Genomic DNA, 72,089 nt, shown 5'->3' with positions numbered 1-72,089 from the left:
ACCAACTTATTGGAAATCATACATACTGATGTGTGCGGTCCAATGAGTGTTGAGGCTCGCGGTGGTTATCGTTATGTTCTCACCCTCACTGATGACTTAAGTAGATATTGGTATATCTACTTAATGAAACACAAGTCTGAGACCTTTGAAAAGTTCAAGGAATTTCAGAGTGAGGTTGATAATCAACGTGACAGGAAAATAAAGTTCTTACGATCAGATCGTGGAGGGGAATATTTGAGTCACGAATTTGGCACGCACTTAAGGAAATGTGGAATTGTTTCACAACTCACGCCGCCTGGAACACCTTAGCGTAATGGTGTGTCCGAACGTCATAATCGCACTCAATTGGATATGGTGCGATCTATGATGTCTCTTACCGATCTACCGCTATCATTTTGGGGTTATGCTATAGAGACTGCCGCATTCACTTTAAATAGGGCTCTGTCGAAATCCGTTGAGACGACACCGTATGAATTATGGTTTGGGAAGAAACCTAAGCTGTCGTTTCTGAAAGTTTGGGGATGCGATGCTTATGTCAAGAAACTTCAACCTAAAAAGCTCGGACCCAAATTGGAAAAATGTGTCTTCATAGGATACCCTAAGGAAACTATTGGGTATACCTTCTACCTCAGATCCGAAGGCAAGATCTTTGTTGCCAAGAATGGATCCTTTCTAGAGAAAGAGTTTCTCTCGAAAGAAGTAAGTGGGAGGAAAGTAGAACTTGATGAGGTATTGCCTCTTAAACCGGAGAGTAGCGCAGCTCAAGAAAATGTTTTTGTGGTGCCTGCACCGACTAGAGAGGAAGTTAATGATGATGATCATGAAACTTCAGATCAAGTTGCTACTGAACTTCGTAGGTCCACAAGGACACGTTCCACACCAGAGTGGTACGGCAACCCTGTCCTGGAAATCATGTTGTTAGACAATGGTGAACCTTCGAACTATGAAGAAGCGATGGCGGACCCGGATTCCGACAAATGGCTTGAAGCCATGAAATCCGAGATAGGATCCATGTATGAAAACGAAGTATGGACTTTGACTGACTTGCCCGATGATCGGCGAGCCATAGAAAATAAATGGATCTTTAAGAAGAAGACAGACGCGGATGGTAATGTAACCATCTATAAGGCTCGGCTTGTCGCTAAGGGTTATCGACGAGTTCAAGGGGTTGACTACAATGAGACCTTTTCACCTGTAGCGAAGCTGAAGTCCGTCCGAATCATGTTAGCAATTGACGCATTCTATGATTGTGAGATATGGCAAATGGACGTCAAAACGGCATTCCTTAATGGTTTCCTTAAGGAAGAATTGTATATGATGCAGCAGGAAGGTTTTGTCGATCCTAAGAATGCTAACAAGGTATGCAAGCTCCAGCGCTCAATCTATGGGCTGGTGCAAGCATCTCGGAGTTGGAACATTCGCTTTGATGAGATGATCAAAGCGTTTGGGTTTACACAGACTTATGGAGAAGCCTGTGTTTACAAGAAAGTGAGTGGGAGCTCTATAGCATTTCTCATATTATATGTGGATGCCATACTATTGATGGGAAATGATATAGAATTCTTGGAAAGCATAAAGGCCTACTTGAATAAGTGTTTTTCAATGAAGGACCTTGGAGAAGCTGCTTACATATTAGGCATCAAGATCTATAGAGATAGATCGAGACGCCTCATTGGTCTTTCACAAAGCACATACCTTGACAAGATATTGAAGAAGTTCAATATGGATCAGTCCAAGAAGGGGTTCTTGCCTGTATTGCAAGGTGTGAGATTGAGCACGGCTCAATGCCCGACCATGGCAGAAGATAGAGAAAAGATGAGTGTCATCCCCTATGCCTCGGCCATAGGGTCTATTATGTATGCCATGCTGTGTACCAGACCTGATGTGAACCTCGCCGTAAGTTTGGTAGGAAGGTACCAAAGTAATCCCGGCATGGATCACTGGACAGCGGTCAAGAACATCCTGAAGTACCTGAAAAGAACTAAGGATATGTTTCTCGTTTATGGAGGTGACGAAGAGCTCGTCGTAAAGGGTTACGTCGATGCTAGCTTCGACACAGATCTGGATGACTCCAAGTCACAAACCGGATATGTGTATATTTTGAATGGTGGGGCAGTCAGCTGGTGCAGTTGCAAGCAAAGCGTCATGGCGAGATCTACATGTGAAGCGGAGTACATGGAAGCCTCGGAGGCAGCACATGAAGCAATCTGGATGAAGGAGTTCATTACCGACCTAGGAGTTATTCCCAATGCGTCGGGCCTGATGACTCTCTTCTGTGACAACACTGGAGCTATTGCCCTAGCCAAGGAGCCCAGGTTTCACAAGAAGACAAGGCATATCAAGCGTCGCTTCAACTCCATTCGTGAAAATGTTCAAGATGGAGACACAGATATTTGTAAAGTGCATACGGACCTGAATGTCGCGGATCCGTTGACTAAACCTCTTCCACGAGTAAAACATGATCAACACCAGAACTCTATGGGTGTTCGATTCATCACAATGTAACTAGATTATTGGCTCTAGTGCAAGTGGGAGACTGTGGAAATATGCCCTAGAGGCAATAATAAAATGGTTATTATTATACTTCCTTGTTCATGATAATTGCCTATTGTTCATGCTATAATTGTGTTCTTCGGAAATCGTAATACATGTGTGAATACATAGACCACAACATGTCCCTAGTGAGCCTCTAGTTGACTAGATTGTTGATCAATAGATGGTTACGGTTTCCTGACCATTGACATTGGATGTCGTTGATAACGGGATCACATCATTAGGAGAATGATGTGATGGACAAGACCCAATCCTAAACATAGCACAAGATCATGTAGTTCGTCTGCTAAAGCTTTTCTAATGTCAAGTATCATTTCCTTAGACCATGAGATTGTGCAACTCCCGGATACCATAGGAATGCTTTGGGTGTGCCAAACGTCACAACGTAACTGGGTGGCTATAAAGGTGCACTACGGGTATCTCCGAAAGTGTCTGTTGGGTTGGCATGAATCGAGACTGGGATTTGTCGCTTCGTGTGACGGAGAGGTATCTCTGGGCCCACTCGGTAGGACATCATCATAATGAGCTCAATGTGACCAAGGAGTTGATCACCGGATGATGTGTTACGAACGAGTAAAGAGACTTGCCGTTAACTAGATTGAACAAGGTATAGGGATACCGACGATCGAATCTCGGGCAAGTATCATACCGGTAGACAAGGGGAATTGAGTATGGGATTGATTGAATCCCCGACATCGTGGTTCATCCGATGAGATCATCATGGAACATGTGGGAGCCAACATGGGTATCCAGATCCCGCTGTTGGTTATTGGCCGGAGAGATGTCTCGGTCATGTCTACATGCCTCCCGAACCGGTAGGGTCTACACAGTTAAGGTTCGATGACGCTAGGGTTATTGGGAAAGTTTGTTCGTGGTTACCGAATGTTGTTCGGAGTCCCGGATGAGATCTCGGACGTCACGAGGAGTTCCAGAATGGTCCGGAGGTAAAGATTTATATATGGGAAGTCCTTATTCAGTCGCCGGAAGTGTTCGGGGGTTTATCGGTATTGTACCGGGACCACCGAAAAGGTTCCGGGGGTCCACCGGGAGGGTCCACCTGCCCCGGAGGGCCCTATGGGCTGAATATGGAGGTGAACCAGCCCCTAGGTGGATATATTGGAAGGTTATATATGGACACCGGAATGGTTCCGAAGAAGTTCGAGGATTTTTTGGAGTACCGGGAGGTTACCAGAACCCCGAGGGAAAGTTAATGGGCCTCATGGTTGTAACAGCCCCAAAATTGGGTTATCAACTTTTGTGCTGCTATTCTCTCCTGGCACTCATTTTCAAAAATTTCTCCTGAGTTTGCTGGATGACTCTGAGAAATTTTGTCATTTCCAACCTTTCAAAACCTTGCTCATGTCTTTGTCAGTGGGCAAGACCTCCTTTGCATCATCTCAAACCCTCTCAAACCCTAATTCCAAATTTTTGGAATTTTAATATGCCCTATGTGAATACAAAGGAGTCATCACTTTCTTTGATCTGTTGTCCTCCCAATTGTTCCCAGAGATCCTCCTATCTTTCTGAACCTTGGATATGCAAAAATATTGCCAAGTCCCATGCAATATTTTTGAATTGTGATTTATTCCTTTTCTTGCCTTTCTGAGGAATAAAATCCAAAGGCATAGCTAACCATCTCCTAAATTCATGAGAATTGGTGGAGTTGATACTTATGCCTAATCCAAGCTCTGGCAAGTATATTGGCATGCTTACCCTGATCAGGTAGGCGGACATAACCTTGTGTGCCCGTTGTTAAAAATTTTGATACCGGTCCCCGTGAGGGACGTTTTGGCCACGACGGTGGTCGTTGTGTCTTTGGTGGACACGGGGCCACCCAGGACTAGCCCAGTTGGGAGTGGGTCGAAGTGGCCGGGAGAGTGTCATGGCAGTAGGTCGGTTTCGTCGGAATGCCGTTGGTCCACCCGAATGGGATGACGAGGCAATGGGTTCCGTGGTGTGGGTACAGTGTGCTACCTCTGCAGAGTGTGTTCAATCTATCGATAGCCGCGTCCTCGGTCATGGGCATAAGTTCGTAGTAGGTCCCACTATCAGGTCTTGGTCGAAATGGAGGATAAACCTGAAATAATTAAGTTGGTAAATAAATATGTGATAACAAGAATATGGTGATTTGGACTATGAGATAGTCGTGAGAAGTCATGACGATGTTTTGATATGATCACGAGACGAGGTCTCGGTGAGTGTTGGTCATGGTTGTGATCGCCGGAAACATCACCGTTCGGTTGCGAGGCAACCCGTTGGTAAGAGAGTCCGCGGGACTCGGTGCACAAGTTTGGTTGCATTGCATGAGTAATATGTTGCATTTAAAAATCAAGGCAGAACAGAAGATGATTGCATAAAGTTAACATGCTATGTCTGCATTGGATATAATCGGTAGTTTATTTCAGCATAGTTTCATGATGCCATGCCATGCTTTGATTTATATGTTAAATTATGCCATGATTGAGATGATATGCTATGTTTTGCTATTACCATGTTATAATCATGTTTTGATATGCCATGTCATTGCCATGTTAGTAGATGCTATGATATTGTTCATGCTCAGTTGACCTCTACCATGCCATGTTTAGTAATTGATATGAGATAGGCTGTTGCATGCGCTCGGTTCTCGCTTTGTCTTCTGCTTGTTGGGATGCTATGTATTTGGTTGTCTTGCAAGTACATTCAATGTACTGACCTGGCGTGTCATGACAGTTTTGTAGGTCATACCTGTATTGTTCGCTTGATCCGTCGTGCTAGTCCATAACCTTGCCAGTCCTGTGAGTTGTGGAGCCCGGCCAGAGTTGTTATGCTGCCGAACCAAGACTTCCGCCGCCATTTAAATAGACTTCCGCTGCCATTTAAATAGCCTTAGGGCTATGCCAGATAAATGTATTAATCAATGATGTAAGCTTATATACATGTATTTGATGAATATTCTTGTACCTGGAATGCTGTATTATGGACCTGTCGTGCGTCAGGTGTTATCCTGGGCTGACGTGCGAAGGCCCCCTGTTCCATGCGGATCGGGGTGCCACAGGACATGGTATCTGAGCAGCCAGGCTGGCATAGGTTATCCTAGTATTAGATCACCGCTACCATTAACCCGTAATGTCCCTAAGGGATTTGACCCATCCCTGGCATCTGGCATGGCCACTGTTAATCAATAGGTGGCGCAGTCGGGACCGACACGTCCTCACCCCGCTGTCCCCGCCTAGTTATGCATGGAACGAATAGCAACCATATCCTTTCTGGTCGGCCGCACCGCTCACCCTTCGCCATTAAGGGAAAGGGTCCACACCATGCGGGCATGTCCCGCATAGCTGCCTATAAAAGCCTCCTTTCCGCTCGCCATATCGCTCACCCCTCAGTCAGCCATGTCCCTGCAGAGAAGCCTAGCTAGTAGCACTCCAGCCATGACTAGCACCTTCAAAGCTCCCAAGTTTTACACCCGCACCTGTGCCGTCAACCACACCGGCTTTCCACCCCTTCTTACTGAGATGCTCACCAAAGCCTTTGGCTGTAAGGCTAGCCCTGATTACCTGGTGTTCCAATCGGCACCCGTCCCTCACCTTCATCGCTTCGATGCAAGAGTGCACATCAGCCTAGGTCCCGCAGCACATGGCCAGCCGTTGGTTTTTTAGGGGAGAGCTATGCCTACCTCTGATTTAGCCATTCAGGCCGCTGCTGTGGAGGCTATGCTTCACCTTCGAACCAGGTACCCGCATATGGCAACGAGGCGGGATTTCTGCTTTTACCCCATTGTGACAGAAGTAGGAATGCAGCCTTCTCCCGCTATCCAAGGAGATGACCCCGCAATCGCTCGCCTGGTGCAGTATATCACCACCCAGGGGATGATGATTTCCCAGATACTTGCCGAGTTTAGAACTCTGGACAACGATGCAGTGCGAGTCGTCAAGGAAGCTTACCGTGAGGCTCGTAAATTCGCATCTCAAGTCATTTGACCAACGCCATCTGAACCAGTGCTACCCTCTCAGCCTATGTTGTAGCCTAGACCCAACATCATCACCCTCGACAGGGCTCTTTTACGGATCCACCAGTAGCATTTGCTTGGATCAATTTCAGCCACACCCCCAGTAGCCGAACCCCAACCCATAGTGCTGTCGGACAATGAAGATGGAGATTGGCACAGTCTTCGTCCTCCCGGAGAGCCCCAGCAAGGCAAGTCCTCTGCATGACCTCAGTCAAGCAGTGAGATGATCAGTCTGTCGGTTCATCCCCGATATGGGGATAGAACTATGTATCCCAGAATGAGTTGTTTCGTTTAGCGCGTAGAGCGTTCGTGCTTTGTTGTATGCTGGTACTGTTGTAATCCGTATGCTGTGTTCTATGTATGTTTTCGTGCTTGTTTTTGTTTGTCTCTCGGTCAAACAGAAATGCTTGACAGGGTTGACCATGTGTGTGAAGGAAATATGCCCTCGAGGCAATAATAAAGTTATTATTTATTTCCTTATATCATGATAAATGTTTATTATTCATGCTAGAATTGAATTAACCGGAAACATAATACATGTGTGAATACATAGACAAACAGAGTGTCACTAGTATGCCTCTACTTGACTAGCTCATTGATCAAAGATGGTTATGTTTCCTAGCCATAGACATGAGTTGTCATTTGATTAACGGGATCACATCATTAGGAGAATGATGTGATTGACTTGACCCATTCCGTTAGCTTAGCACTCGATCGTTTAGTATGTTGCTATTGCTTTCTTCATGACTTATACATGTTCCTATGACTATGAGATTATGCAACTCCCGTTTACCGGAGGAACACTTTGTGTGCTACCAAACGTCACAACATAACTGGGTGATTATAAAGGTGCTCTACAGGTGTCTCCGAAGGTACTTGTTGGGTTGGCGTATTTGGAGATTGGGATTTGTCACTCCGATTGTCGGAGAGGTATCTCTGGGCCCTCTCGGTAATGCACATCACTATAAGCCTTGCAAGCATTGTAACTAATGAGTTAGTTGCGGGATGATGTATTACGGAACGAGTAAAGAGACTTGCCGGTAACGAGATTGAACTAGGTATTGAGATACCGACGATCAAATCTCGGGCAAGTAACATACCGATGACAAAGTAAACAACGTATGTTGTTATGCGGTTTAACCGATAAAGATCTTCGTAGAATATGTGGGAGCCAATATGGGCATCCAGGTCCCGCTATTGGTTATTGACCGGAGACGTGTCTCGGTCATGTCTACATAGTTCTCGAACCCGTAGGATCCGCACGCTTAACGTTACGATGACGGTTATATTATGAGTTTATGTGTTTTGATGTACCGAAGGAGTTCGGAGTCCCGTATGAGATCGGGGACATGACGAGGAGTCTCAAAATGGCCGAGACGTAAAGATCGATATATTGGACGACTATATTCGGACTTCGGAAAGGTTCCGAGTGATTCGGGTATTTTTCGGAGTACCGGAGAGTTACGGGAATTCGTATTGGGCCTTAATGGGCCATACGGGAAAGGAGAGAAAGGCCCCAAAGGGTGGCCGCACCCCTCCCCATGGACTAGTCCGAATTGGACTAGGGAGGGGGGGCGCCCCCTTCCTTCTTTCTCCTTCTCCCTTCCCTTCTCCTATTCCAACAAGGAAAGGAGGAGTCCTACTCCCGCGCTCTCCTCCTAGGCCGGCCGCCTCCCCCCTTGCTCCTTTATATACGGGGGCAGGGGGCACCCCACACACACACACAATTGATCAACGATCTTTTAGCCGTGTGCGGTGCCCCCCTCCACCATATTACACCTCGATAATATCGTAGCGGTGCTTAGGCGAAGCCCTGCGTCGGTAGAACATCATCATCGTCACCACGCCGTCGTGCTGAAAAAACTCTCCCTCAACACTCGGCTGGATCGGAGTTCGAGGGACGTCATCGAGCTGAATGTGTGCTGAACTCGGAGGTGCCGTGCGTTCGGTACTTGATCGGTCGGATCGTGAAGACGTACGACTACATCAACCGCGTTGTGTTAACGCTTCCGCTTTCGGTCTACGAGGGTACGTGGACAACACTCTCCCCTCTCGTTGCTATGCATCACCATGATCTTGCGTGTGCGTAGGAATTTTTTTGAAATTACTACGTTCCCCAACAGTGGCATCCGAGCCTGGTTTTATGCGTTGATGTTATGCACGAGTAGAACACAAGTGAGTTGTGGGCGATATAAGTCATACTGCTTACCAGCATGTCATACTTTGGTTCAGCGGTATTGTGAGATAAAGCGGCCCGGACCAACATTACGCGTACGCTTACGCGAGACCGATTTCACCGTTGCGAGCACTCGTTGCTTAAAGGTGACTGGCGGGTGTCTGTCTCTCTCACTTTAGTTGAATCGAGTGTGGCTACGCCCGGTCCTTGCGAAGGTTAAAATAGCACCAACTTGACAAACTATCATTGTGGTTTTGATGCGTAGGTAAGAACGGTTCTTGCTAAGCCCGTAGCAGCCACGTAAAACTTGCAACAACAAAGTAGAGGACGTCTAACTTGTTTTTGCAGGGCATGTTGTGATGTGATATGGTCAAGACATGATGCTATATTTTATTGTATGAGATGATCATGTTTTGTAACCGAGTTATCGGCAACTGGCTGGAGCCATATGGTTGTCGCTTTATTGTATGAAATGCAATCGCCATGTAATTGTTTTACTTTATCACTAAGCGGTAGCGATAGTCGTAAAAGCAATAGTTGGCGAGACGACAATGATACTACGATGGAGATCAAGGTGTCGCGCCGGTGACGATGGAGATCATGACGGTGCTTCGTGTTGGAAATATGCCCTAGAGGCAATAATAAATGGTTATTATTATATTTCTTTGTTCATGATAATTGTCTATTGTTCATGCTATAATTGTATTGTCCGGAAATCGTAATGCATGTGTGAATGCATAGACCACAACGTGTCCCTAGTAAGCCTCTAGTTGACTAGCTCGTTGATCAACAGATAGTCATGGTTTCCTGACTGTGGACATTGGATGTCATTGATAACGGGATCACATCATTGGGAGAATGATGTGATGGACAAGACCCAATCCTAAGCATAGCATAAAAGGTCGTGTAGTTTCGTTTGCTAGAGCTTTTCCAATGTCAAGTATCTTTTCCTTAGACCATGAGATCGTGCAACTCCCGGATACCGTAGGAGTGCTTTGGGTGTGCCAAACGTCACAACGTAACTGGGTGACTATAAAGGTGCACTACGGGTATCTCCGAAAGTGTCTGTTGGGTTGGCACGGATCGAGACTGGGATTTGTCACTCCGTGTGACGGAGAGGTATCTCTGGGCCCACTCGGTAATGCATCATCATAATGAGCTCAATGTGACTAAGGAGTTAGTCACGGGATCATGCATTGTGGTACGAGTAAAGAGACTTGCCGGTAACGAGATTGAACAAGGTATTGGGATACCGACGGTCGAATCTCGGGCAAGTAACATACCGATTGACAAAGGGAATTGCATACGGGATTGATTGAATCCTCGACACCGTGGTTCATCCGATGAGATCATCGTGGAACATGTGGGAGCCAACATGGGTATCCAGATCCCGCTGTTGGTTATTGACCGGAGAGGCGTCTCGGTCATGTCTGCATGTCTCCCGAACCCGTAGGGTCTACACACTTAAGGTTCGGTGACGCTAGGGTTATTAGAGATATATGTATGCGGAAACCCGAAAGTTGTTCGGAGTCCCGGATGAGATCCCGGATGTCACGAGAGGTTCCGTAATGGTCCGGAGGTGAAGAATTATATATAGGAAGTCCAGTTTCGGCCACCGGGAAAGTTTCGGGGGTTACCGGTATTGTACCGGGACCACCGGAAGGGTCCCGGGGGTCCATCGGGTGGGGCCACCTATCCCGGAGGGCCCCATGGGTTGAAAGTGGAAGGGAACCAGCCCCTAGTGGGCTGGGCGCCCCCCCATGGGCCTCCCCCCCATGCGCCTAGGGTTGGGAACCCTAGGGTGGGGGGGGTTCCCCCTTGCCTTGGGGGGCAAGGCAACCCCTTCCCCCTTTGGCCGCCCCCCCTTGAGATCCCATCTCTAGGGCCGGCGCCCCCCCAGGGGGCCTATATAAAGGGGGGAGGGAGGGCAGCAACCTACAGCCTTGGGCGCCTCCCTCCTCCCCTATTACACCTCTCCGTCTCGCAGAAGCTCGGCGAAGCCCTGCCGAGACCCGCTACATCCACCACCACGCCGTCGTGCTGCTGGATCTCCATCAACCTCTCCTTCCCCCTTGCTGGATCAAGAAGGAGGAGACGTCGCTGCACCGTACGTGTGTTGAACGCGGAGGTGCCGTCCGTTCGGCACTCGGTCATCGGTGATTTGAATCACGACGAGTACGACTCCGTCATCCACGTTCATTGGAACGCTTCCGCTCGCGATCTACAAGGGTATGTAGATGCACTCCTTTCCCCTCGTTGCTAGTACACTCCATAGATGCATCTTGGTGAGCGTAGGAAAATTTTAAAATTATGCTACGATTCCCAACAGTGGCATCATGAGCCAGGCCTATGCGTAGTTACTTTGCACGAGTAGAACACAAAGCAGTTGTGGGCGTTGAGTTTGCCAATTCTTCTTGCTACTACTAGTATTTTCTTGTTTCGGCGGCATTGTAGGATGAAGCGGCCCGGACCGACCTTACACGTACGCTTACGTGAGACAGGTTCCACCGACTGACATGCACTAGATGCATAAGCTGGCTAGCGGGTGTCTGTCTTTCCTACTTTAGTCGAAACGGATTCGATGAAAAGGGTCCTTATGAAGGGTAAATAGAAATTGGCAAATCGCGTTGTGGTCATACGTAGGTAAGAAAACGTTCTTGCTAGAAACCTACAAACCACGTAAAAAACTTGCAACAACAATTAGAGGACGTCTAACTTGTTTTTGCAGCAAGTGCTATGTGATGTGATATGGCCAGAAGATGTGATGAATGATATATGTGATGTATGAGATTGATCATATTCTTGTAATAGGAATCACGACTTGCATGTCGATGAGTATGACAACCGGCAGGAGCCATAGGAGTTGTCTTTATTATTTCGCATGACCTGCGTGTCATTGAATAACGCCATGTAAATTACTTTACTTTGTTGCTAAACTAGTTAGCCATAGAAGTAGAAGTAATCGTTGGCGTGACGACTTCATGAAGACACAATGATGGAGATCATGATGATGGAGATCATGGTGTCATGCCGGTGACGAAGATGATCATGGTGCCCCGAAGATGGAGATCAAAGGAGCATAATGATATTGGCCATATCATGTCACTATTTGATTGCATGTGATGTTTATCATGTTTATTGCATCTTATTTGCTTAGAACGACGGTAGTAAGTAAGATGATCCCTTATAATAATTTCAAGAAAGTGTTCACCCTAACTGTGCACCGTTGCGAAGGTTCGTTGTTTCGAAGCACCACGTGATGATCGGGTGTGATAGATTCTAACGTTCGAATACAACGGGTGTTGACGAGCCTAGCATGTACAGACATGGCCTCGGAACACACGCAATACACTTAGGTTGACTTGACGAGCCTAGCATGTACAGACATGGCCTCGGAACACGGAGGACCGAAAGGTCGAGCATGAGTCGTATAGAAGATACGATCAACATGGAGATGTTCACCGATCTTGACTAGTCCGTCTCACGTGATGGTCGGACACGGCCTAGTTAACTCGGATCATGTTTCACTTAGATGACTAGAGGGATGTCTATCTGAGTGGGAGTTCATTAAATAATTTGATTAGATGAACTCAATTATCATGAACTTAGTCTAAAATCTTTACACTATGTCTTGTAGATCAAATGGCCAACGTTGTCCTCAATTTCAATGCGTTCCTAGAGAAAACCAAGCTGAAAGATGATGGCAGCAACTATACGGACTGGGTCCGGAACCTGAGGTTCATCCTCATAGTAGCCAATAAAGATTATGTCTTAGAAGCACCGCTAGGTGATGCACCAATCCCACAGAACCAAGACGTTATGAACGCTTGGCAATCACGTGCTGATGATTACTCTCTCGTTCAGTGCGGCATGCTTTATAGCTTAGAACCGGGTCTCCAAAAGCATTTTGAGAAACATGGAGCATATGAGATGTTCGAGGAGCTGAAACTGGTTTTTCAAGCTCATGCCCGGGTCGAGAGATATGATGTCTCCGACAAGTTCTTCAGCTGTAAAATGGAGGAGAACAGTTCTGTTAGTGAGCACATACTCAGAATGTCTGGGTTGCATAACCGCTTGTCTCAGCTGGGAGTTAATCTTCCGGATGACGCGGTCATTGACAGAATCCTCCAGTCGCTTCCACCAAGCTACAAGAGCTTTGTGATGAACTACAATATGCAGGGGATGGAAAAGACCATTCCCGAGGTATATTCAATGCTGAAATCAGCGGAAGGGGAGATCAGAAAAGAACATCAAGTGTTGATGGTGAATAAAACCACTAAGTTCAAGAAGGGCAAGGGTAAGAAGAACTTCAAGAAGGACGGCAAGGGAGTTGCCGCGCCCGGTAAACCAGTTACTGGGAAGAAGTCAAAGTATGGACCCAAGCCCGAGACTGAGTGCTTTTATTGCAAGGGAAGTGGTCACTGGAAGCGGAACTGCCCCAAATACTTAGCGGACAAGAAGAAGGCCGGCAACACCAAAGGTATATGTGATATACATGTAGATGTGTACCTTACCAGTACTCGTAGTAGCTCCTGGGTATTTGATACCGGTGCGGTTGCTCATATTTGTAACTCAAAACAGGAACTACGAAATAAACGGAGACTGGCGAAGGACGAGGTGACGATGCGCGTCGGGAATGGTTCCAAGGTCGATGTGATCGCCGTCGGCACGCTACCTCTGCATCTCCCTACGGGATTAGTTTTAAACCTCAATAATTGTTATTTAGTGCCAGCTTTGAGCATGAACATTGTATCTGGATCTCGTTTAATTCGAGATGGCTACTCATTTAAATCCGAGAATAATGGTTGTTCTGTTTATTTGAGAAATATGTTTTATGGTCATGCCCCGCTGGTCAATGGTTTATTTTTGATGAATCTCGAACGTGATGTTACACATGTTCATAGTGTGAATACCAAAAGATGTAAAGTTGATAACGATAGTCCCACATACTTGTGGCACTGCCGCCTTGGTCACATTGGTGTCAAGCGCATGAAGACGCTCCATGCAGATGGACTTTTGGAGTCTCTTGATTACGAATCATTTGACACGTGCGAACCATGCCTCATGGGTAAGATGACCAAGACTCCGTTCTCCGGAACAATGGAGCGAGCAACCAACTTATTGGAAATCATACATACCGATGTGTGCGGTCCAATGAGTGTTGAGGCTCGCGGAGGATATCGTTATGTTCTCACTCTCACTGATGACTTAAGTAGATATGGGTATGTCTACCTAATGAAACACAAGTCTGAAACCTTTGAAAAGTTCAAGGAATTTCAGAGTGAGGTTGAGAATCAACGTGACAGAAAATTAAAATTCTTACGATCAGATCGTGGTGGAGAATATTTAAGTCACGAGTTTGGTGCACACTTAAGGAAATGTGGAATAGTTTCACAACTCACGCCGCCTGGAACACCTCAGAGAAATGGTGTGTCCGAACGTCGTAATCGCACTCTATTGGATATGGTGCGATCTATGATGTCTCTTACCGATTTACCGCTCTCATTTTGGGGTTATGCTTTAGAGACTGCCGCATTCACTTTAAATAGGGCTCCGTCGAAATCCGTTGAGACGACACCGTATGAATTATGGTTTGGGAAGAAACCTAAGCTCTCGTTTCTAAAAGTTTGGGGATGCGATGCTTATGTCAAGAAACTTCAACCTGAAAAGCTCGAACCCAAATCGAAAAAATGCGTCTTTATAGGATACCCTAAGGAAACCATTGGGTATACCTTCTACCTCAGATCCGAAGGCAAGATCTTCGTTGCCAAGAACGGGTCCTTTCTGGAGAAGGAGTTTCTCTCGAAAGAATTGAGTGGGAGGAAAGTGGAACTTGATGAGGTGATAGTCACCCCCTCCGAACCGGAAAGTAGCGCAGCGCGGGAAAATGTTCCTGTGGTGCCTACACCGACTGGGGAGGAAGTTGATGATGATGATCATGAAGCTTCAGATCAAGTTACTGAACTTCGTAGGTCCATAATAAAGTTATTATTTATTTCCTTATATCATGATAAATGTTTATTATTCATGCTAGAATTGTATTAACCGGAAACATAATACATGTGTGAATACATAGACAAACAGAGTGTCACTAGTATGCCTCTACTTGACTAGCTCGTTGATCAAAGATGGTTATGTTTCCTAGCCATAGACATGAGTTGTCATTTGATTAACGGGATCACATCATTAGGAGAATGATGTGATTGACTTGACCCATTCCGTTAGCTTAGCACTCGATCGTTTAGTATGTTGCTATTGCTTTCTTCATGACTTATACATGTTCCTATGACTATGAGATTATGCAACTCCCGTTTACCGGAGGAACACTTTGTGTGCTACCAAACGTCACAACGTAACTGGGTGATTATAAAGGTGCTCTACAGGTGTCTCCGAAGGTACTTGTTGGGTTGGCGTATTTCGAGATTGGGATTTTTCACTCCGATTGTCGGAGAGGTATCTCTGGGCCCTCTCGGTAATGCACATCACTATAAGCCTTGCAAGCATTGTAACTAATGAGTTAGTTGCGGGATGATGTATTACGGAACGAGTAAAGAGACTTGCCGGTAACGAGATTGAACTAGGTATTGAGATACCGACGATCGAATCTCGGGCAAGTAACATACCGATGACAAAGGAAACAACGTATGTTGTTATGCGGTTTGACCGATAAAGATCTTCGTAGAATATGTGGGAGCCAATATGGGCATCCAGGTCCCGCTATTGGTTATTGACCGGAGACGTGTCTCGGTCATGTCTACATAGTTCTCGAACCCGTAGGGTCCGCACGCTTAACGTTACGATGACGGTTATATTATGAGTTTATGTGTTTTGATGTACCGAAGGAGTTCGGAGTCCCGGATGAGATCGGGGACATGACGAGGAGTCTCGAAATGGCCGAGACGTAAAGATCGATATATTGGACGACTATATTCGGACTTCAGAAAGGTTCCGAGTGATTCGGGTATTTTTCGGAGTACCGGAGAGTTACGGGAATTCGTATTGGGCCTTAATGGGCCATACGGGAAAGGAGAGAAAGGCCCCAAAGGGTGGCCGCACCCCTCCCTATGGACTAGTCCGAATTGGACTAGGGAGGGGGGCGCCCCCTTCCTTCTTTCTCCTTCTCCCTTCCCTTCTCCTATTCCAACAAGGAAAGGAGGAGTCCTACTCCCGGTGGGAGTAGGACTCCCCCCTTGGCGCGCCCTCCTCCTAGGCCGGCCGCCTCCCCCCTTGCTCCTTTATATACGGGGGCAGGGGCACCCCACACACACACAATTGATCAACGATCTTTTAGCCGTGTGCGGTGCCCCCCTCCACCATATTACACCTCGATAATATCGTAGCGGTGCTTAGGCGAAGCCCTGCGTCGGTAGAACATCATCATCGTCACCACACCGTCGTGCTGACAAAACTCTCCCTCAACACTCGGCTGGATCGGAGTTCGAGGGACGTCATCGAGCTGAACGTGTGCTGAACTCGGAGGTGCCGTGTGTTCGGTACTTGATCAGTCGGATCGTGAAGACGTACGACTACATCAACCACGTTGTGTTAACGCTTCCGCTTTCGGTCTACGAGGGTACGTGGACAACACTCTCCCCTCTAGTTGCTATGCATCACCATGATCTTGCGTGTGCGTAGGAATTTTTTTGAAATTACTACGTTCCCCAACAGTGTGCTAACAAGATTTTAATCAGTAGAGCACATACACTAAAAACAACATTGACTCGTCTCGAGTCTATAATAAAATGCGCGCTGGTGTAGGTATATATATGCCAGGATTATATATACCCACTAGCATTAAAACACCTTAGTGTGATTTTGCCTGGTGTGTTTTTCCGTTGCATGTTTATTGTTTCTGTCCGTTTGCTAGTTTAGATTTTTACTGCATACTGCACGCATACCCGGTTCACCCACGAGTACAATCAGGCAGTACTCGGGGGAATGCAAAGTCACATATCCCTCTCTATCTGTGCATAGCCCGTGTGCCGGATTTCCAAATCTAGAACCTCGCTGAGGCATTTCCGTCCGGAAATTCCTCGTCTCTAATTCTTTTCCCCGATTTCATTTTGGAGAAACGCTGCCAACTTTATTTCACTCGATCCAGTACATCTACCCCGATACAAGTTTCAACTCTCGTTCTACCTCGACACCTACATTTCGTGGAGTTATCCGCAAAAAATTTCCGTACTCCGTGTGGTTCCTGAGCTGGCGCAGCCACCTGCATCTGGACCCCACCTCCACCATCACCGCCCTGCGTGGCGTAGGTAGATCGCCACCACCACTCCACCGCAGCACGCGATTACTCCGCCGGCACAAAGCGACGAAGAATCAAGCGTGGCGGAGGACCACCCAGTGCGCCATCTTCTCCCGCATCCCGAGCCAGCACATCGAGCCGCGCGTTGTTCCGAGCCCGCTCATTCCTGATGAGAATCAGCAGGAGGATCGACGAGCCGATCAGCGTGCCCAGCAACGCCGCAAGGAACAACCACAGCGCCACCAAGAACACCTCCTCTCCGAAGGAGCTCGGCTCGATCTCGCCCAAACCGAAGAGGTAGTAGAGCGGCATTGTGTTTGTGCGTTGGAGGAGAGCCGCGCTGCCGTCTTTTATAACCCAACCCCGGTGTATGGTGAGCAAGGTCCAGGAGAACCGCTCGTCGCTCGATCACCGGCGTCCAGGAGGCGAATCCGCGAGCAGTGCCGACAAGGTGCTGGCCCACGACGTGAGTGCTCGCTGCACCGGCGCCGTGCACGCCGTGCACTATGGCTCTAGGGTCCTCATCGCCCTAGGAGCTAGATGCGCGCTGCGCCAAGCCGCACGCGGAGCAGCAGCATAGAAGAAGCAGCAAGCCGGAGGTAGAAGAAGGAGGCTGCCAGTGGGCCCTGGGCCCACGTGTCAGCAGGTGAAACCACTGTTCATTGGGTGCATCTAGCATTTTTCGGGAGTTTGATCTTGAATGCCCTTAGCCGTGGATATAACCAAGTTTGCCTTATCTCTCTTTGGGTGTACCAATTATCGGTGCCCCCAACTCGTTTGAAATTAACCCAGAGGTTTTTCTCCGAAGTTGTTATTCTTTCGTTTGTGTTGTAACCCTAGGAATCTCGAGGACGATATTCTTTTTAAGGGGGGAAGAGTTGTAACAGCCCCAAAATTGGGTTATCAATTTTTTTTTGCTGTTATTCTCTCCTGGCATTCATTTTCAAAATTTTCTCCTGAGTTTGCTGGATTACTCTTGAGAAATTTTGTCATTTCCAACCTTTCAAAACCTTGCTCATGTCTTTGTCAGTGGGCAAGACCTCCTTTGCATCATCTCAAACCCTCTCAAACCCTAATTCCAAAATTTTGGAATTTGGATATGCCCTTTGTGAATACAAAGGAGTCATCATTTTCTTTGATCTATAGATCCTCCCAATTGTACCCAGAGATCCTCCTATCTTTCTGAACCTTGGATATGCAAAAATATTGCTAAGTCCCATGCAATATTTTTGAATTGTGATTTATTCCTTTTCTTGCCTTTCTAAGGAATAAAATCCAAAGGCATAGCTAACCATATCATAAATTCATGAGAATTGGTGGAGTTGATACTTATGCCTAATCCAAGCACTGGCAAGTATATTGGCCATAATTAAATAAGGAAAATTGCCTTTCCTATTTAATGCCAATATTGCATTTCTGCCATTTTCCAAAGGAACTACTATTTTTATAGCAGAGAAAATTCCCACATAAAATGTGGAGCTTGTATTTGCTATATAATCACTAGTTCCATCCTAATCTCATGTTCCTCAGTTCAAAAATTTGGCACATGATCCAATGCAAGTTTCTGCCTTCTCTGAAATTTTGCAAAGGAAGTGCTTTATTCCTAATTCCAATGTAGCTGCAATTTGGCAGGGTGATTAACATGGATAAATAACCCATGGATGCCAAATATGAGCCCAATCCATTCATCCTAGCTCCCTGTGCAATTTTTCAAAGTTTCTGACCAGAATACAACTTTGTGAAGGAAGTACCTTCATAGAGTTTCCAAATGGGATGAAACTTTTCCATCCTCTCAAGTATCTCAAATCATTAGCCTCCACCCAAATTCAGTTCATTTCATTGAACTATGTGAGCACAGGAGCAAATCTTGGTTTCTGTCCAATTTTTCAGTTTGTGAAGCAAGTGCATTTTATCTTGCTCCATTATGGCTGATAAATTTCCCAAGCTTTCTCCTATCTATATGATCCATCTCCACAAGATTTTGGCTCATTTAATCTAGCCATTTGCCATGAGGATTTTTCTGAAGTTTCTGGGCAAAACTGATAGCTGTGAAGAAAGTACCATTTTGGCAACTCCGTTTGGTATGGTATTTTGCAGCATCTACCTATGATCAAATCATCAAGATTTGCCAAGTTGTAGCTCAATCCATCACTCCTAGTGAGTGTTTCTTCCTCATCTAGTTTCTGGACATATTTTAGCAGTTGTACAGCAACTATGCTAAATATTTGTCCTAATGACCTCATAATCTCCAGGACCGTAGTCCTTTCTACCCTAAGCCTCCCAGACATCAATTTTACATTTTACCCTCTCTGGTTTAATCTCTGGAGTGTGGCCAAGTTTGCAACAGCAAACTTGTGAAGCTTGGTTTACTCAGCTCCATTTGTCTTTGCCCGTTTTTCTACCGCAGTATTACTCTCTCTTTGATGGACAACGCGGTAGACATGAGCTGGCAACAGTAAAAACTCCAGAGCGCGCCATGCCAGTGGTGACTACGAGGGCAGCCAGCCGAAATGGTGGTCTAGCCACTGTTCGCGTCGGCATCGCTGCTCCGACCAGCTCTGGCCTCGCCATTAATGCCCAACAGTTCCACCTCGCCGTCCTCTTCCCTCTGGACTGTTGGGGAACGTAGTAATAATACAAAATTTTCCTACGTGTCACGAAGATCAATCTAGGAGATGCTAGCAACGAGAGAGAGGGAGTGCATCTTCATACCCTTGAAGATCGCTAAGCGGAAGCGTTACAAGAACGCGGTTGATGGAGTCGTACTCGCGGCGATTCAAATCGCGGAAGATCCGATCTAGCGCCGAACGAACGGCGCCTCCGCGTTCAACACACGTACAGCCCGGGACATCTCCTCCTTCTTTATCCAGCAAGGGAGAGGAGAAGTTGAGGGAGAACTCCAGCAGCACGACGGCATGGTGGCGATGGAGCTCGTGGTTCTCCGGCAGAGCTTCGCTAAGCACTACGGAGGAGGAGGAGGAGTTGGAGGAGGAGAGGGTTGTGCCAAGGGAAGGGTGCGGCTGCCCTCTCTCTCCCTCACTATATATAGGGGGAAGGGGGTGGAGGAGGCGCCCTAGGGTTCCCTAGGGGAGGGGCGGCGGCCACAGGGGAAACCCTAGATGGGTTTGGGCGCCCCCACCCCTAGGAAACTTGCCCCCCAAGCCGGGAGGGGCGGCTGCCCTAGGGGAGGCGCCCCCACCTCTCCAGGTTACGTGAGAGGGGGTGGGAGGGGCGCACAACCCCTTAGTGGGCTGGTGTGACCCCTCCCCTTGGCCCATAAGGCCCCCCAACGCTTGCCGGGGCCTCCGAAACACCTTTCGGTCACGCTGGTCGTCACCCAGTACTCCCAGAACAATTCCGGACTCCAATACCCTTCGTCCAATATATCGATCTTCACCTCCGGACCACTCCGGAGTTCCTCGTCACGTCCGGGATCTCATCCGGGACTCCGAACAACCTTCGGTAACCACATACTATTTCCCATAACAACTCTAGCGTCACCGAACCTTAAGTGTGTAGACCCTACGGGTTCGGGAACCATGCAGACATGACCGAGACGTTCTCCGGCCAATAACCAACAGCGGGATCTGGGTACCCATGTTGGCTCCCACATGTTCCACGATGATCTCATCGGATGAACCACGATGTCGGGGATTCAATCAATCCCGTATACAGTTCCCTTTGTCTATCGGTATGTTACTTGCCCGAGATTTGATCATCGGTATCCCTATACCTTGTTCAATCTCATTACCGGCAAGTCTCTTTACTCGTTACGTAATGCATGATCCCGTGGCTAAATCATTAGTCACACTGAGCTCATTATGATGATGCATTACCGAGTGGGCCCAGAGATACCTCTCCATCACACGGATTGACAAATCCCAGTCTTGATTCATGCCAACCCAACAGACACTTTCAGAGATACCTGTAGTGCACCTTTATAGTCACCCAGTTACGTTGTGACGTTTGATACACCCAAAGCATTCCTACGGTATCCGGGAGTTGCACAATCTCATGGTCTAAGGAAACGATACTTGACATTAGAAAAGCTCTAGCAAACGAACTACACGATCTTGTGCTATGCTTAGGATTGGGTCTCGTCCATCACATCATTCTCCTAATGATGTGATCTTGTTATTAATGACATCCAATGTCCATGGTCAGGAAACCATGACCATCTATTGATCAATGAGCTAGTCAACTAGAGGCTTACTAGGGACATTTTACCATCTATGTATTCACACATGTATTACGGTTTCCGTTAATACAATTATAGCATGAACAATAGACAATTATCATGAACAAGGAAATATAATAATAACCATTTTATTATTGCCTCTAGGGCATATTTCCAACAGTCTCCCACTTGCACTAGAGTCAATAATCTAGTTCACATCGCCATGTGATTAACACTCACAGTTCACATCGCCATGTGACTAACACCCAAGAGTTTACTAGAGTCAGTAATCTAGTTCACATCACCATGTGATTAACACTCGATGAGTTCTAGGGTTTGATCATGTTATGCTTACGAGAGAGGTTTTAGTCAACGGGTCTGCAACATTCAGATCAGTGTGTTCTTTGCAAATCTCTATGTCATATTGTAGATGTTGCTACCATGCTCCACTTGGAGCTATTCCAAATGGTTGCTCCACTATACGTATCCGGTTTGCTACTCAGAGTCATCCGGATAGGTGTTAAAGCTTGCATCGACATAACCCTTTACGCCGAACTCTTCATCGCCTCCATAATCGAGAAACATTTCCTTATTCCCAAGGACAATTTTGACCGCTGTCCAATGATCCATTCCTGGATCACATTTGTACCCCCGCCAGGCTCGTGGCAAGGCACATATACGGTGCGGTACACAGCATGGCATATCGTATAGAGCCTATGGCTAAGGCATAGGGGACGACCTTCGTCCTTTCTCCTGCCGTGGTCGAGCTTTGAGGCTCACTCAACTTCACACCTTACAACTCAGGCAAGAACTCCTTCTTTGACTGATCCATTTTGAACTCCTTCAAAATCACGTCAAGGTATGTGCTCTATGAAAGTCTTATCAGGCGTCTTGATCTATCTCTATAGATCTTGATACCCAACCTGTAAGCAGTTTTACACAGGTCTTCCTTTGAAAAACTCCATTCAAACAACCCTTTATGCTTTCCAGAAATTCTACATCATTTCTGATCAACAATATGTCATCCACATATATTTATCAAAATGTTGTAGTGCTCCCACTCACTTTCTTGCAAATACAAGTTTCTTGCAAACTTTGTATAAACCCAAATGCTTTGATCACCTCATCAAAGTGTATGTTCCAACTCCGAGATGCTTGCTCCAGTCCTTAGAAGGACCACTAGAGTTTGCATACCTTTCAGCATCCTTAGGATCGACAAAACCTTCTGGTTGTATCACATACCGCCTTTCCTCACGGAAACCGTCAAGGAAACTTTGTTTTGACACCCATCTGCCAGATTTCGTAAATGAAAATGCAGCAACTGCTAACATAATTCTAACAGACTTTAGCATCGCTATGATTGAGAAAGTCTCATCACAGTCAACTCCTTGAACTTGTCGGAAACTTCTTTGAGACAAGTCGAGCTTCATAAATGGTGACATTACCATCAGCATCTGTCTTCTTCTTAAAGATCCATTTATTCTCAATGGCTTGCCGATCATCGAGCAAGTCCACCAAAGTCCATACTTTGTTCTCATACATGGATCCTATCTCGGATTTCATGGCTTCCAGGGTTTTAGTCATCTTGCCAATGAGGCATGGTTCGCATGTGTCAAGTGATTCAAAATCAAGTGACTTCAAAAGTCCATCAGCATGGAGGTTCTTCATGCGCTTTACACCAATATGACCTAAGCGGCAGTGCCACAAGAAAGTGGTACTATCATTATCAACTCTACATCTTTTGGCATCAATGTTATGAACATGTGTATCACTACGACCGAGATTCAATAAACCCTTCACATTGGGTGCATGACCATAGACGGTATTATTCATGTAAACAGAATAACCATTATTCTTTGACTAAAATGAATAATCGTATTGCAATAAACATGATCTAATCATGTTCATGCTCAACGCAGACACCAATGCAAACAACATTTATCTGGGTTCAACACTAATCCCGAAGGTAGAGGGAGCGTGTGATGGTGATCATATCATCCTTGGAAACACTTCCAACACATGTCGTCACCTCGCCCTTAGCTAGTCTCTGTTTATTCCGTAGCTTTTGTTTCGAGTTACCAATATTAGCAACTGAACCGGTATCTAATACCCATGTGCTTCTAGGAGTACTAGTAAGGTACACATCAATAACACATATATCAAATATACTTTTGTTGAAGTTGCCAGCCTTCTTATCTACCAAGTATTTGAGGCAGTTCCGCTACTAGTGACCGTTCCCCTAATAGAAGCACTTCGTCTCGGGTTTGGGTTCTTCGGTTTCTTCACTGGAGCGGCAACTGGCTTGCCATTCATGAAGTCTCCCTTCTTGCCCTTGCCCTTCTTTGAAACCAGTGGTCTTGTTAACCATCAACACTTGATGCTCCTTCTTGACTTCTACCTTTACGGCCTTAAGCACGGCGAACAGCTCCGGGATCAACTTCCCTTGCATGTTATAGTTCATCACGAAACTCTAGCAGCTTGGTGATAGTGACTAGAGAACTTTTGTCAATCACTTCTCTTATCTGGAAGATTAACTCCCACTTGATTCAAGTGATTGAAGTACCCAGACATTCTGAGCACATGCTCACTGGCTGAGCTATTCTCCTCCATCTTGTAGGCAAAGATCTTGTCAGAGGTCTCAAACCTCTCAACACGGGCATGAGCCTGAAATACCAATTTCAGCCCTTGGAACATCTCATATGTTCCATGGCGTTCAAAATTCTTTTGGAGCCCCGACTCTAAGCCGCAAAGCACGGCGCACTAAACTATCAGGTAGTCATCAGAACGTGTCTGCCAGATGTTCACAACATCCACAGACGACGCCAGAGGGGTTGGCACACCGATCGGTGCATCAAGGACAGAAGCCTTCTGTGTAGCAGTGAGGACAATCCTCAGAATACGGCCCTAGTCCACACAATTGCTTACAATATCTTTCAATTTAGTCTTTCTCTAGGAACGTATTAAAACAAGGAGCTAAAGCGTGAGCTATTAATCTACAACATATTTGCAAAGATAATTTTAGACTAGGTTCATGATAATTAAGTTCATCTAATCAAATTATTTAATGAACTCCCACTCAGATAGACATCCCTCTGGTCATCTAAGTGATACATGATCCGAATCGACTAAGTCGTGTCCGATCATCACGTGAGACGGACTAGTCATCAACGGTGAACATCTCCATGTTGATCGTATCTACTATACGACTCATGTTTGACCTTTCGGTCTCTCGTGTTCCGAGGCCATGTGTGTACATGCTAGGCTCGTCAAGTCAACCTAAGTGTTTTGCATGTGTAAATCTGGCTTACACCCGTTGTATTCGAACGTTAGAATCTATCACACCCGATCATCACGTGGTGCTTCGAAACAATGAACCTTCGCAACGGTGCACAATTAGGGGGGACACTCTCTTGAATTTTTTTAGAGAGGGATCATCTTATTTATGCTACCGTCATTCTAAGAAAATAAGATGTAAACATGACAAACATCATATGCAAATCATAAAGTGACATGATATGGCCAATATCATCTTGCGCCTTTTGATCTACATCTTCGAGGCGCGGCATGATCACCTTCGTCACCGGCATGACACCATGATCTCCATCATCGTGTCTTCATGAAGTTGTCTCTCCAACTATTACTTCTACTACTATGGCTAACGGTTAGCAATAAATTAAAGTAATTACATGGCGTTTTTCATTGACACGCATGTCATACAATAAATTAAGACAACTCCTATGGCTCCTGCCGGTTGTCATACTCATCGACATGCAAGTCGTGATTCCTATTACAAGAACATGATCAATCTCGTACATCACATATATATAATTCATCACATCCTTTTGGCCATATCACATCACATAGCATACCCTGCAAAAACAAGTTAGACGTCCTCTAATTGTTGTTGCATGTTTTATGTGGCTGCTATGGGTTTCTAGAAAGAACGTTTCTTACCTACGCAAAAGCCAGAACGGTGATATGCCAATTGCTATTTACCCTTCATAAGGACCCTCTTCATCGAATCCGATCCGACTAAAGTGGAAGAGACAGACACCCGCTAGCCACCTTATGAATCAAGTGCATGTCAGTCGGTGGAACCTGTCTCACGTAAGTGTACGAGTAAGGTCGGTCCGGGCCGCTTCATCCCACAATGCCGCCGAATCAAGATAAGACTAGTAACGGCAAGAAAATTGAACAAATCATCGTGCACAACTACTTTGTGTTCTACTCGTGCATAGAATCTACGCATAGACCTAGCTCATGATGCCACTGATGGGGAACGTAGTAATAATACAAAAGTTTCCTATGTGTCACCAAGATCAATCTAGGAGATGCTAGCAACAAGAGAGAGGGAGTGCATCTTCATACCCTTGAAGATCGCTAAGCGGAAGCGTTACAAGAACGCGGTTGATGGAGTCGTACTCGCGGCGATTCAAATCGCGGAAGATCCGATCTAGCGCCGAACGAACGGCGCCTCCGCGTTCAACACACGTACAGCCCGGGGACGTCTCCTCCTTCTTTATCCAGCAAGGGGAGAGGAGAAGTTGAGGGAGAACTCCAGCAGCACGACGGCATGGTGGCGATGGAGCTCGTGGTTCTCCGGCAGAGCTTCGCTAAGCACTATGGAGGAGGAGAGGGCTGCGCCAGGGGAAGGGTTGCGGCTGCCCACTCTCTCCCTCACTATATATAGGGGGAAGGGGGGTGGAGGAGGCGCCCTAGGGTTCCCTAAGGGAGGGGCGGCGGCCACAGGGGAAACCCTAGATGGGTTTGGGCGCCCCCACCCCTAGGAAACTTGCCCCCCAAGCCAGGAGGGGCGGCTGCCCTAGGGGAGGCGCCCCCACCTCTCCAGGTTACGTGAGAGGGGGTGGGAGGGGCGCACAGCCCCTTAGTGGGCTGGTGTGCCCCCTCTCCTTGGCCCATAAGGCCCCCCAACGCTTGTCGGGGCCTCCGAAACACCTTTCGGTCACGCTGGTCGTCACCCGGTACTCCCAGAACAATTCCGGACTCCAATACCCTTCGTCCAATATATCGATCTTCACCTCCGGACCACTCCGGAGTTCCTCGTCATGTCTGGGATCTCATCCAGGACTCCGAACAACCTTCGGTAACCACATACTATTTCCCATAACAACTCTAGCGTCACCGAACCTTAAGTGCGTAGACCCTACGGGTTCGGGAACCATGCAGACATGACCGAGACGTTCTCCGGCCAATAACCAACAGCGGGATCTGGATACCCATGTTGGCTCCCACATGTTCCACGATGATCTCATCGGATGAACCACGATGTCGGGGATTCAATCAATCCCGTATACAATTCCCTTTGTCTATCGGTATGTTACTTGCCCGAGATTCGATCATCGGTATCCCTATACCTTGTTCAATCTCGTTACCGGCAAGTCTCTTTACTCGTTACGTAACGCATGATCCCGTGGCTAACTCATTAGTCACACTGAGCTCATTATGATGATGCATTACCGAGTGGGCCCAGAGATACCTCTCCGTCACACGGATTGACAAATCCCAGTCTCGATTCGTGCCAACCCAACAAACACTTTCGGAGATACCTGTAGTGCACCTTTATAGTCACCCAGTTACGTTGTGACGTTTGATACACCCAAAGCATTCCTACGGTATCCGGGAGTTGCACAATCTTATGGTCTAAGGAAACGATACTTGACATTAGAAAAGCTCTAGCAAACGAACTACACTATCTTGTGCTATGCTTAGGATTGGGTCTCGTCCATCACATCATTCTCCTAATGATGTGATCTTGTTATCAATGACATCCAATGTCCATGGTCAGGAAACCATGACCATCCATTGATCAACGAGCTAGTCAACTAGAGGCTTACTAGGGACATTTTACGATCTATGTATTCACACATGTATTACGGTTTTCGTTAATACAATTATAGCATGAACAATAGACAATTATCATGAACAAGGAAATATAATAATAACCATTTTATTATTGCCTCTAGGGCATATTTCCAACATGGACCGCTTGCCCCCTCTGTTTTCTTCTCCGGCGAGCCGTGCCAACGACCGAACAGTGAGCGCTCCTATGCACCGTCGCCTTCCTCCCCGGTGTCATCTTCCTCTGTTCGTCTCCCGAGCGCTGCTCGTCTCCGTGAGCCTCTGGTGCTCGTCCACTTCCCTCCTCATCGCCTTCCCACCGCTTCCCATGACCTTTGGCCGCGCCTGCCGACACTGCACCCTCGCCGGTGCGCGGACACGTCGCCTGCCGCGTGCCACCTCCTCCCCTCCTACCCGAGCTCTCCCTGCGGCTATATAAGCAAGCCCCCGAGCTCTCTCGCTGTCCACCATCACTCCCCGAGCCCGGTGCCTCTCTCTGATCTCCATCGTCGCCATAGCCTCCGCCTCGGGTCTCGCCCGATTCCGGTGATCCCGAGCTCACCTCGCCGTTCCTCCACCACCTCTGCAACCCACAGAGCCCAGCGAGCCTCCCCGTGGCCTCGGCCTCTCCCCTCCTCCACCGTAGCCCCCACTCCACCAGCGGCCGAAGCCCTGCTCCGCCGCAAGCCCTGCTGCGGCCGCTGCAAAGCTCTCCGGCGGCAGTAACCATCACCTCGAGATGCCCCTCTCCGTCCTGCGCATTTCGGTAGGTCGCACGCCGCGAGCGGTGGCCGGAGTCGCCGGCGATCGCCGTCGGGGCAGATGCCTCCCTCGGCCTCGCTCGATCCCGAGCGGGAGGAAGAAGAAGCCAGGCCAGGCGGGCCCCTTCCCGCGCGGCCCCACCTGTCGGCGACCGTAGGGCGTGGCCCCGCTGGCCACGTCGGATAAGTGGCGGCGCCCCGCCGCGAAGTCGTTTTCCCCGTGCGAAAGCGCATTTCTGGAAAGTGCGCTTTCAGTCAGAAAGCGTATGTTTCCTCTCCTTTGGCCGGGAATACGTTTCCCTCTCTGGAAAACGTATTTTCAGAAAAGACACGTTCTGTTTAAACTACCAGGGATCTGCTTGTAGAAGTATTTTTACAGACTAGTCCTTGAGCTTTAAACGTCCGTATCTTTTTTACCCGTAACTCCGAATAAGGTGATTCCAACGCTCAATTTCTCTGTTCGTCGAGCCCTTTTCGATGGGACCATTTTCTTGATGTTTGAACATTCTGAAAATGACCATTTTGCCCTTGCCCATAAACAGCCCCCTTTGAGAGAGAACTGTTTCCGGCAAATCTTTCCGCGATCGTTTCGCACTTCTTCCCGAAGTATTTATCGACCCCCAGGCAAGCCAACCTCTTATCATGAGCCCCGAACTTGCATGTTGACTTTGCTTGCACCTTGTGTGTGTGTAGTTGCAGTTGTTTCATATCGTTTTCATCTGCAGTTATTCCATTATGCCTGTCATGCATGCTTGTGTTTTCACGATATCGTTTGCCATGCTAATTAGAATGTTGTTATTGATAATGCCATGTCACTACTCTACTTTATTTGCATGTCATCGTTATAAAATGTTATGAGGATTGTAATGCACCGTTGATATGCTATTACTTGGTATTGTCATGTTCTTTATGCTATAGTTGTGCACTTGAGAAGTTCAATATTTTGTTCATGCATTTGTATGCTGCATGCTCATTGTTGCATTCATGTTCATGATGATGGAGAAGGAATTAAAATGACTTAATAATAACAAACCTCCTCCGTCATCGATGGGATCGAGTCATAGTGCCACCAAATCGAACTTTTTCAGTGCAGCCACATTTGCCTTTATGGGAAGGCCTTAATGCGATCTATTGTCGTGCCTCTCGCCGGTGCCTCCAACTAGGGAAGGTTATGGGCATGCTTACCCTAATCAGGTAGGCAGACATAACCTTGTGTGCCCGTTGTTAAATTTTTTGGTACCGGTCCCCGTGAGGGACGTTTTGGCCACGACGGTGGTCGTTGTGTCTTTGGTGGACACGGGGCCACCCAGGACTAGCCCAGTTGGGAGTGGGTCAGAGTGGCCAGGAGAGTGTCATGGCAGTAGGTCGGTTTCGTCGGAATGCCGTTGGTCCACCCGAATGGGATGACGAGGCCATGGGTTCCGTGGTGTGGGTACGGTGTGCTACCTTTGTAGAGTGTGTTCAATCTATCGATAGCCGCGTCCTCGGTCATGGGCATAAGTTCGTAGTAGGTCCCACCATCAGGTCTTGGTCGAAATGGAGGATAAACCTGAAATAATTAAGTTTGTAAATAAATATGTGATAACAAGAATATGGTGATTTGGACTATGAGATAGTCGTGAGAAGTCATGACGATGTTTTGATATGATCACGAGACGAGGTCTCGGTGAGTGTTGGAGACCAAGTGTTGGAGACCAAGTGTTGGTCATGGTTGTGATCGTCGGAAAGATCACCATTCGGTTGCGAGGCAACCCGTTGGTAAGAGAGTCCGCGGGACTCGATGCACAAGTTTGGTTGCATTGCATGAGTAATATGTTGCATTTAAAAACCAAGGCAGAACAGAAGATGATCGCATAAAGTTAACATGCTATGTCTGCATTGGATATAATCGGTAGTTTATTTCAGCATAGTTTCATGATGCCATGCCATGCTTTGATTTATATGTTAAATTATGCCATGATTGAGATGATATGCTATGTTTTGCTATTACCATGTTATAATCATGTTTTGATATGCCATGTCATTGCCATGTTAGTAGATGCTATGATATTGTTCATGCTCAGTTGACCTCTACCATGCCATGTTTAGTAATTGATATGAGATAGGTTGTTGCATGCGCTCGGTTCTCGCTTTGTCTTCTGCTTGTTGGGATGCTATGTATTTGGTTGTCTTGCAAGTACATTCAATGTACTGACCTGGCGTGTCATGCCAGTTTTGTAGGTCGTACTCGTATTGTTCGCTTGATCCGTCGTGCTAGTCCGTAACCTTGCCAGTCCTATGAGTTGTGGAGCCCAGCCAGAGTTGTTATGCTGCCGAACCAAGACTTCCGTCGCCATTTAAATAGACTTCCGCTGCCATTTAAATAGCCTTAGGGCTATGCCAGATAATTGTATTCATCAATGATGTAAGCATATATACATGTATTTGATGAATATTCTTGTACCTGGAATGCTGTATTATGGACCTGTCGTGCGTCAGGTGTTATCCTGGGCTGACGTGCGAAGGCCCCCTGTTCCATGCGGATCGGGGTGCCACAATGGTCCATAGTGGGGAGAGGGAGGCAGGCCACAGGAGGTGGCACGCGCCCCCCTGCCCAATCCGAATTGGACAAGGGGTGGGGGCGCGGCCCCCCTTTCCTTTTCCCTCTCCCCCTCTTTCCCCTTTCCCCTCTCTGTTGGAAGGAAGGGGGGCGAATCCTACTAGGAGTGGAGTCCTAGTAGGACTTCCCCCCATGGCGCGCCACCCCTAGGGCCGGCCACCTCCTCCTCCCCTCCTTTATATACGGGGCGGGGGGCACCCCAAAGGCACATCAATTGTTCTCTTAGCCGTGTGCGATGCCCCCCTCCATAGTTTACTCCTCCGCTCATAGCATCGTAGTGCTTAGGCGAAGCCCTGCGCGGATCACATCACCAGCCGTCGTGCTGACGGAACACTCCCTCGACCCTCTGATGGATCAAGACTTCGAGGGACGTCATCGAGCTGAACGTGTGCTGAACTCGGGGGTGTCGTACGTTCGGTACTTGGATCGGTTGGATCGTGAAGACGTTCGACTACAACAACCGCGTTAACCTAACGCTTCCGCTTTAGGTCTACGAGGGTACGTGGACACACTCTCCCCCTCTCATTGCTATGCTTCTCCGAGATACATCTTGCGTGAGCGTAGGAATTTTTTTTGAAATTGCATGCTATGTTCCCGAACAAGACCTGGCTCGGATGCCACTGCTGGGGAACGTAGCATGCAATTTCAAAAAAAATCCTACACTCATGCAAGATCTATCTAGGAGATGCATAGCAACGAGAGGGGGAGAGTGTGTCCACGTACCCTCGTAGACCGAAAGCGGAAGCGTTTGACAACGCGATTGATGTAGTCGAACTTCTTCTTGTTCCGACCGATCAAGCACCGAACGTACGACACCTCCGAGTTCTGCACACGTTCAGCTCGATGACGTCCCTCGAACTCTTGATCCAGCAAAGTGTCGAGGGAGAGTTCCGTCAGCACGACGGCATGGTGACGGTGATGGTGAAGTGGTCCGCACAGGGCTTCGCCTAAGCACTATGTGAATCTGACCGGAGGCGTAAACTGTGGAGGTGGGCGCCGCACACGGCTAACAATGATTGTTGTGTGTTCTAGCGGTCCCCCCCTCATATATATATAGGTTGGATGGGAGGAGAGGCAGCCAAGGGGGCGCCCCAAGTAGGAGGAATCCTACTTGGGCACCTCCCAATTCGGCCTCCCCCTTTCCTATTCCTATTCGGAGTAGGAAAGGAAGAGGGGGAAGGGGGAATCCTGTTCCCTTTTTCCTTTCCTCCTTCCCCTTTCCTTCTCCAATTTGGCCAGCCCATATGGGGTGGCGCACCAGCCCCTTTGTGGCTGGTGTGTTTCCCCTCTTGGCCCATAAGGCCCATATAGTTTGCCGGGGGTAGCCCGGAACCCCTTCCGATGACCCGATACGTACCCGGTAACCCCAGAAGACTTCCGGTGTCTGAATACTATCGTCCTATATATGAATCATTACCTCTCGACCATTTCGAGACTCCTCGTCATGTCCATGTTCTCATCCGGGACTCCGAACAATATTTGGTCACCAAATCACATAACTCATATAATACAAATCGTCATCGAACGTTAAGCGTGCGGACCCTACGGGTTCGAGAACTATGTAGACATGACCGAGACACCTCTCCGGTCAATAACCAATAGCGGAACTTGGATGCTCATATTGGCTCCCACATATTCTACGAAGATCTTTACCGGTCAAACCGTTATGACAGCATACGTTATTCCCTTTGTCATCGGTATGTTACTTGCCCGAGATTCGATCGTCGGTATCTTCATACCTAGTTCAATCTCGTTATCGGCAAGTCTCTTTACTCGTTCCGTAATGCATCATCCCATAACTAACTCATTAGTTACATTGCTTGCAATGCTTATTATGATGTGCATTACCGAGAGGGCCCAGAGATACCTCTCCGATACTCCGAGTGACAAATCCTAATCTCGATCTATGCCAACCCAACAAATACCTTTGGAGATACCTGTAGAGAATCTTTATAATCACCCAGTTACGTTGTGACGTTTGATAGCACATAAGGTATCCCTCCGGTATCCGGGAGTTGCATAATCTCATAGTCAAAGGAATATGTATAAGTCATGAAGAAAGCAATAGCAATAAAACTTAACGATCATTATGCTAAGCTAACAGATGGGTCTTGTCCATCACATCATTCTCCTAATGATGTGATCCCGTTCATCAAATGACAACACATGTCTATGGTTAGGAAACTTAACCATCTTTAATTAACGAGCTAGTCTAGTAGAGGCTTACTAGGGACACTGTGTTTTGTCTATGTATCCACACATGTATCAAGTTTCCGGTTAATACAATTCTAGCATGAATAATAAACATTTATCATGATATAAGGAAATATAAAATAACAACTTTACTATTGCCTCTAGGGCATATTTCCTTCAGAGATGCCCTAAAGACCATTTGGTGAAGCTAAACACAGATGGATGGATCGTTCTTGGAGGATGTGCACGACAAGGAACTGTATGGTTCTGCATGATCACTTGGGAGATATTGTTTTCAGTGCATGTTGTCATTTATTATATTGCCATGGCGCTCTCGAGGCTGAACTATGTGCTATAAGGGAGGGTTTCTCGCTTTTCTCAAAAAAGGGAGGGTTTCTTGTTTGCATTACAATGGAGTGATCGACGTGTTGTCACTGAATCAGGTTGCCTGGAGGCCACTAAAATGTTGATGAAGGGAGATAAGGATAGACCTCAGCATAGCTTCAATGTTCGTGAGATCAGACAACTCATGTAACAATGGAATTCTTGTATCGCTCACATTCTATAGACAATTTTTTTGTAAGCCATGTGATGACATCTTATGGTAGAACTAGTGGTTGTGTTATGGTATGGCTTGGTTGAGGGCCTGATGAGGCCATAAACTTATGTAACAAAGATTGTAGCAAAATGAGTGATACAATTAATTTTCACAAAAATAATAATACATATAGCACCACGAATGCTAGATCCCCGAGGGGATCTTCTTTATGTTGTTCACATCCATCTTAGAAACATCTATTTTCACTATATTTTAATTTGTTGATCTTCTTTTCCATTGATCCCACCCATAACAACACCTTGTGGAAACTTCACTTCCTAAATAGTTACAACCCACTACTTATTTTTACTAGAAATGCAACCATGCCACATAAGCAAGCTGTGCATGTAAGTAAACAATTACATTGTTTTTGCATTGGTCTCTATGCATGCAATATGTCACATCATCAATTCATGCATGTCCGTCATAAGTTATTTTTTCATTAGATTTTGTATTTGACAATATGGGTTGGGCGATTGCAGCATACATATGTAGTTAACCCTTCACATTTTTGTTAGAAATGAACGTAACTATAGTTTTTTTCCTTTATACCATTTGTGTTTTATTTTTTATTCTCTAAGCTTGCATTTGCTTCCCACTAGTTTTAGATGTTTTAGCAACTTTTCTGCATTCTCTTTTAGCAAGGTTCCCGCATCAACACGCGTGGCATCATTTAGTTAGCCTAATACTCTCGGCTAAATCATGATCGACCTTGTCTCGAAGAGATAATGCTCAGAAGTCACCTTACAAGTACTCCCTCTGTAAAGAAATATAAAGGCGTTTAGACCACTACTTTAGTTATCTAAACACTTTTATATTTATTTACAGAGGGAGTATTTTTTTCTTCAAAAAAGGACATCCAAATGATATCTTAGATTAGAAAACTACCAAGTAAAATAGTAGCCAATACAATAGAAAGAAAATGACACAAAAAATAACCGGCGAAAAACAAAATTTCATTGGAAACCATACTAGCCATGTTTTTTCTTCGATTGTGTGCCACTTGACGGATCTTGAAAATTGCACTTAAGTGATAGCAAGAGGAGGGGATACTTGCAAACACCCTTGTAATAGCAAACTTTGAAGAGTGCAATGCTAACCATCGCTTGAAATGGTATTTAGAAAACATTGAAAGAATTTTGACTGGGGCATCACCCCAGATAACACATACTTGCCTTCACCACCGACCCAAAATGGTTGGAGAAATAGGACCATGCAACAGAACAAATCAAAAGAAAAGGTCGAAGTCATCGCACCAAAATTCAACAAACAACTTCGCTTAATTGACACATCAAGTGCCAAGATCGAAGAGACACAGCAAATCTGATGACACATACCCTCATTGGCCCTTTGCTAGTGTCAGATTAGACGTTGTCGAGGTAGGGAGATGCCTTATTCCAACTCGTCTTTGCAGCCACCATCTTGCCATCGCCGCGGAGGAAACACGACCATAGTAAAACTAATAACAACGCAACGGGTGAGTCCCTACTCCTCTAGCCGCTAACGAGGCCACCAGACGAGAGAAGGGAAGGGGACCGAGCCAACGGCATGGGAAATTTTTTTGTGACGGCTAGGGTTGACAAAAGAGCAAGTCACTTAACAAGTTGAGTCGGCGAGAACTAACGATCTGCCGGGTGGCAGGCCCGGTTAGCAATCTCAAACCTTGATGTATGCAAAAAAAAACAAGAAATGGCAATCTTGGAAATATCCTTTTTAATGGCGTGAATAAGAATTTGCAACCAGGACTAATCTGCAAATAAGAGAACCGACGTTTTTATTGTCTTTGAGAAGGCTGACTAGTTGCTCTGCGACGTCGATTTCTGATCCAACGGCAAACCTATCGTACAAGTCTTTGGATGACTGATTGATGAAGCGGATCCGCCTCCACGCGTACCGCACGGGCACGAAACGTCGGATCCACAGCCATGGCCTCCTCCGCCCCCCAGATGGCGGCGGCCGCGCCGGAGAATAGACCTCCCCGCTCGCTCTTCGACCTCCCCTCGGACTTCTTCGACTCGTATGTACTCTTCCGGTCCCACCCCGCCTTGGCCCCTTCCCCAGCGGAGCCGTCCGAACCCTCCAGGCCGGCGCCGGCGCCGTTGCAGCAGCAGCAACCGCCGGAGGCCGGGGGGTTCCGGTGGACGTGTAAAACCTGCGCCGGCGAATTCGATTCACTGCAGGAGCAGCGCGAGCACTTCAAGTCCGATCTCCACCGCCTCAACGTATATATCCTCATCCCTCTTCTTTAACTGACATCGCATCTTCCTTTGTACGTATATAATTGAGCCTCTAGATTGATGTGGGAAGAAGCAACTGAAGAAAAAGTTTAAATTGTGTTTAGATGCTGGTGTTTGGTCACAGGACACATTCTTCAGCAGATGGAAATACGAACCTGCAGCTGTATGTGCTGTTCAGTGGAGTACGTGAGAACGACAGCAGATAGTAATCAATTGAGCCTCTAGATTCATCTAATCATTCAGTGATACCTAGGAATAGCTGACTAGAAGCCTCTTGTATTGCACTGGAGCCCCAAATTCTAGATGTTAGAACTTGAAACCCAATTAGGGTGAGTTTAGAATTGCTGTTCTGCGAAAGCTCCTTACTAACAGCTTATTTGTTTAAGTAACTATAAATTGGGTGCCATCACATAGTATAACTGTGCCCCACAAACTTGACATGGAAAATTTGTTTGTTACATGTGTTTGACGTTTTCCACCAAATTCAGATATTTCATAGGAGTCATTCCACTCTTTATTGCCCTTCCTCTTGCATTGGTGCATATCTTACATCCACATGGCGTCACTCGTATCAACAGCGAAATGTTCACAAAAAAGTAAACTGTTCATGTCCTACTAACTGGAAATGTTTATGCCGTCTTTACTGGTCCACTTTGCATTCTTTTATTTATTTATTATCTACTTTACTACTCTGGTTACCCACCTGACTAAACCGATTAGTTCGTAATCATTAGTTTAGATCTTGGGGCAATTTTATTTTAAAATTATCTTGATGCTGTGAAGATTCAATGCAAAACTTTCTACTTGCTACATACTTGAAAGGAAAACGGTTATTGTTAAGTGGAACTTTGGATTTAAAAGCATGATTCTCCTCCCGCTGTTGTTATATTTAGTCTAATTACTGTGGGGTTTGTGTAGTCATTCTCAAAAACCTATCCATGCTACATGTTTCTCATCTTATTTACACTCTTGAATCTGTTTTTCTGGCAATCCTGTCAGGTTAAGCTGAGTGTTGCTGGTAAATCTATTATCAAGGAAGAAGACTTGGAAAAAATTGATTCTGATTCTCTATTTGACGATTTGGAGGTATCTAGTGTATCTGGTTCTGAGGACGAAAGGGAAGATGTGCCTGCATCGGATCACCGGCTCTCAGTTAAAGGCAAGGAAGACTTCAGGAAGAAACTTTTTTTTCATGGTCATTCTGGTGACACAGTTTCTTTTTGGAGATGCGTACTGTTCAAAGAACATGAAGAACCATTTTTTGACTGCAAATCTGGAAAAATGGAAAATCACGGGTCTACATTGTATGTGCATGAAGATGAGATGATAAATAGAGTGAAGCAGTTGGCATGTGAACCTCGCAATGCATCGCATTTGAGGATCATTATATTAACAAGTGGTGGACATTTTGCTGGATGTGTTTTTGATGGAAACAAAATGTTAGCAAATAAAACTTTTCACAGGTAACAAGATTGTCAGTCCCTAATATTGTCCATGCTTGTTAGCCATATTTTCTTTATCGACATTACCGTGATGAATTTCTATGTACACCCTGACATGATAAAGAACATCAACACTCTCAGTTTTATGACAACATTCAGTAATTTTGCCCTACGCAGAATAAATTATTTCTAAAAAAAATGATAGAGATGTTTTTCTCATTGGAACAGTAAGAAATGCTCCTACACAATCATAAATATTAAAGTAGTAAAGTTTGACTGAATTAAACTAGATAATCTAGCCACGAACATTTTCCTGTCGCTTTTGATAACCATGTCAAGTTCACCTTGCAGAATAAATTTTATTCTTTCAGTCAGCATAGTTGTACCTCTGTGACTGGCAAAATTAGTTGGATTTTTTGTTTGTCAAGCAAAATTAGTTGGCAATGCTGTTTCTGACTTAATGTTAGTAATAACTGTTAATTCTTACTTATTTATGTGTTAGGTATGTTGTAAGGGCAAAGGCTGGAAAGAGGCAGTCTGGAAAAGATGCTACTGGAAAGGTTGCACACTCAGCGGGCTCCTCTCTTCGCCGCTATAACGAAGCAGCATTGAAAAAGGTAATACGCAATTTAGAGCATAAGTTTATTTGGGTGCCTTTTCACTGGAAGTCTAGTAGATGTTAGCACCTGATTACAAGTTAGTATCCAAATTTGATCATGGTTTACTTATATTTCTTTTATTTGTTGTTGTTGTTGTCGGTCTAATTGCAGGAAGTTCAAGAATTAATAGTTTCTTGGAAGCCATACTTTGACGCCTGTGTTTGTGTCTATATATACGCTCCATCAAAGAACCGCCAGATGCTCTTTGATGGGGATAAGGCTCAATCGGTATTGCAAGCATGTGATATTCGTCCACTCCCTTTGACTGTTCATCGGCCCACCTTGAAAGAAGCGAAACGCGTATACAATAACCTAACACAGCTCTATTATGAGACGGAATGCTCTATTATGGGTGAAGTATTACCCCTTGTGGAAAATGTGACAAAGTTTGTGCAAAGTACAGAAGCAAGGGAAGAAATAAGTGTGGCCCCTGAGGAACCTATTTTGGACTCATCGAGTTCGCATGAAGCAATGGCCATACCATCTAATAATGCAACAACACCTCTCCATGAAGCTGCAAAGGCTGGCAATGTTGAACAAACTATGGAATTGCTCGAGCAGGGTTTGGATCCTTGTATCAAAGATGAAAGAGGAAAGACACCTTACCTGCTGGCTTCAGACAAAGAAGTCAGAAATACGTTCAGAAGATTCATGGCGCTCAACCTTGACAAATGGGATTGGCATGCTGCTGAGGTGCCTAGTGCATTAACAAAGGAAATGGAAGAATCACAAGCTGCAAAACAGGTGAGTTTCATGTCCTGTGAACAAAGTTTTCTTGTTCTCGTTGAATGGGGAAAAAGATGGCTGTGTTAATTGATCTGTAATTGTTCTTTAGGCAGAGAAGGATGCCAAGAAGAAAGCCAGAGCAAAGGAACTGAAGAAACAAAAGAAGGCTAGAGAGAAGGAAAAGGAAAAGGAAAAGGAAAAAGAGAAGGTTGGTAATGGTTTCATTATTATGATTGTTGTGAGTAAATATGACTGCATGTATATCTTATACTTGGTTGCACATGAATGCAATACACTATCTGGTGATACTGTTGCAAGTACCATTCACTGGTTGCCCCGAATATAGTGCTTTGCTTTGCTGGCGTTTAAATTGTTACTTCATATCTTGTTATTAAAAAAAATGGTTGGTGAGCATTATACATTCATCACTCCTAGATATGTTTTTGATCTAGCCGCTCACGTCTGATATTTAATCCTTCGAAACTTCAGGCGCTAGCAGCGCAATCACAACCTGTTGCTAAAGGCATTTCAGTTGGCCAAATGGGCAAACCAACTGCTTCTGTGTCAGGCCTGAAACATAAGAATCCCCAGGCTGTTGCTCTTTCTATGCAGGTATGTTCTAAAGGCAACCATCTTAGGCTTAGCACATGTTTGCTATTTCCACACCACACACATACTTATATACCTTTGTTTACTGTTAATCAGGAGGAACGAGACCGAAAACTCGCTGACGAAAGAGAGAAAAGAGCAGCGGCAGCGGAAAGAAGGCTCACGGCGCTAGCAGTTCAATCAGGGCCCTCGACCGCGGCGGGCAGCTCCACGCAGACAACAACAGCGGCAAACGACGCTGCATGTTCATGCTGTTTCTCATCCCTGGCAGGCAAGGTACCATTCCATAGGTACAGCTACAAGTACTGCAGCACTACATGTATGCATCTCCATTCAGAAATGCTGGAAGATGACTGAGCTTTTTGTTGTCGTGGAGAAACATACCGAGATTTTGTGGTACCTTCAATTTTAATGAACTAGTCCGGAGCTGGCCCATCTGCCAGTTTTTGCTTTATGTTTTTACTGCATCTGAACTCGTAGTGGTTTTCTGGTTCTGAGATCACATGCCAAGGGGGTTCGTGCGTGGTTGCTGGGTACCTACACGTGAGCTTTTGCCGAAATGCCAGCCCCGAACACACTAGGCAGGGCTCCTCGACCGGCCCCCTGCTTTTCACGCATCGTCGTGGCTACAAAACCTCCGAGCTTTTTCGCCGATTTGTGACCGGCGCGACGGTAACGGCAGAGCACACCCAGTGGATGCCAGTGCCCGTGACCTCGCCATGGGCATCCCCCCTTTGGTGCAAAAGGCATGGCTGGCAGTGATCCATGGTGTCCTCGGCATCGGCCAACCACTTGGACAACAATGGCCTCTCCGTGTGCATGCATGATCGCGGCGACGGCACACGTGAAAGCACCCGCTCACGGCTCACGTTGACATCCTCGTGGCCCGGAGCGGAGTTTTTATATCGGCGCTGGACGGCGACGCCGCCAACATTTCGAGCACCTGAGTTCTTGCTGCCATCCAGTAGCTAGCTGCGGGATGTCGGGAGCGGAGCCATCGTCGGCGGCGGCGGGGGCGGGGGCGGGGGCGGGCAATGGCCAGCACGCGGCAGTGGACATCCGGGCGGCGGCGCAGCAGCCCGAGGAGCCGAGGCAGACGTCCATGAGCGGGCCGCTCAACCTCCGGAGCGACCGGAGGCCGCCGCCGGCGCAGAGGGCCTTCAGCCGGCAGGTGTCCCTGGGCAGCGGCGTCGCGGTGATGGGCATGGACAGAGGCGGGAGGAACGGCGGCAGGCCCGGGCAGCGCGCGCTCCCGCGCAGCGGCAAGAGCCTCGGCGTGCTCAACCACAGCGGCGGCCTCGGCCCGGACGGCGCCGCGCGCAGGGGCGGCGACTTCAGCATGTTCCGGACCAAGTCCACGCTCAGCAAGCAGAACTCCATGCTGCCGTCGAGGATCAAGGAGGAGCTCGACGGCGTCGACCTGGACCACGCCGAGGGCCAGCCCGCCGGCAGGCCCGCCGACGTGGACCCTCTCAACAAGAGCGTCCCTGCCGGCCGCTACTTCGCCGCGCTCCGCGGCCCCGAGCTCGACGAAGTCCGCGTAAGTCATCCATCCATCTTGTCCTTGCCGATCACCATGAAGCTGCAAGAATCATACTGACTGAACTGTTTGCACGTAGGACTACGAGGACATCCTGCTGCCCAAGGACGAGGTGTGGCCGTTCCTGCTGCGGTTCCCGATCGGCTGCTTCGGGGTCTGCCTGGGGCTCGGCAGCCAGGCCATCCTGTGGGGCGCGCTGGCGGCGAGCCCGGCGATGGGGTTCCTCCGGGTGACGCCGATGATCAACGTCGCCGTGTGGCTGCTGGCGACGGCGGTGCTGGTGGCCACGTCCGTCACCTACGCGCTCAAGTGCGTCTTCTACTTCGAGGCCATCCGGCGCGAGTTCTTCCACCCGGTGCGCGTCAACTTCTTCTTCACGCCGTCCATCGCCGCCATGTTCCTCGCCATCGGCCTCCCCCGCGCCTTCGCGCCGGCGAGGCTGCACCCGGCCGTGTGGTGCGCGTTCGTGGCGCCGCTGTTCGCGCTGGAGCTCAAGATCTACGGGCAGTGGCTGTCGGGCGGCAAGCGGAGGCTGTGCAAGGTGGCCAACCCGTCGTCGCACCTCTCCGTGGTGGGCAACTTCGTGGGCGCCATCCTGGCGGCGAGGGTCGGGTGGGAGGAGGCCGGCAAGTTCCTGTGGGCCATCGGCGTCTCCCACTACATCGTCGTCTTCGTCACGCTCTACCAGCGGCTGCCCACCAACGAGGCGCTGCCCATGGAGCTGCACCCTGTCTACTCCATGTTCATCGCCACGCCGTCCGCCGCCAGCCTCGCCTGGGCGGCCATCTACGGCAGCTTCGACGCCGTCGCGCGCACCTTCTTCTTCATGGCGCTCTTCCTCTACATGTCCCTCGTCGTGCGCATCAACTTCTTCCGTGGCTTCCGGTGAGCACCACTTCTAGTCTTGTACCACCTTTCGATTCAATCCCGCCGATGAACTCGATGATCATTCGCCATGACGACGAACAGGTTCTCCATCGCGTGGTGGTCGTACACGTTCCCCATGACGACGGCGTCGCTGGCCACCGTCAAGTACGCCGAGGCCGTGCCGTGCTTCACGAGCAGAGCCCTGGCGCTGAGCCTCTCCCTCATGTCGACGACCATGGTGTCGCTGCTGCTCGTGTCGACGCTCCTGCATGCTTTCTACTGGCGCTCGCTGTTCCCCAACGACCTCGCCATCGCCATCACCAAGGACCGGCAGAGCGGCGCGGGGAGGCCACACGGCAAGGGGAGGAAGGCCGGCAAGAGGGTGAACGACATCAAGCGGTGGGCCAAGCAGGTGCCGCTCTCGGTCGTCTCCTCCATCACCAAGAGCAACTCTGCAGACAAGGAAGAAGAGGAGAAAACAGACTAGTTGTATATATATACTATGTGTGATTAAACAGCATTACAGGACTTCATGGCTTGATCAGCATAAATAAGACACTTATAATACTATATGATTTGTAGTAAGCTAGAGCTAGAAGGAATACTATTTATGGATTGATCACAAGAGAGCTGTACATCTCTTAGCTTATCCTCATTTCTCACTAGAACTGGCATTATAGGGTGCAAAGAAACCCCACAGGGTTCCAAGTTAACTTCCAATCACAGAAAAGATAAAACATATGGCTGTTGAACAACTGATGAAATGTCTAAAAGGAGAACCGCCGCTGTTCGTAACGTACATAGCGCACAATGAACTCACTTATTTAATACCTACTGATCAACACAAAATCATCATCATCCAGAACCCGCACCTCTTTCTGTCCCACAAAGTTCTCCCGCCCGATTGCTTCAACAATCCGGACAAACTCGGTCCTCTTTTCAAGAGAGAGAGGGGCATACGGTCTCCTGAAAACAGGCCTCACTACACCGAGCTGAGCCAGGGCAGTGTTGAGACCAATCGGATTAGGCTCAGAAAATAACCATTTCATCAGAGGCAGTAGCTTCTCATTTAGGGCCGCATTCTCCCCTTCAAACATGAGACTGCGCATGAGACCAGGAACAAGGTTGCTAGTCACAGAAATGACTCCAGTAGCACCATACTTCCACCTTGAATCATGGCATTCGTCATCATTGCCACTCCATATTGTTATACCTTTGTCTGTGTAGCACTTCACTCGTTCATGTCCAACACATTCTTTCACTCCTGCCATGTTTGGATAACTTGAGAGTGCCTCAATGACTGCAGGAGGTATGTCCTGACCAGTCCTGGATGGCACATTGTAAATGATTGTTGGACCCATCGGGAGGACTTCGTCGAAATGAGAGATCAGTCCTGCAGTTGAGGTCTTCCCATAGTAAGGATTGACATGGAGAGCTGCATGCATGCCAACAGCAAATCCCTGCTCTGAAGCGTGAATCGCTTCTCTAGTTGAGTTACTTCCCGTGTTGCCTATCACTTTAATGTTAGTTCCAAAGCAGTTAACAGTGTGCCCGATGAGCATGATGTGTTCATCCCAGCTCATAAGATGACCTTCTCCTGTTGTTCCACCAACAATTACACCTTCGGCGCCCCCGTTTATTTGCGTGTTTATCAAAGAATCATATGCTTCAAGATCAAATCTTCCATCTGGCAAATAGGGGGTTTTGACCGCTGTGATTAGTCTGAGACTTTTGATTCCATCTACTGATGTCCTGCAGACAGGGAAAGATCAGATATAAGCAGCAGACATGTATCAAAGCCGTCCAATACTTGTGTGCAGACAGGATGGTCCATGTTAGTCATGTGTACTAAGCAACTAAATCGCTCAGTTACCCATTCACTAGGATTGTACAAGCATCATTTGTTTAGCAGAATGAACCAAGCATATAATATGCTTAGTTTAGACTCTCCTATCTACAACAATTGACTAGATTATCAAGACGAGAGATAGATAATTCACAAAAACTAGGTTAGTTTTACAGAACTGGCTTAATAAAGGAAGATAATAAGAAGTTAAGAAACAATAATTCAGGGGCTAGACCTGGACTTATTGTAATTCACTAGAGAAATGGTACATAACTACATGTGGCAATTTAGCAAAAGGTACAAACTGCAGAAGATAATAGTTATGCCAGTGGGCCCTGATGTGACAACAATAAATCGAGTGACGGTTGAAACAGGATTGATCACACAAACACAATAACTTTGACTTTGTAGACATCTTCTCCCAGTATGTTTTCATCCCTTGTCTCTGAGACAATAAATTTAACTTCACATTTCTACTTCTCGGTAGCTTTGGGGAGTTGTCATATTCCTCCCATGCAACAGAAAACAGCAGGGAGCAAACATGATCATCAATTGGTGTACCAGTAAAGCATCTGGCCCTCAAGACTGTATCCAGGCTGCCATAGTACCATGCCATAAAAAATGGGCCAAAATTGACGTAATCTCCATCAGTTTAAGTAAGAATATGTTTCTTGTTTGACCTAACTCAATGAACGGCGATAGCAAAATTTACAGATACTGACCATTGCAAGAAGTTGCCCAAGACATTCTAAATTTTGAAGTGAGGCAGCAGAGAAATAGGAGGGGGACAACATATTAACTGAGTCCGTACAATCCGGGGTTCACTGTTGTTAGCTTTACGGTATACGCAAACTTAAAAGCTTGTTCAATGGCATCAACCAAAAAGTACAAGCAGCCTATGATGAAATGAATAAAACAAGAAACCAAGGCTTTCTTTTAGAGAGAGAAAAGTCACCGATTTTTCACTTCAGTACTTCGCATTGGAAGATAATCATCAGTAGTGATGGCCGCAGCTGAAAACTTTCCTCTGCCAACCCTGTACAAGCACTTTTTGGCATTAGTGTGTTGCTTTTGGAAGTAGAGCAGAATATTAGGCAGAATAGACAAGCTGAAACCAGTGTGCAAAAATGAAAGCTAAAACCCATGTCCAGTTCTAACAATGGAAGGAAAACTGCACATTACAGAAGGATGACAATCCTGAATAATCAAGATGGGAAGCTGTGTATATTGTAGGACAAATGAAACATATTATAAACACAGCCTCTTGAGTAAAACAAGTGCAAACCATAACACTGCAATGGAACCTTCTTGAGTACCTACCAAGATGTGTGTGGCTCAGGAAACACGTTGGCGCTGCCTACTGGTACCACTTATTTATTTATTTTCCTTGAGAAAGAGGCTTCATAGCTTCCGATTCTATTACTAGAAACAAAGGATTTGCAAAGATTTGACTAATTATAGCTCAAATGCAGACTCGGTCCACCCACCACATTGTCTGGTGCCTCATATTTGATAAGTTGCTAGTATAAAATATGCTTCCTTAATAACAACAACAAAAGGGCAACCATCACACTGGAATAGTTTTACAGCCAAACAGCCCTCCACATGTTTGGTGCCAACTAAAGTAAGAGCAAACACACCGCCACTATCCTTAATTTAACACTCAAACCAAAATACACTAACTATTCTGAGGTCCAAGTCTAGAACTAGAGCAAATAACTAATCCGGTTCTGTTCTTTTCTGCCCGGGGGGAATCCAATTCTCGCTGACCTTCTATTCACTATCCACCCAATGACCCAAATGACCCAATCTCACTGTCTCACTGACTAGTATCCAATGGCCGAACAAATCCTGGAATCTCAACCGAAATTCGCACATAAATACTCTCATCAGACTGTTCCGATTTTGGTAGTCCACAAATCGATTACTATACAGTACAAAAATGTACTCAGAGAGACCAGGGAGTCGGGGACAACCTGTGTGACGCGAGCGGGGCCGCGGCGGAGCGAGACAGAGCCAGGCGCGGCGGGGATGCTAGAGCGCCGGGGGCCTTCCAGCCGAGGCGAACCCCCGGGTTAGCCGTCGGCTGCGCCGCCATCATTGTCGTCCTTCGAGTGAAAACCAGCGAACCAGGCGAGGGTTTTGGAATTTGGGGCTGGGCGTGGCTGACGCCGTGGACAGACGGAACTAACGGCTTCTAAGTTCTAACCCGTCTGGATGCGCTGGGCTGGGTTGGGCTAGTCACGTCTGGACCCTGGGCCCCCTTTTTTTTTTAAGAACAGTGGCCTGGGCCCTTCGACTCCTAATTCTAAAAAGAAAAAAAAATAAGTTTTCACTCCTAATGAAATCCTCTGTGATGAATCACATCCATAGTGGTTTTGGGGCTGTTTGGATGGGACCCAGAGCTGCCCTGCCAATTTTTTGGTCATTGACCGATGGGTTGGTAGGTGTTTGGAAGGGCCGTTTAGATGGTGGCCGACGATTACCACTCCAAAATCTTGGCGTTGACTGACTGCATGGGTGAGCGTTTGGATTAAAGCCTAGCTTCCCCTTCCACGCCAATGGTCGTCTGGTTCAGATATCACGCCCACGCGTGGACGAAGCGCGGGCGGTCGATTCCTTCGTCAAAATTTTGGCTCGCCCTGATTTGGCGTGGCCATCCTGGGCGTAATCCAAACGTCCCCCTAACTTTTCATTTCCCTGCCAATTATTTGGTCATCTCTTGAGATTCTGCTACAACATGTGGGTGAAACCCTGGCGGCAAAATCTTATGCCAAAATTTTGGCAAGCTCACGTTTTTGTAGGGCTGGCATGGGCACCAACCAAGTAGCCCCATAGTTTTCACTCCTGAAATCCTCTGTGATGATTAATGGTCCGAACATGGACCGGTCTTGCTATACCATGTTGGTTGATAAAATTCAAAGGCTTTTGAGGGAAGGGAGGATGTTCAAGCTATCTCATGTTCATAGGGAACAGAATGGGCAAGCCATTATCTGGCCTCCTTTGGACGGACAGAAGGTCGCACTGTGGTGTGGTTGGTTCGGGACTAGGAGACATCCCTGATATTTGTAAGAATGACTTATGTCCTGATTGATGAAATAAAATCTTTCTTTCACCCGCAAAAAAAATCCCCTGTGATGAGTCACATCCATAGTTGTTTTGGGGCTGTCTGGATGGGCGCCTAGAGCTGCCCGGGCAATTTTTTAGTCATTCACCGATGGGTTGGTAAGTGTTTGGACCGCGCCGATTATTTGGTCACCCCTTGAGATTTTGCTGCAACCTGTGGGCGAAACCTTGGCGATAAAATCTTGTGCCAATTTTTTTGGGCAAACCCTCGTTTTGGTAGGGCTGGCATGGGCACCAACCAAACAACCCCTTTGACTCATTATGCTGACTGCCCGATTGGGTTGTGACCTGTTAGATGACGTGGCAGTGAACGAGTTGGGGTGAAATTTCCTAATTTGTAGGCATGTAAATTTGGAACACATACCCTCCGACCCTACTTAATTAAATCAAATGAATTAAAATTTAAAACATAATGTGGATTTTGAAATTTTAGTTCATTTAGTCGAACTAAGGAGAGTCAAAGGGTACCCTCAAGATTCCAGATTTGCATCCTACCCATTTGCTCGATGAACCCTATCTCTGCTCCTCTCCTCTCACGCACAGAAGGCAATTTGCGTCGAAGCCTAGCACCCTTAACGCGCAACTCTCTCATCTTCAGAGATGATAGTGTTCCTGCTAAAATCTCCACAAAGAACATCGTGCAAGTTTTCTCTCTTTGGATATTCCGGTTCAAAAACTTGGACCAAAGGGACGCGGCTAGGTCCTAGCTGCTGTTCCTCACTTCCCATCTTGATGCTCTATAGTAATATGTTGATGCAATACGTTAAAATAAGAGCTACAGAAAACAAATATATGGCTTTTTAGCACATATACTGTTCATCGTTCACTCTTAAAGTCCACGGTCTTGTTCTTTGGTGCAGCTTGCAATTCAAGGTATTTCGTCTACCTAAAAAAAAAGGATATTTCATCATGAAATTTTGCAGACATATACTCCCTCTGTTCCAAATTAGTTCAAATTTGAACTAAAACCACGACGAGTAATTTGGAACGGAGGGAGTACGCTACATCCTTACCCCTTACTCGGCATTTCCCCTATTCCTAGGTTTCCAAACAGAGGAGTCCCCTCCCTACAAAAAAGAAGAGGCCGTACGTGGGCATCAAATGCACATAACCACGGCCATCGCCAGCGCCCAGCGAGCTAGATAGCGAGAGACTATTATAAGAGACTGGCTTCAATGTTTTTTTTTCTAAACAGAGACAAACAGATGCAGCGACCAGTTGGTCAGGTCTTGCTTTTTTCATGCCATCACATCTACCAACCTCTGGACGAGATTAAATGGTTGAGTGTGAAGACAATAGTTTTCAGTAATTGTTTCGTTATGCAGGGAACTCCCAAGCTTGCCCAAACTGCTCGGCCTCATCTGACATGAGAAGATGTGAAGCCGTGGACAACGCTCTTGGTGCAATACTGATTTTAAGCGCTCAACTTTTATATTCTTACATTGGAGTCCACAGCGCATTGCAGAGTGATCAAATCACATAATCTGCTTGTCGAGGCCAGTTAATTTCTTTTAACATCGTAGAAGTTTTCCTTTCTTGGGGCAGATGACACTTCAGTGGCCCTTCTTGACAGCATGTGCTACCACCAGGGAATGTAAAGCCTCCCTGAAAAACCATATTCCGACAATTACAGCGTATACAAAAGCTTATAGCATATGCATGGTGCGTGTTTAGATAATGCTCTTGCGTATTCAAGCACTATTTATCATACAGGAGTTTCATAGTAGATGGTTCGGTTCAGCTTCCCTAGGAGTTCTGAGAAACATCTCACGTCCCAAATGACAGGAAATAAAATCATCTACAAACTACTGGCTAGATGTTCTTTGCAGATAAAATAAGTCACCAGCAAGTCAATTGATGTGTTTCCATATGACAGCTACAGATGATATGTACTAGTATTTGATTGAATTATTGTGCCGCACCGAATCTAGTGAATTTTGTCCTTCCAAACTAAGACTTCAATGGACGGGGAGGAGTAGGCGTTCTCAATCTCACTGTTCCCTGGGTCTAATTTGAGGCCATCAAGGAATGCATCACATGCCTTTTCATAGTCCTGAAGACAGAAGGACCACAGCATCATGAAGAAAGATTTTTTTGAAGAAAATACAGCTGTGAAAGCCAATTAAAGAAAGAAAAAAAACCTTTAACAGTATTTGAGCAGCCCCTTCCCGGAAGCAGGCCTTTGGCCAGTCACGACGCAGTGCCCTGCAAATTTGAGCGTCCCGCAAAGCTTTGTCTCCTTCACCCATGTTAAGCCAGCAAACGCTTCTATTTGAAATCAATGTTACATTCTCTGGGTAGTCACCTTCTGCCTACACCAACAAATCAAACCAGTAGTTATCACTTTTGCTAACTGGTACCACTTAAACAAAAATTCGTCAGGGGCAGCTGTATGAGTAGAATGAAACTGGCAAAACTTTTTTGAAAGGGCCAAGTGGTAAGCTGTGCATGAATTGTCTGATAAACCGACATACAGATTGGATAGGATGCAGATTTTACTTTGTTAAGACTATAAGCCATCCAAATTAGAGCCTTTCTAACCTACCTAAATTCAAAATGGCAATTTAGCATATGGCATGGCACCGTATAACTCGTCAGCAGATCGGGGAGAAACATCCGAGAGGGGGTCCAACAAACCCTGGGATAATTTACAATCATTCAAGTTCACCGCATTCTGAAGATAGTACAAAGCCACAACAAATGACTACCTTTTTTCTCCTTTTAAGCAAAGAAAAGAGAAGGTAAAAGTTTAGGGCAACCTGCTTTTTAATTGACAGTACTGACACTAAGGCAACAACACCTAAATCAGCAGCAGCAGCACCAACAACAACAGGAAGTATGGAATACTGACAGCTAGATTGCACAAAGTTTAAGTGGCAGGAAAGGCTTTTCCTCTAATCACGATGACAATGGCTTTCCATAATGTCAGCACAATGGCTTTCCATAATGTCAGCACCCCTGGGCCACCAGGCAGTGACGGGCCTGGCTCGCCCACAGCAACAAGGCCAGCGCGGGCTCGCAAGGCCAACTCAAGAGTGTTTGGGCCAGAGTGGGTGTGAGCCGGCCCAGCCCAGGCGGTCACCTACTTATCCACCCACTCAACCCAGAAGCGGCATCCAGTGGATCACGGCGGCGGCACCGGCTCCCATTTCCCATTCCCCTTCCTCTCGCATGAACCCTAGTTCCAGTTCATGAGATTTGCCTGTAATAGCCACCAATTTGTACTCTGAGAGTGATTCTCCGCTGTAATACACAGAACCTATCCTGCTCCTAACATCTGGTATCAGAGACCAGCCACCACTCTTCCTCCGCGCGCGATCTGGCGCAATTCGTCGAGACCCGCCGTCTTCATCAAGCTCGGCTGCAGATCGAGGCCATGGATCCCACCATGAAGGAGTACATGGACAAGCTCACGTCCTCTATGGACGAGTTCCGCGTCGAGCTGCGCAACAACACAGCGGCTGTGCATGCCAACACCGCCAAGGTCAACGATCTCCTCGCGTGGCGGCCTGATCTGGAGCGTCGTGTGGCGGATCTGAGCACTGCGGTGGCCGATCTTCAGCAAGGGCGCGCGGCTGCGGCGGCGGCGCCTGGTGTGGCAGCGATCGGGGCGTCGGCCCCCGCCCCCTCCCTCGCAGCGGCCGGGAGCCTCCTCGGCTCCGGTATCAACGCGCAGGAGCTGCCCCACGGGTCTGATGACCACAGCGACGCATTCCTCCACCGGGAGTCGGCGCCGGCCATGACGCCGGTGCCCCTCCCGAGCATAGGTCAGTTCCCCGCATCCCCATCCCTGATTCCCGCTGCTTCGCCATTCTCTCATGCCAGCCAGCTCCTCGCGGGCTTGGGACAGGCACACCCTTCCATTTGTTTTCCAAAATTCACGGGCAAGAACCCCAAACTCTGGAAAACTCTCTGTGAACAGTACTCTATGTTTAACATCCACTCCTCGTTCTGGGTACCCATGGCATCCTTGAATTTCTCGGGATCGGCCGCCATATGGCTGCAATTGATCCAAAAGAAGCTTGCAGGCTTCGACTGGGAGTCATTCTCTAACCTCTTATGCACTCGTTTCGGGCACGATCGCCACCAGTTGCTCATTCGTCAATTTTACACCGTTAAGCAGACATCTACTGTGGCTGACTATATTGAGCAATTCCAACTTATTATTAATCATTTGGCCTCTTATTCTGATGCAATTCACCCTTACTATTACCTTACTCGCTTTGTGGAGGGACTCCGTGCCGACATCCGGGCGGTGGTGCTGGTACAGCGACCACCCAATCTGGACACCGCCTGTTCCCTCGCGCTGCTTCAGGAGGAAGTGGCTGGGGGTGTGCAGCATCCACTTCCGCACCCGCCAGCGTCGCGCTCGCTGGACACGGGGCAACGCTCCGAGGCGCTGCTGTTGCCGGGGCCTCCACCGCAGCCAGTCGCACCAACGCCAGCGGCCAGTGACAGACGCGGCATCGAGGGCGCTCGCGCGGACAACAACAAAGTGAAGGCTCTCCATGAATACCGCCGCGCCCGCGGCCTCTGCTTCAAGTGCGGCGAGCGGTGGGGCCACGATCATACGTGTCCTGCCACGGTGCAGCTGCACGTAGTGGAGGAGCTCCTGGAACTCTTCGGCCTCGACTCCGTCTTCGATGGAGAGTAGCAGCCGTCGCCAGAGGCCGTGATGGCCATCTCCAAGCACGCACTCACTGGCGACAAGTCACCCAAGGCGTTTCAGCTCCACGCGTGGCTGCAGGGGCACGAGATCCTCATGTTGGTGGATTCCGGCAGCTCTACATCGTTTGTCGACGCTCAACTGGCCACCCAACTGACAGGGGTCGCTCCGTTGACCCATGCTTGGCGTGTCAAGGTTGCTGGCGGCGGCGAATTACAGTGTGTAGCATCTATTCCTGATTGCAAGTGGGCTTCGCAAGGTCATGAATTCACCACAGACTTCAAAGTTCTTTCGCTGGGGATGTATGACGCAATCCTGGGAATGGACTGGCTTGAGGAGCACAGCCCGATGACGGTGGACTGGAAGGGCAAGCATATCTCCATTCCAGAGGCTGCGGGCACTGTCCACCTTCATGGGCACCCATCTACACCTTCCTGTTAAGTCATTAACAGCATGCAACTGGGCAGTTTATGTCGTCAAGGGGCTGTTTCGCATATGGTTCAGCTTTACCAAGTGACTGTGGGGACGGGAGAGGAGCAAGAGGTCACCCTTGAGTGTGTCTGTGCTGTGCTGGAGCAGTATTCAGATGTTTTTGGCGAACCGACAGGGCTACCACCAAAGCGCAGCTGTGATCATCATATTCCTCTAGTACCCGGTGCTCAACCTGTCAATATCCGGCCGTATCGTCACAAGCCAGAGCACAAGACTGAGATTGAGGAGCAAGTGGCTGAGTTGCTCAGGCAGGGGGTTACCAGACGCAGCTCTAGCCCGTTTGCATCACCAGTTATCTTGGTTAAGAAGAAGGATGGCATGTGGCGTTTGTGTATTGATTATAGTCACCTCAATGCCATGACATCCGTCGCTAGATTCCCAGTTCCAGTGATTGAAGAGTTACTTGATGAACTTCACGGAGCAGTGTGGTTCTCCAAACTCGATCTCCGAGCAGGATATTACCAAATCAGAATCGCCGAGGGCGACGAGTACAAGACTGCCTTCCAAACCCACTCGGGACATTTTGAATTCCTGGTACTCTCAATGGGTCTAGCAGGAGGCCCGTCCACTTTCAATGGGGCCATGACTAATACTATGCATCCTCTGCTCCGCAAGTGTGTTCTGCTGTTTTTTGACGACATCCTAGTCTTCAGCCGCACTTTGGAGGATCATACAGAGCATCTTAAGCAGGTTTTTCGCCTCTTGCAGCGAGACCAGTGGAAGCTCAAGGCTTCAAAATGTTGCTTTGGCCAGCAGAGGTTGTCTTATTTGGGGCACGTCATCAGTGAGGAGGGGGCTGCCACAGATCCTAGCAAGATCCAAGCCGTCGAGGAGTGGCCTACACCAACTGATGCTAAAGAAGTGCGACGATTCCTCGGGCTGGCCGGTTATTACCGTCGATTTGTACGCCACTTTGGGATCATGGCACGGCCCTTGTTCAATCTACTCAAAAAGGGAGCCCCGTTTGTATGGACTCAGGCAACAGACGAGTCCTTTCAGCTGCTTAAAAAAGGGCTCATCACAGCCCCGGTGTTAGCATTACCCAACTTCTCTCAACCCTTCATCATGGAAATAGATGCATGTGACGCCGGCGTGGGGGCAGTTCTGCAGCAGCAAGGGCATCCAATCGCCTATATGAGCAAAGCTTTGTGTCCCAAATTCAGAGGTTTGTCAACATATGAAAAAGAGTGTCTCGCAGTGGTCATGGCGGTTGAGCGATGGTGACCCTATTTGCAGCACAGTGAGTTCGTGATCCAGACTGATCAAAAGAGCCTCATTCACCTGGAGGAACAGAGGCTGACTACACCGTGGCAGCAAAAGGCTTTCACCAAACTGCTGGGACTCCGCTACACTATCAAATACAAGAAAGGGGTAGAGAATGGGGCAGCTGACGCATTATCAAGAGCCACACATGCGGATCAACTTCACACGGTCTCTTCATGCAAGCCTAGTTGGATGGAAGATGTCCTCAGCATCTACAACGCTAATCCTCAAGCACACAAGTTACTGGAACAGCTGGCCATCTGTCCGGATCCCAAAGGGCGCTTCACTCTAGAACAGGGCATCATTCGTTTCCGAGGGAGGATTTGGCTCGGGGGCGCAACAGCTATTCAGCAGCAGATCATTGCTGCGTTTCATGACACTCCGCTCGGTGGACACTCCGGCTTCCCAGTCACTTGGCGTCGGGTGCGCCGCTTATTTGCATGGCCTAAGATGAAGACTCACATTCAGCACTACGTCCAATGCTGCCCGACTTGTCAACAGGCGAAACTGGATCGAGCTGCTTATCCAGGGCTACTTGAGCCTTTGCCAGTACCCAAGGAGTCATGGGAGATGATAAGCATGGATTTTATCGATGGTCTGCCGCCTTCTGGCGGAGCCAACTGCATTCTGGTCATTGTGGATAAACTGACCAAGTTCGCCCATTTCCTTCCATTGGCACACCCGTACACGGCTTCGAAGGTCGCTCTCTTGTACATGAACCAAGTCTACTGGCTGCATGGATTCCCAGGTTCGATCGTATCCGACCGTGACCCGGTGTTTACAAGTCATTTCTGGCAAGAGTTGTTTAAATACGTTGGTACGGGCCTACGCATGAGTTCCGCCAATCACCCACAGACTGACGGGCAGACACAGCGAGTCAACCAATGCCTTGAAACCTTTTTGCGGTGCTTCACTCAAGCATGCCCACGTCGCTGGAGCTTCTGGATCCCTCTGGCCCAATTCTGGTACAATTCTTCGCACCATTCTGCTATTGGCATGTCACCTTTCCGAGCCATGTACGGCCATGAACCACGGCAATGGGGGATAACAGCGACCAGCGCCTGTTCAGTGCCAGCTCTGCGATCCTGGCTTGATGAACAAGCGGTGGTGCAGGATCTGTTACAACAACACCTGAACCGTGCTAGGCAATGCATGAAGCAGCAAGCTGACAAGAGATCATTCCGGGTCTTTGAGGTTGATAATTTTGTCTACCTGAAGCTGCAGCCTTACATTCAGACTTCGGTTGCTCGACGGGCCTGTCACAAGCTTTCCTTCCGGTTCTTCGGGCCTTACAAAATCATTGCTCGTGTCAACGATGTTGCTTACAAGCTGCAACTCCCGAAGCAAGCTCAAATCCACCCAGTCTTTCATGTTTCACAACTCCGGAAAGCACTTGTCCCAGGTACGACAGCTTCCAGCAACCTTCCTGTCCATTCTGACATTCCTGTGGTTCCTGTGAAGATCATGGAGCACCACTGGCGCCAACGCCGGGGGCCTATGGTGGAGCAGATCCTAGTCCGCTGGTCCAACCCAGCGGCTGTAGAGGATTCCTGGGAGGACCATGCTGCGCTGCAAGCTCGGTTCCCGGCTTCTGAGGCTTGGGGGCAAGCCTCGCCTCAAGAAAGGGGGGATGTCAGCACCCCTGGGCCACCAAGCAGTGACGGGCCTGGCTCACCCACGGCAACAAGGCCAGCGCGGGCTCGCAAGGCAAACTCAAGAGTGTTTGGGCCAGAGTGGGTGTGAGCCGGCCCAGCCCAGGCGGTCACCTACTTATCCACCCACTCAACCCAGAAGCAACATCCAGTGAATCACGGCGGCGGCACCGGCTCCCATTCCCCATTCCCCTTCCTCTCGCATGAACCCTAGTCCTAGTTCGTGAGATTTGCCTGTAATAGCCACCGATTTGTACTGATACCATGAATACGCGTGTAAGCCATACAATTGCCGATAGATCACAATAATATTGATTTTTCTGAAACTACATAACTTTTCTTAAAATATCGCGCAATTGTAAACTAGGAGTGATAAGACAGCATCGTGGAAAATATACCATGGTGTAGAGCCTTGCTGCAGTAATATAGTCTTTTCTCTTGTATGCTTTGTTTCCTTCTATCTTCATATTAGCTGGATTCATTTTTAAAATAGGGTCATCCTGTACAATTGGAGTATATCAGATACATATGGTTAAGACATATATGGGAAGGTAGCAGATATAATCAGCCAACTTAATATTAGCTTGACCTACACGACTTGTTTATTTTTACATATCCCCCACCGGCCCACCCCCACCCAAACCCCAAACATGCACATAACGCATTCACAACTGCTTCCAAAACAGTGAAAGAACCTGTGTTACCCAATGCTGATACTCTGCCGAGAAGCCATATCCGAAAATCTTGACCATTTAGGAATTACCACATAAACGTGGAATGGGAACACATTCAGTCATATTTCACAATCTCAGTGCTATTGTGCAAACTTCAAACTTCCCACTCAAATTATTGAAACAGGGATGAACGCACTAGGTAGCCAGAGGTGACATAATTTGTTAAATTTTAAATAAGCCACCTCACGCATTGAAAAGTCATTTAGGGGTTTACACCTTTTCCATGACCACTAAACTGCCGCATCCACCATCCATCCCTCTCCCAATGTGGAACTATCCGAGGTAAACATATGACTACATATTTCATTTCTCACAGCTTTCACAAGTATCTATTTGAGATCAGTTATGTGCTTGACCCCCACAAAAAAAAATGAGACAGGTGGCTCATAATTGCAACTATGGAACGTAATAGAATTAAATGTGATATATTTAGAGAAAGCATAAGTCAAATTGATAGTATTCCTATTCCTGCTACTAGACCCTTAAATCTCGATGAATTTATGGATTTACTAAATCATAGTTCATAGCAAACCAATTGCAATGCTGCCTTCAAGAAAGATGCATGGAAACCAATTGCAATAGCAAACCAATTTCAGCTTTTGAACTCAGGGGTAATAACTGAAGAATGGATGGAATAGGAAATGCTCTAGTGCAACAAATACTTGCTTTCAAGTCAGGGCACACATTGATTATTGAAGAATCTACAGAATACTGCAGGAACTGTTAAGACCAAATAATAATAAAATCTTAGATATGACAATGGTGTTCTAGTTTGTACCTTCTCTTTTGATTTTACGTAAGCCATTATGCCATCAATGCTCCAATCACGCACTGATGGAATGCGAGAAGTTACTGGAAATAGGATCTCAACGTCTTCCCGGCTATTGTGAGATGCAGCAACTTCAATTGGCAGGCGTCCAAACTGTTATGAATAAACAGAGACATATTTTACTTGAAAGGGCCCACCAGTATCATGACGGTATCACAGTAACAACTTAACATAGCAGCCATAAGTAGCATACAACATCTGGCTAGAGCTGAACATGGCAATAATGAAAATTTCACTTATTATACTGCCTTTAAATTACTACTCCCTCTGTTCACAAATGTAAGACATTTTGGCAGTTTAAATTGAACTGCCAAAACATCTTACATTTGTGAACAGAGGGAGTACTTCCATCCAGAAGGATAAGTCTGCATGGGATCCGTGCAGTGAACCTTTGAGCCTTTGGCCACTAGTTTATGAAAAATAAATAGTAGATCAAGTTATGAAAATAATGTCATCGGATTTATTGCGCAAAACCCTTTCATACATGACTGGAAACCATAGTTAAAATCTTGCATCGAAGATCGTAAACATTAAAGAACCCGCCTTTGTGCGTGCAGGGAACATCTAGTAGAGTACTGACCTATTCTAATGCATGTTAAATGCCACCCATTAACCTTGAGGTTTTGGTTGTCCTCACAGCCACTTGCAGTGTCAAGGTGGGTCTAGCAGACATAACTGATACATCATCTAAGTGCTCAATTCATCACCAAATGCAACAAAGCGGCCACCTCAACTATGTCATGCACTCATGCTAGGTCTCCAGTCCATCATCTAAGGCCAACAAGGGTCGAGCACACCAGACTTTGCGGATGTTCAATCACTCCAGGATCTGTATCCTACGTTCCAGCTCTCAGACAGCTGTATGTAAGGGAGTGCATACCACTACCCTGGGCATGTGGCTGTCAGGACTTTCCCGGAAGGCACGTCAGAATGAAGACACAGCAATGCATTACAGTCTGAGTCCTAATCTTGTAACAGCCCCAGTTTGAATGGTATATGCCTTGTTACAAGGGAATTACTACTACAAAGGTTGAGTGCGCATCCTTCTCCTAGGACAAGGTTCCTAAGGTCCTAATAGCCCTGCAGATCATAACAAAATACTTCCGCATTGTGAGCAAGAACATCTTCTACTAGATATCTGAATGTCAACAAGAATTAGTCGTCAATTCAATTTCCAATGTAAAGAACATGCACTGGTAACTAAATGAAAAGGTCAAAACTTACATCATCAATGACATTGGGATCAGCGCCAGCATTTAGTAAGCACTTGAGACAATCAGTTAAACCCTCAGTTATAGCAACTATTATGGGATCAGCACTGCCAAGACCCTTCAAATCAGCACCAGCCTACACAGAAATGTTGCAGATGCCTCTAAATAAGATTGTCATAACTTTCAGTTGGTTGCATGAACAATGTAAACAACCTTAATCAGAAGCTTCACACATTTCCGCCGGTGAGCTCGGAGAGCAACGATGAGAGGTGTATCGGCGATGCAAACTGCTTTGTTACACTGACAAGGAAGGTTAAGAAAATTAGCACTTCTGCGTGTTGAAAGTTGGCACATGTGGAGAACAAAAAAAGTGGTATTCGCACTTAATATGAACAGATTGAAACAAAATGGCAGAACATGGTTACAAATAGGTGGGCATATTACACTAAGGAAATTAGCACCCTTACATGATTAAAGTTAGCAGACACGCGGCAAGCAAAGGAAGTGGTAGTAAGTAGTAACAGAACTACATAAAGAACCATATTGCCAGAACACGGCTACAAATTTGGAGTCACTACATACAAATATATAAACCTATACACACTGTTAGTGACCACACAACATTAACTAGTCAAACCATAAGCATGCAAGAGTTAAGGAATAAGATCCATTGACTTAACTAATACAAACCAAATTCGTTGCTAATATATTCGATTTATCAAGCACTTCCCTCCAATGAGCCACAGAGAAGAGTGATGTGAGGGCTAGGTTACCAACACAGGGCCACACTTGCAAGTCGCAACCCTCCTCCATGATGTGAGTACTGCATATGCCGCCACAAATGCACAACCTAAGCACTGGCGGCAGTGCTAGGTGACAATTAAAAATCAAGAAAAACAACTTAAGTGTGTGTCTTACGATCTTCTCTTTCCAGATAGCAAATATCACAGCCGGGACAATTTGATTTAGATTTCGTGCTGTGCCAGTCAGATATATCCAATCCATTGACACCCTAAATTGTACAAGTCTACTCAGTTCCAACGCAGAATCGAAGTTACAGCAATTGAACTTCAACACAGAACTGATGTACAGCAGCATGTTCAAATGAAGTGGATTGTGCAGTACTTGGTGCATTATATTCTTAAATGTATGTGGCAAAATTATGCACACGTTTTCGATCAATCACTTTTTTGAAGTTCTCAGTTCAGGTTTTCCATCCAGTTTACCTTATAAACAGGATCAATCTCTTCTTTGAAATGAGATCATATTGAGGTGGGGAACTCTTCCCCCTGGTGACAGTTTCAAAAAAAGAAATGCACAAGTAGGAATATAGATGCAACAATGAAAGAAGAATTGCTCTGAGTGAGTGCGTGCCACAAGTGGCACTAAGCAGTGAAACTTAACTTCTCTGCTGCAGAAAAATTAACATTTTCCATAAAAGCTTAGAGGAAATGGACATACACGGAGAAACGAACAAGGCGCGAAACAGAAGACAGGATGAATCTAAAGAGTCAAGTTGGAAACTTGAGGTAATTATATAATCAATCAACCTGATTTAATATTATTCTCAAACCTAGAACCTCACAACAGTAAAGTTCTCTCGGTTCCAAAGGTAACACAGTAAAACACCCAATAGAGCAGACGAATAGGGAGCTCCCTGTGAGATCTACGTCTGCATGATGGTCCAACAAAATCTGCATAGTAAGTACAAGGAGCAAACAAGGTAAAATAGTGAGACTTACATCTGCATGGTGGTCCAACAAAACCTTCATAGCATCATCTAACCCAAATACAGCAGCAATATGCAGTGGAGTCCCCGTGTCAGAATAACAATTGACATCAGCTCCTTTTGAGAGCAAAACCTTTACTACTTCACAATGCCCTGAATTAAAAATACAGGTCATGAAATAGGTCAGTATTATCACTATTTCACAGTTTTCTTAACTAAAAGTCAGACCCTGCAATAGGCACTGTTATAGACAAGTATGATAATATAGCAAATCCATAATGTAAATATTGGTTCTATTTCCCCTTTATGAATAGGCAGTGCTCCTGTCAGTTAAAAAATAAACTTCCTTGTATCTTATCGCTCAAGCCTGTGAAAGGAACATAAGAACTTGTTGCATGTCCGAATGTGATGTGCACCATCTCAAATGGCAAGAGAGAGATGATAACACCAAACCTGAAAAATTCTAGTAATTCTGGTAATAACTGCAACAGTAATGAGGACTAACAAATCCAGATGGTCAAAGGAAGTATATGACAGGAATCGATCATATATGTGTCATGTTCAGAGTCGGTTCAAATAGTAGCTCCAATCAAACTTATATGTTTGTTTTCTTTTCCTGATAGGTATATAAATTAGTAGATCATTTTTGTCCGTAAGTATGAATGGAATTATTGTCTATACAGCTCAAGTTCTGATCAAGTTTAGCTCAAATAAACAGGAATTCTGATACTACCCAGCAATGATTTAGAAACCGGTTCAAAATATTCTGGACGAGTAACAAATTTTCATGGCTGATATTGATAGGAAATAGTTTCCTCCTGCATGGTCTGAATTGTAAATTTAAGCACAAAATTTAATTGAACTGATATCGGTCTGAATACAAAGGTTTAACCATTTCCAGACGAGAATTATTGCTCTCAAATTTAAAAAATAAATAAAGACAAAGGTAGCTCAATTATAAATTTGTATTGGTAAGTCTTAGAACTACAGGATGGTCAGTTGGTAACACTTTTAAAGTTTGAATGACCACTGCTTAGGTACATACTTTCAGATGTTATCTACTCGGTTTATACTGAAACACATCATTTACTTGCACAAACATAACAAAAATAATAATTCAAAATCACTCACCCACCCAACTCATTCATCATGGAGAAATCTCTAGAACAAGAACAGCAGAAGCATAAGTGGATAACCATGTGAACCTTAAACAAGAACTATGCACAACCTTGCTACTACATGGGTAGTTCCCTATCTTCCAACATATAATGGTTATTCCACAATTATTCGCACTCAGAGAAAACAGATAAAGAAGCAATTTATAAATAGTCCCAGCTGAAATAGAAAATAGATAGAGACCTTGTCCAACTGCCATGTGGAGAGGAGTACACCTTCGAGGACCAGACTTATCTGGATTGGCACCATGATCAAGAAGATAGCGCACAATATTCACAATTCCATTAACAGCTGCATAACTCAGAGCTGTCTCGCCTATCAAAATCATCAAAAGAATAAGCTTGTGAAAATAGAGATTTTTGCGGCAAAGCATCTTTGCTTTGCTATAATACATGAAAAATATCTTGACACCGACGCATGGCATAAACAAACTTTATTTTGATAAGGCTCTGTAAATGAAGTGCATAGTACTGATTTCAGCAGGATAAGTACCAAAACAATGCAATTAAAATATTAACACAAAACTAGGATAGAGATGTCAATATGCACATAACCAATCATCCTCGTATGATTCAGCTTTGACAAATTGGCATGTCAGTCTGGTACGGAAGTCTATAGGCTGAGATTACCCGTGCAGTCTTTTTGTTTAATCCAATAAGCTAAAATCTAGGAAAAAGCTTATTTAATAGTTCTAGTGTATGAAATCATGGCAGCAGTCTTTAAAAAAAATCATGGTAGCAGAGACATGATAACATGGAAAAATGGTTCTCCATAATCATGCATCATGCAGATCAGATATAATTTAAATTCGATCGAGCAAGCAACCTAATGCATGCAGGTAACGCTTACCTTGATCAGAAACATGAAATAATTGGTCCATTCCATTACAGTTTACAGTAAGATACACCGACACTAAAGCAACTGCCAGTTAACCAAAATTACCACTGAAAGACAACGTAGCAAATTCAGCATTACAAGCTAATTAATTGTAATTCCCTGCAGAACTTGCACACTTGCCTAGTGAAAAATATACCATGAGATAAGCCAAATCAAATCGCCAGAAAAACTGAAACACAACAAGTATACTCTATATATACCTACAGGGTACAGGTAGCACACAAACTTGGGGAAATCCTATGGTGCGGATGGAGTGCAGCTCAGTCACCCGCATTTCCCAACGTGACTAGACATTCATTTCTGACAACGGAGAGTTTCGCTTAGCACGAGATGGAATACAAGGGACAACCTGACTCGTCGGTGGCGTCGACATTCACCTGGAGGTCCTCGACCAGGTAGGCGCACAAGGGCATCCTCCCGTGAACGGCGGCGACGTGCAAAGCCCTGGCGCCGCAATTACTCGCGGTCGCGCCCTCCACCGCCTCCCTCAGGCGGCCCTTCCCGCCGTCCAGCGCCCTCGCCGTCCCTGCGACACGGAGCGAAAACCCCCAAATGAGCGTCCGAGCGAGTTTAACAGAGCAGGCAAGAGGAGATAGTATCGTAGACCGCAGCGCGCGTACGTACTCTTGAAGAGGGGGAGGTCGCCGTCTTCCGCCGCCTGGAGAAGCCGCGCCTGCAGCACGGCGCGAGCTACACGGGCGAGCGGAGTTCGGTAAGAGCCCGCACTTGGGGGCTGTTGGGGCTAGGGTTTCGGGGGTGCTTACCGTACTCGAGAGGCGACGCCATGGCGATGGATCGGCGAAAGTTGGGGTTCGAATTTCGATTTTGCAACAAATGAGGAGTCGGCTAATATGCGGGAGGGAATCAAGGAACGACGAAACGGACGATACTGTGGACTGGACGGAAACGGCTGTGGACTGGTCTTGGGCTTTTTGGGCTTTGATGAAAGGGAGAAAATTACACGTTTGGTCCTCTAATTCTCTAGCGCAAAAAAGAAAGGTAACGCAACTCGAATACGGCCCCTATACACGAGAATACATTACATTTGACGCTACCTCAACGGTAGAGCGCCCTGGTGCCGCCGCGTGGGGCCAACCCCTCACGTTTTTCGAAAACAACCCGCACACCCGCCGCACACGTGCCTTGCCTCGTCGTCTTCGGGCACACTTGTCAACCTCCCTCGGGAAGTAGTCAAATCGCCACAGCCTTATTCAGTATGCCAGCCGCCTCCACTACACCACTCCGAGCTAGCCGCCTCCCACCACTCCTCTCGATCCGTCTCTTCCTCATATTCCTGAAATCCGTCACCCGAGCTCGCCAAATCCCTAACCCGAGCTCGCCCAAATCCCTAACCCTTCTCACCCTAGTCAATCGATCTCCCAACCATCCTAAATCTCCAATCCTCAATGGAGATCACTCCTCCGCTGGCGTAAATCCTTGTTCAGGTGGTCGTCGACGATGCGGAGAAGCTCGCTCGGCTGCGCGAGATATGCTTATGGTCCCCTGACGTGGCGATGCTCTACAAGGAGGTGGTCGGCATCGCCGATTGTCTCACGAACGAGGAGAAGGCCAGCATGCGCCGGAACCGCGCTCTTCCGATAGAGTACCTCTACTGGGCGATGATGGAGGGGATGAACTTTGTGGATTATTTAAAATTGCAGATCTGTCGAGGGATGAAGTTAAAAAGAAATTGTTCCCTTTATCTTTGGAGGGGAAAAGCATTGGCATGGTATAGGCTATTGGATCATTCTGATTCATGGGACTGGAACCGAATAAAGCTAGAATTCCATCAAAAAATATCCTACGCACTTGGTTCATCGTGATCAAAATTTTATCTATATTTTTTGGCCATGTGAAGGAGAAAGTATCGCTCAACCTTGAGGGAGGCTTAAAGACTTATGCTTAAATGCGCCAATCATGAGCTCTCGAGAGATATTATTGTTCATAATTTTTATGCTAGGCTTTCTCTCATGATAAAGAAATGTTTGATTCTTCTTCTGCGGTTCTTTGTCAAGAACAAGTATTGAAATTAAATGGGATCTTATTGAAAGAATTAAACGCAACTCTGAAGATTGGGAGGCCGGCAAAGGTAAAGAGTCGGGTATAAATCTTGAATATGATTGTATTAAGTCTTTTATAGAAACGGATGTTTTTCATGAGCTTAGTGCAAAATATGGACTTGATTCTGAGATAGTAGCTACATTTTGTAAATGTTTTGCTGCTCATGTTGATCTTCCTAAAAAGAAGTGGTTTAAATATCATGAACCCATTAAAGGTGCTTTTGAAGAACCTATCATTGCTAATACTGAAAATGCTAGCTTATACTACTAATCTTGTTGTGCCTACTGCTTATATTGAGAAGCTTTCTTTCGCTGTTGAGTTAAGGAACATCTTAAGGCTACAACTGCGGTTTGTAAGAGTTATATTAATACACCTAAACGCTCTGAACAAATTAAAGTAGAACCTTCAATTGCAATGGTTAAAGATCTCTAGGTTGATGATATTAATGGGCATGTTATTTATTTTAGTGAGGAAGCTGCTAGAATTGCTAAACCTGTTAGAAATGAACAAGATAGGATAGATAAAAATAAAAGAGTTATTGGCATGCCTATTGTTTCTGTTAAGATTGGAGATCATTTCTATCATGGTTTATGTGATCTTGGTGCTAGTATAAGTGTTATTTCTTTCTCTCTCTATCAAGAAGTTATGCATAATATTTCATATGTTGAGATAAAAGAGATTGATGTTACTATTAAGCTTGCAAATAGGGATACCATCTCACCTCTTGGGATTGTGAGAGATGTTGAAGTCTTGTGTGGTAAGATCAAATATCCTACTAATTGCTTAGTACTTGGATCTAAGCAAGATAATTTGTGTCCCATTATACTTGGTAGACCCCTTTTTAATACTATTAATGTTGAAACTGATTGTGCTAAAGAAAAAGTTAATGTTAAGTTTGGAGATGAATCTCGTGAATTTAATTTTTTTAACTTCTCTGAACATCATCATGATAAATATTTACCTCATAAGGATGTTATTATTCGTCTTCCTTCTGTTGTTGTGCCTCCTACAGATCCTTTAGAGCAATATTCATTAGATCATGAAAATGACATGCATATGAATGAAAGAAATGAAATATTCTTTAGGCAAGAACCTATTCTTAAGCATAATTTGCATGTTGAAATCTTGGAAGATCCTCCTCCACCTAAGGGTGATCATGTGTTTGAATTAAAGAAACTCCCGGATACTTTGAAATATGCTTATCTTGATGAAAAGAAAATGGAATTTCTATTTCTGTGCCCACGATTGCTTTGTACTCCTCAGTTTTACCCCACCCAACTAACATCCCAAAAACGCCCAAAAGGGAGCATTTCCATCGAGTCAATGCAGTTGACTGTTACCTGGCGCATACATTGACGCATGGGTCACCTAGGACCCACCTATCAGCGTCTAGTGTATAAGTAAAAAAATAGTGAAATATACAGAAGCCTGCGACACCGCAGGACCCACATGTCAATGGTTGGTTTATTTTCAAAAGGGGGGTATTGCCGCCCGTGGGGGTCGAACTTGGGACCAATGCTAGATTATGCAACGTGCGAGCCATTTCAGCTATGTGCGTCTGTTTGCTTATGGTCATAGATGAGTCTTTTTGACCTGATATTTTCTACCTTATAGAAGGGCCCATGAGCCAGTGATGCTCGAGAGATAGGGCGCGGCGGTGTTTATGTTACAAAAGGACCCACCAATTAGTGACTCTAGAAATATAAGACACGACGGAGTACAACACATTAAGATATACATCAACCTGCCATGCAGATTAGGAGAGTATTGCATCTTCATGGAGTGGTATTGTTAATAGTAAGGATACTCTCCTCTCAGTTGACTGAGGGAGTCCTGGATTAGGGGGTCCTCGGGTGTCCGGGCTGAGTGATATGGGCCGGATTGATGGGCCGTGAAGATACATGGTAGAAGGCCTTCCTCCGTGTCCGGATAGGACTCTCCTATGCTTGGACGGCAAGATTGGTGTCTGGATATGTAATTTCCTTCTTCTGCAAGCCGACTCTGTACAACCCTAGGTCCCTGATACGTCTCCAACGTATCTATAATTTTTTACCGTTCCATGCTATTATATTATCTGTTTTTGATGTTTAATAGGCTTTAATATGCTCTTTTATATTATTTTTGGGACTAACCTATTAACCGGAGGCCCAGTGCCAGTTGCTGTTTTTTTGCCTATTTTAGTGTTTCGCAGAAAAGGAATATCAAACGGAATCCAAACGGAACGAAACCTTCGCGAGGATCTTTCTTGGAACAAACGCAATCCAGAAGACTTGGAGTGGAAGTCAGAGATGCAACGAGGCGTCCGCGAGGCAGGAGGGCGCGCCCAGGGGGTAGGCGCGCCCCCCACCCTCATGGGCCCCTCGTAGCTCCACCGACGTACTTATTTCGCCTATATATACCCTTGTACCCTAAAAACATCCAAGAGAGCCACGAAACCACTTTTTCCACCGCCGCAACCTTCTGTACCCGTGAGATCCCATCTGCCGGAGGGGGATTCGATCACGGAGGGCTTCTACATCAACACCATAGCTTCTCCGATGATGTGTGAGTAGTTTATCACAGACCTTCGGGTCCATAGTTATTAGCTAGATGGCTTCTTCTCTCTCTTTGGTTCTCAATACAAAGTTCTCCTCGATGTTCTTGGAGATCTATTCGATGTAATACTTTTTGCGGTGTGTTTGCCGAGATCCGATGAATTGTGGGTTTATGATCAAGATTATCTATGAACAATATTTGATTCTTCTCTGAATTCTTATATGCATGATTTGATATCTCTGCAAGTCTCTTCGAATTATCGGTTTAGTTTGGCCTACTAGATTGATCTTTCTTCCAATGGGAGAAGTGCTTAGCTTTGAGTTCAATCTTGCGGTGTCCTTTCCCAGTGACAGTAGGGGCAGCAAGGCACATATTGTATTGTTGCCATCAAAGATAAAAAGATGGGGTTTATATCATATTGCTTGAGTTTATCCCTCTACATCATGTCATCTTGCTTAATGCGTTACTCTGTTCTTATGAACTTAATACTCTAGATGCATGTTGGATAGCAGTCGATGTGTGGAGTAATAGTAGTAGATGCAGAATTGTTTCGGTCTACTTGACACGGACGTGATGCCTACGTTCATGATCATGCCTAGATATTCTCATAACTATGTGCTTTTCTATCAATTGCTCGGCAGTAATTTGTTCACCCATTGTAATATATGCTATCTTGAGAGAAGCCATTAGTGAAACCTATGGCCCCCGGGTCTATTTTACATCATATTAGTTTCTCGTCAACTTGCCAATTTTTGTCGCCGTTTATTTTGCAATCTATACAACAAAAATACCAAAAATAGTTATCTTATTATCTTTATCAGATCTCACTTTTGCAAGTGATCGTGAAGGGATTGACAACCCCTTTATCGCGTTGGTTGCAAGGTTCTTGATTGTTTGTGCAGGTACTATGTGACTTGTGTGTAGTCTCCTACTGGATTGATACCTTGGTTCTGAAAAACTAAGGGAAATACTTACGCTACTTTGCTGCATCACCCTTTCCTCTTGAAGGGAAAATCAACGCATGCTCAAGAGGTAGCAAGAAGGATTTCTGGCGCTGTTGCCGGGGAGATCTATGCTCAAGTCAAGACATACCAAGTACCCATCACAAACTCTTGTCCCTCGCATTACATTATTTGCCATTTGCCTCTCGTTTTCCTCTCCCCCACTTCACCTTTGCCGTTTTATTCGCGCTTTGTCGTTCGTCTCTTTTCACTTGCTTCTTGTGTGTCCGTGTGTTAGATCGTTTGTTTGGCCGTCATGGCCAGTCCTTCTATCATTGTTAGTACTCCCGATAATGAAGTTCTTAATTTTAAACAAAGGAAGGGAGAAAATCTAAAAGATGCTTGGTATAGAATTTGCAATGCTCAGAATAGATCCACTAGGAAGCAATCTACTTCCGTTCTTCTTCGCAATTTTTACGTAGGCATCACTCCTTGGAATAGATATATTCTTGATACCATTACCGGAGGGAATTTTTTGGGTAGCCATACTTTTGATTCTTATAATGCTTTGATAGATTTGTTAGGCCCACCACCTCTTTTGGTTAATGGAACTATTTTAACTTTGGAACATGTGATGCAAAGGCTTGATATTATTGAAAATAAAATTGCCACTATAGAGTTGATCGAGAATTTGGATAAAAAGATCCACAACCACATTACCCAATATGGATCTAAGGTAGGAGTTATTCTGAAATTTTTTAGAGAAAAGGAAGCCATAGTTAATGAAAAGATAGATCAAGATTCCACTAGAATTGATAAACTTGAGGATATTATTACCAACTTAGGGTCTGCCTTTTCTGCCGTTAGAAACACCTCAAACCTTACTCCTACCAAAGTTGCCAAGTTTATGTATGTTCCTAAAAATAAGGGTGGATCTTTTAGTAAGGAGAATGAAGATCTCAAATCAATAAGTGTTCACCCCAACTTTTTCGCTATCATTAAGGAACCTTTTGCTACAAATGAATTTCTTGATTTCTTGCCTAAAAGTTTGATCATTAACAAAAGGAAAGAATCTCCTAAGGGTTATAAGTGTTCAATTGAAGAATTGCATACCAAAGATGATAATACCTAGATCTATTCTTGCTTTATGCCTAGCTAGGGGCGTTAAACGATAGCGCTTGTTGGGAGGCAACCCAATTTTATTTTTGTTTCTTGCTTTTTGTTCTTGTTTAGTAATAAATAATTCATCTAGCCTCTGTCTAGATGTGGTTTTATGTTTTAATTAGTGTTTGTGCCAAATAGAACCTTTGGGAAGACTTGGGTGAAGTCTTTGCGATCTTGCTGTAAAAAACAGAAACTTTAGCGCTCACGAGATTAGTTGCCATTTTTTACTGGAGAGTGATTTTAGGTTGTCCACCAATTTATTTTAGAATTTTTGGAGTTCCAGAAGTATTCGTTTAATACAGATTGCTACAGACTGTTCTGGTTTTGACAGATTCTGTTTTTGTGTGTTGTTTGCTTATTTTGATGAATCTATGGCTAGTATCGGGGGGTATGAACCATAGAGAAGTTGGAATACAGTAGGTTTAACACCAATATAAATAAAGAATGAGTTCATTACAGTAACTTAAAGTGGTGGTTTGTTTTCTTACACCAACGGAGCTCATGAGATTTTCTGTTTAAGTATTGTGTTGTGAAGTTTTCAAGTTTTTGGGTAAAGATTTGATGGATTTTGGAATAAGGAGTGGCAAGAGCCTAAGCTTGGGGATGCCCAAGGCACCCCAAGGTAAAATTCAAGGACAACCAAAAGCCTAAGCTTGGGGATGCCCCGGAAGGCATCCCCTCTTTCGTCTTCGTCTATCGGTAACTTTACTTGAGGATATATTTTTATTTACCACATGATATGTGTTTTGCTTGGAGCTTCTTGTATGATTTGTATCTTTGATTTTTAGTTCACCACAATCATCCTTTCTGTACACACCTTTTGGCAGAGATACACATGAATCGGAATTTATTAGAATACTCTATGTGCTTCACTTATATCTTTTGAGCTAGATAATTTTGCTCTAGTGCTTCACTTATATCTTTTTAGAGCACGGTGGTGGTTTATTTTATAGAAATTATTGATCTCTCATGCTTCACTTATATTATTTTGAGAGTCTTTTATAACAGCATGGTAATTTGCTTTGGCTATAAAATTAGTCCTAATATGATGGGCATCCAAGATGGGTATAATAAAAACTTCCATATAGAGTGCATTGAATACTATGAGATTTTGATACTTGATGATTGTTTTGAGATATGAAGATGGTAATATTAGAGTCGTGCTAGTTGAGTAATTGTGAATTTGAGAAATATTTGTGTTGAGGTTTGCAAGTCCCGTAGCATGCACGTATGGTAACCGTCGTGTAACAAATTTGAAGCATGAGGTGTTTCTTTGATTGTCCTCCTTATGAGTGGCGGTCGGGGACGAGCGATGGTCTTTTCCTACCAATCTATCCCCCTAGGAGCATGCGCGTAGTGCTTGGTTTTGATGAATTGTAGATTTTTGCAATAAGTATGTGAGTTCTTTATGACTAATGTTGAGTCTATGGATTATACGCATTCTCACCCTTTCATTATTGCTAGCCTTTTCGGTACCGTGCATTGCCCTTTCTCACCTCGAGAGTTGGTGCAAACTTCGCCGGTGCATCCAAACCCCGTGATATGATATGCTCTATCACACATAAGCCTCCTTATATCTTCCTCAAAACAGCCACCATACCTACCTATTATGGCATTTCCATAGCCATTCCGAGATATATTGCCATGCAACTTTCCACCGTTTCGTTTATTATGACACGCTTCATCATTGTTATAGAACTTGGCTTGTATATTCCAACAATGGGCTTCCTCAAATGCCCTAGGTCTTCATGAGCAAGAAAGTTGGATGCACATCCACTTAGTTTCTTTTGTTGAGCTTTCATACATTTATAGCTCTAGTGCATCCGTTGCATGGCAATCCCTACTCCTCGCATTGACATCAATTGATGGGCATCTCCATTGCCCGTTGATTAGCCGCGTCAATGTGAGACTTTCTCCCATTTTGTCTTCTCCACACAACCTCCATCATCATAATCTATTGCACCCATAGTGTTATGTCCATGGCTCGCACTCATGTATTGCGTGAAAGTTGAAAAAGTTTGAGATTACTAAAGTGTGAAACAATTGCTTGGCTTGTGATCGGGGTTGTGCATGATGAGAGCATTCTTGTGTGACGAAAATGAAGCATGACCAAACTATATGATTTTGTAGGGATGAACTCTCTTTGGCCATGTTATTTTGAGAAGACATAATTGCTTAGTTAGTATGCTTGAAGTATTATTACTTTTATGTCAATATTAAACTTTTATCTTGAATCTTTCGGATCTGAATATTCATACCACAATTAAGAGGGTTACATTAAAAATTATGCTAAGTAGCATTCCACATCAAAAATTCTGTTTTCACCATTTACCTACTCGAGGACGAGCAGGAATTAAGCTTGGGGATGCTTGATACGTCTCCAACGTATCTATAATTTTTTATTGTTCCATGCTATATTATATTCTGTTTTGGATGATTAATGGGCTTTACTATACACTTTTATATTAATTTTGGGACTAACCTATTAACCGGAGGCCCAGCCCAAATTGCCTTTTTTTGCCCATTTCAGTGTTTCGAAGGAAAAGGATATCAAACGGACTCCAAACGGAATGAAACCTTCGGGAACGTGATTTTCGGAACAAACGTGATCCAGAGGACTTGGAGTCTACGTAAAGCAATCAACGAGGAGAGCACGAGGTCGGGGGGCGCGCCCACCTCCCCCAGGCGCGCCCTCCACCCTCATGGGGCCCACGTTGCTCCACCGACGTACTTCTTCCTCCTATATATACCCATACACCCTGGAAACATCATATACGAAGCAAAAACCCTAATTCCACCGCCGCACCCTTTTGTACCCGAGATCCCATCTTGGGGCCTTTTCCGGTGTCCTGCCGGAAGGGGCATTGATCACGGAGGGCTTCTACATCAACACCATAGCCTCTCCGATGATGTGTGAGTAGTTTACCTTAGACCTTCGGGTCCATAGTTATTAGCTAGATGGCTTCTTCTCTCTCTTTGGATCTCAATACAAAGTTCTCCTCGATTCTCTTGGAGATCTATTTGATGTAATTCTTCTTTTGCGGTGTGTTTGTCGAGACCGATGAATTGTGGGTTTATGATCAAGTTTATCTATGAACAATATTTGAATCTCCTCTGAATTATTTTATGTATGATTGGTTATCTTTGCAAGTCTCTTCGAATTATCAGTTTGGTTTGGCCTACTAGATTGATCTTTCTTGCAATGGGAGAAGTGCTTAGCTTTGGGTTCAATCTTGCAGTGTCCTTTCCCAGTTACAGCAGGGGCAGCAAGGCACGTATTGTATTGTTGCCATCGAGGATAAAAAGATGGGATTTATATCATATTGCATGAGTTTATCCCTCTACATCATGTCATCTTGCTTAAAGCATTACTCTGTTCTTTTGAACTTAATACTCTAGATGCATGCTGGATAGCGGTCGATGTGTGGAGTAATAGTAGTAGATGCAGAATCGTTTTGGTCTACTTGTCGCGGACGTGATGCCTATATACATGATCATACCTAGATATTCTCATAACTATGCTCAATTCTATCAATTGCTCGACAGTAATTTGTTCACCCACCGTAATACTTATGCTCTTGAGAGAAGCCACTAGTGAAACCTATGGCCCCGAGTCTATTCTCCATCATATTAATCTTCCAACACTTAACTATTTTTATTGTCGTTTATTTTTACTTTGCATCTTTATTTTCTCTTTATCATAAAAACACCAAAAATATTATATTATCATATCTATCAGATCTCACTCTCGTAAGTGACCGTGAAGGGATTGACAACCCCTTTATCGCGTTGGTTGCGAGTTTCTTATTTGTTTGTGTAGGTGCGTGGGACTCGAGCGTGGCCTCCTACACGATTGATACCTTGGTTCTCAAAAACTGAGGGAAATACTTATGCTACTTTACTGCATGACCCTTTCCTCTTCAAGGGAAAACCAACGCAGTGCTCAAGAGGTAGCAGCTTGTCTGATCACCTTCGATCGCAGGGACCACCCGACGAGTATCCGTCATGGAGGTTCGGCAACCCTGGTCCTCGATCCAATCATCGACGGATACCATCTCACCCGGGTCCTTATGGATGGCGGCAGCAGTCTTAACCTGATCTATCAAGACACTGTACGTAAAATGGGTATTGACCCGTCAAGAATCAAGTCTAGTAACACCACCTTTAAAGGAGTGATACCCGGCGTCGAGGCCCGCTGCACGGGTTCATTAACATTGGAAGCAGTCTTCGGTTCACCGGACAACTTCCGAAGCGAAGACTTGATCTTCGACATCATCCCCTTCCGCAGTGGTTATCATGCACTGCTCGGACGAACCGCCTTCGCCGGCTTCAATGCAGTCCCGCTTTATGCTTACTTAAAGCTCAAAATGCCTGGACCCGCGGCATTATCACAGTCAAATGGAAACATGAAGCACTCCCTCCGTACTGAGGAGCACACCGCGGCCCTTGCAGCCAAGGTATAGAGCGGCCTCATTAAGCCGAATAAATCATCGGCCATCAAGGCCCCGAACACTGTTAAGCGAGTCCGA

At 45.9% G+C, this 72,089-nt stretch overlaps 3 protein-coding genes across 4 annotated transcripts; 1 reads left to right on the top strand and 2 right to left on the bottom strand.

Annotated features, from left to right (window-relative positions):
• The first annotated feature begins 34,928 nt into the window (after positions 1–34,928).
• LOC109764903 (uncharacterized) lies at positions 34,929–41,863 on the top strand. 2 transcript variants are annotated; one of them, XM_073508924.1, is made up of 10 exons: positions 35,032–35,380; positions 36,395–36,858; positions 37,340–37,454; positions 37,608–38,240; positions 38,332–38,430; positions 38,712–38,834; positions 39,103–39,227; positions 40,224–40,371; positions 40,451–41,256; positions 41,341–41,863. In XM_073508924.1, the coding sequence occupies exons 1-10, from the start codon at positions 35,084–35,086 to the stop codon at positions 41,723–41,725; spliced, it is 3,195 nt and encodes a 1,064-aa protein (XP_073365025.1). In that variant the 5' UTR covers positions 35,032–35,083; the 3' UTR covers positions 41,726–41,863. The 2 variants fall into 2 exon arrangements, with proteins under 2 accessions (XP_020179275.1, XP_073365025.1); XM_020323686.4 differs by lacking the exons at positions 40,224–40,371; positions 40,451–41,256; positions 41,341–41,863 and having other exon boundaries at positions 34,929–35,380; positions 38,928–39,285.
• On the bottom strand, positions 41,832–45,303 carry LOC109764905 (4-hydroxy-tetrahydrodipicolinate synthase 2, chloroplastic). The gene is made up of 3 exons (XM_020323688.4): positions 45,061–45,303; positions 44,040–44,120; positions 41,832–42,990 (listed from the first exon to the last, which is right to left on the bottom strand). Exons 1-3 carry the CDS (start codon positions 45,183–45,185, stop codon positions 42,063–42,065), a joined length of 1,134 nt encoding a protein of 377 aa, XP_020179277.1. The 5' UTR covers positions 45,186–45,303; the 3' UTR covers positions 41,832–42,062.
• Positions 45,304–47,461: 2,158 nt separating this feature from the next.
• On the bottom strand, positions 47,462–61,767 carry LOC109764909 (uncharacterized). The gene is made up of 12 exons (XM_040399548.3): positions 61,624–61,767; positions 61,484–61,549; positions 61,209–61,385; positions 60,146–60,277; positions 58,800–58,939; positions 57,271–57,357; positions 57,071–57,193; positions 55,796–55,939; positions 54,682–54,783; positions 48,352–48,522; positions 48,133–48,263; positions 47,462–47,815 (listed from the first exon to the last, which is right to left on the bottom strand). The coding sequence occupies exons 1-11, from the start codon at positions 61,643–61,645 to the stop codon at positions 48,138–48,140; spliced, it is 1,290 nt and encodes a 429-aa protein (XP_040255482.1). The 5' UTR covers positions 61,646–61,767; the 3' UTR covers positions 47,462–47,815; positions 48,133–48,137.
• Between the last annotated feature and the right edge of the window lie 10,322 nt (positions 61,768–72,089).

The sequence above is a fragment of the Aegilops tauschii genome, chromosome 2, assembly GCF_002575655.3.
Source record: "Aegilops tauschii subsp. strangulata cultivar AL8/78 chromosome 2, Aet v6.0, whole genome shotgun sequence".
NCBI classification, from domain to species: Eukaryota; Viridiplantae; Streptophyta; class Magnoliopsida; order Poales; family Poaceae; genus Aegilops; species Aegilops tauschii.
This window is presented reverse-complemented; position numbering and strand designations above follow the sequence as displayed.

Bases quoted from the DNA above. Each gene is read 5' to 3' on its own strand.
- LOC109764909 (XM_040399548.3), bottom strand. From the start codon at position 61,645: ATGGCGTCGCCTCTCGAGTACG. The intron at 57,358-58,799 runs GTAAGTCTCACT...CTTCCTTGTCAG, and splicing joins TGTTGGACCACCATGCAGAT to TGTAACAAAGCAGTTTGCAT. The intron at 57,194-57,270 runs GTTGTTTACATT...ATTTCTGTGTAG, and splicing joins GTGTGAAGCTTCTGATTAAG to GCTGGTGCTGATTTGAAGGG.
- LOC109764905 (XM_020323688.4), bottom strand. From the start codon at position 45,185: ATGATGGCGGCGCAGCCGACGGCTAACCCGGGGGTTCGCCTCGGCTGG. The intron at 44,121-45,060 runs GTTGTCCCCGAC...GTGCTTGTACAG, and splicing joins GCCCCGCTCGCGTCACACAG to GGTTGGCAGAGGAAAGTTTT. The intron at 42,991-44,039 runs GTGACTTTTCTC...CCCTGTCTGCAG, and splicing joins AGTACTGAAGTGAAAAATCG to GACATCAGTAGATGGAATCA.
- LOC109764903 (XM_073508924.1), top strand. From the start codon at position 35,084: ATGGCCTCCTCCGCCCCCCAGATGGCGGCGGCCGCGCCGGAGAATAGA. The intron at 37,455-37,607 runs GTAATACGCAAT...GTCTAATTGCAG, and splicing joins ACGAAGCAGCATTGAAAAAG to GAAGTTCAAGAATTAATAGT. The intron at 38,431-38,711 runs GTTGGTAATGGT...TCGAAACTTCAG, and splicing joins AGGAAAAGGAAAAAGAGAAG to GCGCTAGCAGCGCAATCACA.